Source organism: Cryptomeria japonica, chromosome 4 (assembly GCF_030272615.1).
Source record: "Cryptomeria japonica chromosome 4, Sugi_1.0, whole genome shotgun sequence".
Lineage (NCBI taxonomy): Eukaryota > Viridiplantae > Streptophyta > Pinopsida > Cupressales > Cupressaceae > Cryptomeria > Cryptomeria japonica.
In genome coordinates, this window is record NC_081408.1 from 701,827,357 (window position 1) to 701,899,445 (window position 72,089).

The 72,089-nt window shown below is 36.7% G+C and overlaps 2 protein-coding genes across 5 annotated transcripts; both read left to right on the plus strand.

Moving 5' to 3' along the window:
* The first annotated feature begins 17,742 nt into the window (after positions 1-17,742).
* Positions 17,743-22,480, plus strand: LOC131875517 (cell division cycle 20.2, cofactor of APC complex-like). Of its 4 annotated transcripts, none has more exons than XM_059220088.1 (8): positions 17,743-18,092; positions 18,188-18,460; positions 19,521-19,790; positions 19,885-20,463; positions 20,553-20,740; positions 20,923-21,018; positions 21,522-21,841; positions 21,959-22,480. In XM_059220088.1, exons 1-5 carry the CDS (start codon positions 17,985-17,987, stop codon positions 20,697-20,699), a joined length of 1,377 nt encoding a protein of 458 aa, XP_059076071.1. In that variant the 5' UTR covers positions 17,743-17,984; the 3' UTR covers positions 20,700-20,740; positions 20,923-21,018; positions 21,522-21,841; positions 21,959-22,480. The 4 variants fall into 4 exon arrangements, with proteins under 4 accessions (XP_059076071.1, XP_059076070.1, XP_059076069.1 ...); XM_059220087.1 differs by lacking the exon at positions 21,959-22,480 and adding an exon at positions 21,286-21,420 and having other exon boundaries at positions 21,522-21,950; XM_059220086.1 differs by lacking the exon at positions 21,959-22,480 and having other exon boundaries at positions 20,916-21,018; positions 21,522-21,950.
* Positions 20,715-56,223, plus strand: LOC131875335 (cell division cycle 20.2, cofactor of APC complex-like). The gene is made up of 7 exons (XM_059219428.1): positions 20,715-20,740; positions 21,286-21,345; positions 22,819-22,906; positions 22,996-23,107; positions 24,011-24,289; positions 55,931-56,016; positions 56,209-56,223. Exons 1-7 carry the CDS (start codon positions 20,715-20,717, stop codon positions 56,221-56,223), a joined length of 666 nt encoding a protein of 221 aa, XP_059075411.1.
* The last annotated feature ends 15,866 nt before the right edge of the window (positions 56,224-72,089 follow it).

Here is a 72,089-nt window from a genome sequence, read left to right on the forward strand (position 1 = left end):
TTCCCACCGTGGTTTTTCAATTAACTAGGTTTTCCACATAAAAAAACTTGGTGTTATGTGTGTTATTGATGTGGTATTGTTTCATGCTTTAACTGTTAATTATTAGATCTGTTTTGTGGTTTAAGTTGCACTAAGTTTTGTTGCAAATTGATTCACCCCCCCTGCCCTCTCAGTTTCCTACATTGTTGCCAATAGAGCACACTCAAACTTTTGTTTTTCATGATGTGTCCACTTTAAAAATTAGTAAAAAATCATATATTCATTAAAAAATTAGCCAAAAAAATGGGCATAAGCTACATGGTGTTAGCTAATTTCTTATTGGGGAGATTTTTTTAATTTTAGAAAAAAATTAACATTTTAGGGGGAGCACAATAAATGCTATGTTATGTTTTCCAATAAAAATAGGACCACTTCATATGCCCCCCCTTTTTGAAGCCCTTAATCTCCACCATTTTAAAAATAAATTAGATTTTAGAAACTATATTTAGAGGGGTGGGGGCCTAGTTCGATTGGCAAAAGCTTCGAGTGGTGAAGCACGAGGTCACGAGGACTCATCTGCCCCCAGCCCATGTGGTATCGGAGGATGTGTTGCGCCAACATCACTGGTCACGTTAAAAAGTTTACCCGCGCACTTTAGTTTATAGGGGTAAGTTATACCCGATTCCTGCAATCTAAAAAACATAAATTAGATTTAGAGCACTACAACTCTTGTTATTCTTGCATCTTGAAATTTTGAGCATAATTATCTTCATTTTCTTGTCAAAGGTTAGAGTTTGCTGATTTCAGAAAAAAAGTGGCATCATAAGACCCCCTTTTGTGTGACATCTTTGTGCACTTATCTCAATGTAGGAATAGTTATTTTGTGGTATGTCACTCTTCAATGGCACCTAAGTTATCACTCTCCTAATCTACAAACAAAGCATTGGTTCAAAATTAACACTTTCGAGTGCTTGTAACATAGACAACCCATAATCTCGTTGTCTTAAACTTTGCGAGGACACCTAAGGAGAGTGTACATTAAAAAAATATAATGGACAGGAATATTGAAGGGAGAAACAATAAATCATTGCTAAATCTATTTTGGATTCAAATTACTGTCAAAGGGCCTATCAAATTGCAAATTGTCATGAAATTGGGGACTATCTAGTTGCTTTCAAAGTGCCTGTTAGAAGATCATCATCATCAACTAAAGCTTTATTGAGAGGAGAAAATATTTTTTGTGTAGTCAAAGTGCATAAATTTAAAATCAATACACAACAAGTTGTACTAACAACATACAACATGTTGTATAGAAACAACATAGAATAGTATAAATCGTGTTACATTTTCTAGGTTTGGAATGTGTTGAATTCTAGAAAAATCAATCTAATATTCTATTATTTTTAGCAAAAATATTGTGAAAAACTATAAATTTAAATTGGTCTGGATCTTTTTATCAAGGCTTGGAATTTTTCCTATACTGCTAAGTTGCATGGTCATTGCCAATATTCAATATAGTATTTCCTATATATACCTTTCATATCTATTTAGATCATTTGATGATGATGGAAAACTGTACATAAAGCAAAGGAAAAAATAAAAATCCATAATTTGACCACCTAACAATTTTCATAATATAATTATATGTTGTTTTACTCTGAATTTATTACCAAATGTCAGGTGAGAAGAAGACAAAAATATTAATAAAATGGTAAATTTTTCATGAAAACACTTATTAGTACTTGTCGTTAGGCCTACTACTATTGCAATCGGTTTCAATCGGTTTTTGTTAACTCATTATTTAATTGCTTTTCCACCAATTAGAACTATGAATTTTTTCTTTTGATATATATTTTTTTTATTTTTAAAAAGTTAAGATGCATGATTTTTAAGTTTCTAAATTGCAGCAATTATTTTTCTCCAATCTAATTGGCTCAAAAAAATTACATCTTATTACCAAATTTCACGTATCCACTATCTAATATTTAACAAATTATTAAGAATTGGTATTTAAATCTTTTAAATTTTTATATAAATAAATAAACACATATATATAATATAAATTAATAATATTATTATGCCGAAGGCATCTCCTTATATGAAATGGACCAAGCTTATCTTGCCTACCAACGATGGACATGCTCAGTGAAGGCCTGCAAGATGATCAGGATGATCGTCACCGTTCACGCGAATTATGTTAACGTAAGTGGGTAGATAGGTCGTGCTACTACTACTTTACAGAGACTGCTTCTTTTTGAGTTGAATGTATTGTCACATCCCTATTAGCGATGACAATGCAGGCATGTGAAAATAATTAGCAGAAATAGTTAGCCGAAATAACATAATACTGCAGAAATAGTTAGCCGAAATAACATAATACTGCAGAAATAGTTAGTCGAAACAAATATCCGTATCCATAATGTCCAGCCTATACCAATCATCTGCTGGAAAGCTTAAGAAATGAGAGCACAATCTTCACCTCCAATATTGAAGGATGTAAAAACGAAGACAAATTATTTGAGAAGACTAGTCAGATTTTTGTTTCCAAACATCCCTCCCATATAAAACACTAAAAGGGTTTGAATAGAGGAACCTGCCACCCATCATAGATCTTATTCAAAGCAATCATCCATCTTGAATTTAAAAACCTCCCTATCATAAGTCCTGCAACTGCTTTGCTTGTAAAATCACGCCGATAAAAGTGCAGTTTACATGAAAATGACCATATATATATCTTCAAAAATGTATGCAATTATGAGAATATATATATCCATATATGCATATATCTATAAGTGTGTGTGTATGTATATATATATATATATATATGAATTTAGATATCAGTGTTTAGAAAAGTTAAAGCTTTTATCACATCTATCCAAGAGCTAAAAGAGCGTCATGGTACAAACTCTTATGTCAGAATGCTTTAGGAATTTGAAAATCTTCCCATTAGACGGAATACACTCTATGCTAAAGGGTGGAATTTTGCAGATAGAAGTCCAAATGCAGGAAGAAAACTATATATATATGTATGTGTGTGTGTGTGTATGTATCTATATATATGAATATTTATATATATCTAGCTGGAGCTGGTTTGACCGTAAATTAAGAGCAAATGTCCAGTAAAACCAGCTAAAACCTTAAGCGAAAATCAGTGAACTAAATAAAGAAAAAACATAATTAAGGCTAGATAGTATATAGATTAAGCATTCATGAGTCTTTTAAAATATAAGTCCGAGTCATACAAAAGCAGAACTATGAGAGTTTAAAGGTGACGAAAGGAAAAACCCGAGACAAAACCCCCCATTAATGGTCCAGTATTTTCATGCTCGCAACCCTGATAGCCAGAAGGGAACCAAAAAATGATAGAAGGCACCTCCTTCGGAAGGAGCCTCATCCTCTCCTTCCCTGCTTATGAGGGTTCTTGGTTCCTGAACATTCTAGGTTTGTTGAAGAGGGGTCGACAAGAGAGGAAGGGATTGGCATATCATCTGGGATGACTGTGATATTCTCAGCTTCAAGGTAATTGATCAACCATTTGTCCCGTGGAGGCTTTTTAACTTGCAGGAGCCATGAGAGGAAGAAGAAATTCCTGCTTCTGATAGGGTTGTAAGCTTCAAAGGCCGGTAGATACTCTATAACTAGGATAGGGAACCGATGCATCGATTTATTCATCCTAATAAGGACATCGTAGTCTCGGGGCTTTGGAGCAGCAAGTTCTTCATCAATGTTGACCACCACCCTCTCTAGTTTGCCCAAAATTTCCTTTTTGAAGACCTTTTTGCACAGTTTTACCACTACATCTCTGTCTTTCTCAAGATGCATGGCTATGGCTAAGAACACCGTTGCAATGTTAGGATTAGCTCTAGTCCGGTCCTCGTTTAGGATTATAGCACCAGTAACTAGGGGATTGTGGTGGACCAGAATGCCCTTCATTCTTTCCTCTCTGATTTCCCCTACAAAGGTCATCTGTCGTTTCAGCCCTAGAAGTCTTAGTGGGGTATCCATTTGAGCTAAGTGGAAGATAAATTGGGACATCAACCAAACGGTCTAAATATAGCTGGAGTATTAATGCTTCGTGAAGAACAACTCATCTTGTCATAGAAGATAAATGATCAAAATCAGAGGGATAGGATGCGTATGGAACAATCTTCAAGGATCTAAGAAATAATTACCGTCGTCTTAAATCCTTCAAGTGAAGGGTACTTATGCTTTCAAATCGTAGAGTGAGCGTCACCTCATCATTACTAGAGTGTTGTCATATTGGTACCGATCGAGGAGGAAATACTAGCGGAGGACATCCGAAAAAGCGAGGCAAATCTCTCTAAACAACTAAAGATTAAGCTAAAAGGGCTATACTAAGCCTAGAAGGCATAGAGAGGGAGATATGGCGAGCTCTAAAGGGATAAATAATATTTTGTTCCTATTTGAATACAATGTATATGTGAGTATTAATACCTATATAATCTACCCCTATGATTATCAGCATATATGCATATATATGAAATTGGATGACTACCTATATGTGACATTATGAACGAATAAGAGAGACACTATATATATATGATGGCATTGCCAAGGAATATGACCTCCTAGCTAGCTGCTCCTAGGTAAGCATGCTCAGTTGTTCTCCTAGAACCTTGTTTACCTATTCTGATGTCAGACATATGAGAGAAAATTTAAGATAGAGTCTCAGGGGAGGTGAATTCCATCCACTCCCAAGTTAGCTAACTCATCCGCCCTTTTGTTGCCTTCCCTATAGATGTGGTTGATCGTAACTCTCTCAAACCCTCTGCATAACTCAATGGCCCATGTCAATAGGGAGTTGAGTCTCCAATTGGGCATACTACCTTTTCTTAGAGCATTGATAATAACTCTTGAGTCCCCTTCAATATCCAAATTCTTCACTCCCATCTTTTTGCAAAGATTCAGGCCTTCCAGCAGGGCCACCAATTCTATCCAATTGTTAGTTTTGTTACCTATAGGGAATGCTCTGAGGGCAATTTCCTTTTCTTCCTAGTTATGGATAGAGCATCCTATCCTTGCCACCCCTGGATTGCAACGAGAAGCCCCATCAAAGTTTAACTTCAGCCAACCCTTACCTGGAGGTTGCCACATACATTCAGCTCTTTTCCATAGGTTTCCTTCAGGGCCATCCCCAACATAGGGTGGGATAGATAAACCCTTCCATAATCCCTTCATCTTCTCATCCCAATAGGATACTGAGCAATTCTTCTTTAGACCAAAGTTGATCCGACTGTTGATGAGCTCGATAATAGCAACCTCAATTTTATTGATTACCCGATTCACCTCTAGTTTTTCATTTTTGAAGAGACTTCTATTTCTTTCCTTCCACAGTTCCCAAATTATGGATGATGGAAGAGAAATCCATAGGCCTTCAAATAGACATCCATGTCTTAGGATAGGCCAAGCTTTGAGCATCCCTAAAATAGTCTGGGGAAAGGCAGAGGACCAACCTAGTTTCTTGGTAAACCAAACCCAACATTCGTTTGCATAGGTGCAATTGAGGAGGAGATGGTTTGTGTCTTCTTCATTCTTTTCGCAGAGAGGGAATCTACTAGGTCCCTCATACCCCATCCTCCTGAATTTATCCGTGATCAAGAGCTTATTCTGGAGAGCAAGCCATGTGAAGACTCCAGCCTTGGGTAGACAATATCTGTCCCAACAAAGTTTCAAAGGCAACTTTGTCTTGGTTCTAAGGTGGGCTTTGGTGATGTGAGAATACCCATCCTTAGATTTATATTCCCCATTCATGGAGCCATCCCACATGAGCCTATCCTTGTTAAGACTAAAGGAGATGTTTCTTTCTTTTAGAATTGCCATGAGTTTGTCTTTATCCCTTACAGGGATATCCTCGTTTTCTCTGTCTATCCATTGCCACCCTGCCTCCTCCTCTGAGGGGGAGATGTAGTTCCCTAACAGTTTCCCTCGATTTGATTCTAGGAGTGCTCTTGTAGGCCCAAAGTCATAGATTTTCTTGATCGCCTTATACCCTCCCTAAGAGTCTGACCAAAACAAGATATCTTCCCCGGAGCCTAGGTTCCTAGTGAGTTTATCTGAGATAATATTTCTACACTCCAGCATGAAGCTCCATATGCGAGAGCCTCTATGAGGGTTGTCTTCTCTAAATATTTGGGTAGGGTTATCTCCATTAAGGTATTTATGGTACAATACTTTTGCTCATTTTAAATGCAGATGTATGAACATTCTCCATACTAACTTTGCCCCAATGGCCCTGCTTTGGTCACAAAATTTTTAATGCCGACACCTCCTTCTTCTTTTGGTCTACAAATCTTATCCCAAGAGAGGAGTGATAATTTCTTATTTTCACTAAGCACCTTGCCAAAAGAACATTCTTAGGTGTTTATTTAGCTCATCCTGTTTTTTGGACGATAAATTGAGACAAGAAAGTTAGAAAATGGGCATTGCTGCCAAAACTGATTTGAACAAGGTTGCCCTTCCTGCGGAGGACAACCATCTACCTTTCCAAGTATTAATCTTCATCTTGATTTTGTCCACCATGAGGTCCCAAGACTTTGATGTCCTACTTCCTTTATCCAGAGGGATGCCTAAATATTTGTAAGGAAGGATACCTGGCTTGATCTCCAAGACCTTGCATATCTCTTCCTCGGAAGTTGTATCTATGTTGAACATCAACACAACCGACTTCTCCAAATTGACCTCTTGACCCGATGCTTCCCTGTAGGATTTGAGGATACCTTTGAAGGCCCTTGCTTCCCTAATATCGCCTCGCCCAAAAAGCATTGTATCATCTACAAATTGCTGGTGGGTGATGGGGGTTAGACCACTGGTGATGGGTATACCTATGATCCCACCCTCCCCTCTAGCCTTTGAGATAGACCTCCCTAGAGCCTCTGCCATAATGATGAAGAGGAAAGGAGACATAGGGTCTCCCTGTCTTGGACTCCTAGAGCTGCTAAAAAAACCTTCAGGTGTGCCATTGACCATGACAGAGAATTTGGGGGTGGATATGCATTAAAAATTAAAGTTGATCCAAGATTTGGTAAAGCCAAATGCTTCCAAACATTTGCACAAAAATCTCCAATCCACTTTGTCATAGGCTTTGCTGATATCTAATTTGACCAACATCCTTGGTGCTCCATTAAGCTAGACCGAATGAATAGCTTCCTGAGCTATTATTACCCCATCATAGATTGATCTATCGGACACAAAGCTTGTTTGTTCTTTGCTAATGATGATAGGAAGAAGTTTCTAAAGTCTAGATACTAAATTTTTGGTAAGTAGTTTATAAAGGATGTTACACAAGACAATGGGTATGTAATCATTAAAGCTATTTGATTTCTCTTTTTTAGGAATTAACACTAAGAAATTATTGTTGATCTCTTTTAGTATCTCACCTGAGTTTCTAACACCCTCTAAGGCCTTCGTTATCTCTTGACCCATAAATCCCCAACATTTTTGGAAGAAACTGGTAGGGAAGCCATCTGGGCCTGGAGCCTTATCTGGATTCATTTTCATGAGGGCATATTTAACCTCCTCCTCTAAAAATTTCTCAAGCAGACATCTGTTGTGTTCTACATTAATGAGTTTTATAATATTAATTATTATATTATGTTGGCCCCTAAGGTTGGAGTCAACGATGTTGTTTAGGATGCCTTCAAAGAACCTAACAGCTTTCGCTGCCACCTCTAACGGGTCTACCAGATTAACTCCTTGGTAGTTCTTGATGTTAGAGATTTGGTTTACCCATCTTTTCTGCTTGGTACTGTTGTGAAAAAACCTTGTGTTGCGATCTCCATCTTTCAGCCAAGTTTCCCTGGATTTTGTCTCCAGAATATTTCTTCTTTAGCCAGAATCTTTTCATACTTTGTTAGTAATGATTTTTCTTTAAGGCAGAGAGGTTCGTCCATCCCCCGATCCAAAACTTCCTTATTAACATACTTGAGGTCCATTTCTACTAAGAGTTTCTTGTCAAAGATGTTACCGAAGTGCTCCCTATTCCACTCCAAGAGCCTCCTTTTGATTAACTTTAGTTTGTTTGCAACAATATAAATATTTGAGCCTAAGAATTCCGATTCACTCCACCATTGTTCAATGACAACGTTGATGATGCTATCATCCTTAAACCACATGCTTTCGAATTTGAATGGGTAGTTTCTAGGTCTATGCTCTGTCAGAATGTTAAGTTGGAGTGGGTAATGGTTAGAACCGGACAAAGGCAGGATCTCCGCATCCATTGAGTAATTAAACTCCTTGAGCCCCCCATGGATGAAAAACCTATCAAGCTTTCCCGCAATATTTATAAAGCCTTTCCTTTTGTTGTTCCATGTAAAGGTGTTTTCTGCTGTCTGAATTTCCAACAGGGAATTCCTATTGATCCAATCATTGAAGTCAAAAGTCGCGGTGGGTAGCTTGTTACTATCTCCTCTTTTGTCTGATGCCTTAGTGATGGCATTGAAATCTCCTCCAATAATACTTATCTCATTCAGGTTGTTTTTTAAGAAAGTCTCAAGTTCCAACCAAACTTGAGCTTTATCCCTATTCTGAATAGGACCATAAACATTGATTGGGTTAAAACTTAACTTATTATTATAGCAGGTTACCTTTCCGCCTATCCAATTCTATTTTATCTTTGAAGGTGAAAACGAGGAAAATCTTGGATCCCAGATGATTTCCAAGCCTCCTAAAGCCCCAAGGGCTGGGGAATGCTTTAGTTTTCTGAAACCTAATTTCTTCTCAAAGAGGTTTATCTCAGATGAGTTCATTTTAGTTTCTTGGATTAGCACCCCTTCGTCACAAGACAAACAAATGGAGGCCATGTCATTGGCAAGAGCTTGATTATATCACTGTTGCTCGTGTCTTATGCCACTTTCCATGCTCAATTGTTGTTTTTCAATTTTTTTTTAGATAAACTTCTTTAACTCTCGTGAAGAGTTAATCTTTTACTCTGGTTCAAGTGTAACAAACTATCATAGCCTGGCGAGTACATATACTTAATTGCAAGCCTTGTCAAAGGTCCGAGAAATTTTGGTTAAGATAGAACAGGGTAGCTTTATTTTCCTTTTTAGCAATATTATGTACTTTGAAAAAGAAAGGCAATTTTGTCTGTGAATAAAGTTGCATCATTTTCCATTTTATAAATCCGCGTGTTTATGAATTGTAATGTGAGTCTCTGTGAGGATTCAATTCAATTGTGGAATTTGCAATCTTTCAAATGCAGTGTATATGAATTGGGTGAACCACGTTAAATCTATGGGTTATTATGAGTTGTTGTTTTATGTACTTATTTTGCATTATATTTAATATTTGTTATTTCTCTAGTCTACCTAAACCCTAACATTTACATATATATAAATAGTAATTATTGAGTTGATTGCCTATCATAATTTGGTTGACTCTTTCTAAATTAAAAAATTAATTTAAATTAATATTCTGTGTTGGCCAACTCATATGATGCTCGACCCCCATGTTTGGCACCCAAATTAATTATTGATGCATGATTAATATAAAGGCAGTGACCACATTGGAAAGACAATGAATCCATGTAAAGAAGGTAGCAACCAAAAGATTTTTTTATGATTATTAAAAGGCAGTGATCCAAGTGAGGCACCAATTAAGGGAAATAAAAGAGAGTATTCAAAGTAGACAAAATGATTATGGAAAGGAAGAAATGTAAAAGATTTGTTGAAGATAATAAACAACATTTTAGAAGGCATCAACTAAGATAAATAATGGACAATGAAAATAAGGCATAAACAAAAATTTATAAGAGAGAGGGCCCTATAATGGGGCACCTTAACTTCAAGCCTCCCAAAATATGTCTTAAATATTTTAATATTTTTGAATTTTGTACAACTACTTATTTGTCAAATCCCCTACTTAAAAAAAATCATTTTTAAGTGCACATGGTCAAATATGATGCCACATCGCATGCTTTCTTTGCCAAGGTGTTCAAAATGGTCCCAAAAATAAGTAAGAACCATAGTTGTACACTAAGTCATGTTTATTGATGTGTTTATGTGGCATCACATAGTTAGTTGCTTTTTCAAATTTATTGGAATAGTTTTGGGGATAAGTATTTCAACATGGCACTTTTGTGCTCCACTAATAGATTAATTGTGCCCAACTACTACCCCAACTGTTGGAGCCCACACCACTAATATGGTTTTGCTCTTGTTGTGTAATACCAATCTCTACTTAAGATTCTTAATTACAATTTTAGAAGGAATCAACTCTCTCCTCTTATATCCCCCTCTATCTATCTCACCCCTATCTCTCCTCATCTAGGTCTCTCACATCTCTCTCCCCTCTAGGTATATCACCTCTCTTTTTATCCCCTCTCTAGTTCTCTCCCTCCATCTCCACCTCTTTGTCCTTACCCCCTTACTACTCTCCCTTTGTAAACTCTCTCATTTTCTACTCTCTCTCCCATCACTTTTCTATCTCCTCCTTCCCTAGGTCTCTCACTCCCCCACCCTATTCTCTAAATAATTTATATACCATAAACCTTATACAAAATAAGGTGGAGGGAGAGGTAATGACCTAGAGAGCAAAGGGAGGGAAAGAGAGGTGGAGAGGGGGGAAGAGAACTTGAGAAGAGGCATATAGAGATGTGGAATACCTAGAGGAGGAGAGAGAGGTAATTACCTAGAGAGAAAAGGGAGGGAAAGAGAGGTGGAGAGGGGGGAAGAGAACTTGAGAAGAGGAATATAGAGATGTGAAATGCCTAGAGGAGGAGAGAGAGGTGAGAGACCTATATGGGGAGAGAGGGATGAGATAGATGGAGGGGGATATAAAGGGGTGAGTAATGAGATATGGATGGAGAGGTAGAGAGGTGGAGAGGGTGGGACGAAGAATATTAGAGCGGTGGAGAGGGTTGGGACGAAGAATACTAGAATAGTGGAGAGGGTGGGATGCAAAATCCTAGAGAGAGAGAGAGAGGAGAGAGAGAGAGAGAGGAGAGAGAGAGAGAGAGAGAGAGAGAGAGAGAGAGAGAGAGAGACCGAAAGAACAAAGAGGGAGAGGATTAAGAGGGGATGGAGGGAGTGAGAGAGAGTTAAGAAAGGGAGAGAGGGAAGGGAGAGAACTACATAGGGGGTAGATAGAGATGTGAGATACCTAGATGGAGAGAGTGAAATGAGAGACTTGTATGGGGAGAGAGGGGTGAGATAGAGAGAGGGGGATATAGAGAGGTAGAGATGTGGAGAGAGAGAGAGAGGGTTGGGAAGGGACTAAGAGATGGTGGTAAGGACAGAGGGGTAGATAGAGAGGGAGAGGGGAATAAAGGGAATGAGTGGCCTAGAGAGGAAATGGAGGGAGAAGAGCAGAGATAGAAGAACAAAGAGAGAGAGAGGAGTAAGAGGGAGGGAGGGAGTTAGATACTTAGGGAAAGAGGAAATAGTGATGTGAGGGGAGAAATAAGAGGATAGACTTCATAAAGTAATGGGGAGAGGGGAGAGGGAAAGAGATTGGAAGATGGAGGGAATAAACTAGAGAGGGGACAAATATATAGGTGAAAGACCTAGATCACAAGATAAATGGAGGGGGGTAGAAAGAGATGGGTAATGAGCTATGGATGGATAGGTAGAGAGGTGGAGAGGAAGGGAGGGAGAAACATAGAGAGAAGAGAGATAGAGAGGGGGTGGGATGGAAAAGGTGACGATTTAAATGATGGAGAGAGAGAATAAGAGTCAATGGGGAAGGGGAGAGAGATAGGAGTAAAGAGGGAGGGGGAGATAGAAAGGGAGATGGGAGGGAGGGATAATAAGAGAGATAGAAGAGAAAGAAAACGAGAAAGAGGAGTAAGAGGGAATGGGTGGAAGTGGTAGACACAGAGTGATAGACTTGGGGAAGGAGGGGAGAGAGAGAAGATAAAGCGAGATTTTATAAAGGGTAGCGGGATGGGGGAGGAAGATAACTATAGAGAGAATAGATGGATAGGTACTAGACTTAAAGAGAGAGAGAGAGAGAGAGAGAGAGAGAGAGAGAGAGAGAGAGAGAGAGAGAGAGAGAGAGAGAGAGAGAGAGAGAGAGAGAGGAGAGAGAAGAGAGAGAGAGAGAGAGAGAGAGATATAGAGTGGTGGGTAGTGAGACATGGAGAGAGAGAGAGAGAGAGAGAGAGAGAGAGAGAGAGAGAGAGAGAGAGAGAGAGAGAGAGAGAGAGAGAGAGAGAGAGAGAGAGAGAGAGAGAGAGAGAGAGAGAGAGAGAGAGAGAGGGGTATACATGGAGGGAGTGAGATACCTAAGAAAGGAGGAGATAGAGCACTGAGGGAAGAGAGAGAAGAGGAGAAGAAAGTTCACAAAGGTAGAGGGGTAAGGGGAGGAGGAAAGAGAGGTGGAGATAGAGGGAGAGAACTAAAGAGTGGACAAATAAAGATGTGAGATACTTAGAGGAAAAGAGAAAAGGATGATAGACCAATATGTGGAGAGAGAGTGGTGAGATAGATGGAGGGGGATAAAGAGAGGTTGACAATGAGACATAGATGGAGAGGTAGAGAGGAGGAGAGGGAGGGAGGGAAAAATATATATATAGAGAGAGGTGATGATCTAGGCAATGGAGAGAGAATAAGAGTCAATGGGGAAGGGAGAGAGAAAAGGGGGTGGGAGATGGAGGGGGAGAGGGAAAGAAAAGGAGGGAAAAAGGTCTATAGAGGGGAGGGAGGGAGAAGAGGAGAGATACAAGAACAAAGAGATAGAAGAACAAATAGAGAGAAGAGTAAGGGGGGAAAGAGAGGTGAGATAGATAGAGGGAGATAGAGAGATGGGTAATGAGACATGGATGCAAAGGTAGATACCTGGATAGGAAGGGAGGGAGAAACATAGATATGGGAGAGAAAGGGTACTCAAGGGAGAGGTGAAGACCTAGAGAACTGAGAGAGATAATAAGAGAGGAAAAAAGAGGAAGGGAGGTAGGGATAGAGGTGTGGGTAAGGAGGGAAGGTGAGGGAGAGAGAGAACAAGTGGGAGAAAGCTAGAGAGGGGAGAGAGAGGTGAGAGAGAGAAGAGAGAGAGAAGAGAGGGAGAGAGATCGGTATAAGTTTGGGGGAGATACAAAGATACTAAGAGACATGGAGAATACTGAGAGGAGCGTGCAAATTACTAAAATTTAATTGTTTGAAAATCTATATGATCTTCTAAAACCTAGAATCTACATTATGTGACTTATACTTAAATGTTATAATTCATGTATATATATATTTTCTAGGAGATTGAGTTTGACTTGAGTTTGAAGCATTTAATTAGGGTGGGAAAGGGAGAGAAAGAAAATATAATTTTCTAATGCAATACATTCGGCACTCATCACATGTTTTACATTGGGAAGTACCAACCATTTGGGTTGGATTTTCCTTGGGCATTCAACCCAAAGGGTTGGACAACCATTTCGGACCAATGAGCGCAAAATGCCTTGATGGGGGCCCAAAAAAATTTGGCATCTTTTTGGTTGCACATCTTGGTACATTTAGTTGAGGACTCAACACCAAGGGCAACCTTAAAGTTCCCTTCCATCATAGCAAACGACATTCAATAATGATCCTCCTACTCAAAGCCTCAACCATGATAATGAAGAGGAAGGGTGAGAGTGATTCACCTTGATCAATACCATGATAAGAAGAGGAGAAGCCACATAGGCTCCCGTTAATGACAATTGAGAAATGCATATTTGATATGCAGCTCTAAACCCACTGTATCCAATCTTTAAAAAACCTAAAATGCTCCATAACATCCAAAAGAAACCCTCGATCCACTTGATCATAAGCCTTACTAATGTCAAACTTCAAAATCATCCTTTCTACCTTTGTTTTCCTTAGCATATTGATAGCCTCATGAACTAGAATATTGCCTTTAGCTATAGATCGACCCGAAATAAAGCCACTCTTCTCTTTTGAAATAATGAGTGGTAGCACATGCTTCAGCTTGTTTGCCATTACCTTTATAATAATCTTGTAGACTATGTTGCAAAGGGATATTGGATGAAATCTGCCATCACCTCAACCTTGGTTTCTTTGAAATGAGAGCAATAAAGGTCTTATTAAGATCCCTCAACATAACTCTATTAGACCTTTGATTCTTCCATGACAAACATAATAACCTCATTTTCCACATGCCAAAAATGTTGAAAGAAGTGTGTCGAGAAATTATCTAGTCCCAAAGCTTTATCTGGGCCAAGTTGGAAAGTATTTGTTTTGACTTCAATCTTTGTGATTGGGCTCATAAGCTACTCATTGGTAACATTATTAATTAGGACGAGAATATTCATCAATATCCCCGTTTTGATCTCTCCATCATCAACACCTTGTCCATTCAAGAGAGACTGAAAGTAGTTCATTGCCTCCTCATCGACATCTTTCATTGAAACCAGGGTGCCATCATTACCATTTCTGATTTCACCAATCGTGTTTCTACATTTATTAGAAATCACCAAGTTGTAAAAGAACTTCATATTTTTCTCGCCATTTTTGAGCCAACACTTTCTAAATTTTTGACACTAGAAGACCTCTTTCCTTCTCAGTAATTTCATGTATTCTTTTGATAGGGATTTTTCCAATTGGTAGTCCTCTCCCCACATCCATTTTGAATAACACTCTCTTTAGGAACGACAAGTTCATCCTTGATTCTACTCTTCTCCTCAAAATTGTTTTTGAGCTCGATTTATTCTACTCTTTTAGTTTATCTTTTACGTAGATGAGTTTCTTGTAATGGGCAAAAAGTCTAGTAGCTTCCACAAGAGGCATAACCAACCACCATTGAGTTAGCACTTCATCTAAGGATCTATCATGAAGCTGCACACATTCAGACTTAAAGGAGCATTATTTAGGGATAACATGTGGTTTAAAATCCAGTAATACTGGATAATGGTTTGATCCAGACACCAGGAGGATAGTAGATGTGAAGGTTTGAAGAAAATCATTCCAGTTTCTAGCTAGGAAGAATCTATCCAGCCTTTCTACATTTCCAGTGAAACTAAACCATCTATTAGCCCAAGTGAAACATCCATTTCTTGGGACGACATCCAACATGTGATTCTAATTAATGAAATCTTGGAAATATACTTGAGATTGCATTAATCTCCTTAGGATATGTTGTTTCTCATAATTATCTAGAGTTGCTTTAAAATCCCCTATGATGATTTTATTTGCATTTCCTAGGGCTGCAAAAATATTAATGATATTTGACCAAATCTCTCTTTTGCTCCTAATTGTTTTTGGTCCATGAACGTTTAAAAGAAAATATTTTTTGTAAGTCATCGAATGCAATATCCATGAACGCATAGTGTGAATCTCTATCCACCAACATCGCTTGTACCCTTATTGGATTCCATAATAAATTAAGACCCCTAGAAACCCCAACAACATACAAAAAATAGGTCTTCCATTGCTTCCATTTGTCCATCGATTTTCTATCATTGTTTAAGTTTAACTTGGTCTCTTGAAGTAAAAGTACATCCACTTTAGCTTGATCAAGCATCTCTTGTTAGGGGCAATGGTGCCCCTGAGATTCCACTTTAGAAACCTCATTATAACCCAGGCGAGGCCAAGCCCTTCCCCATTCTCAATTTTATTTGTCCCTTTGTATTATTAACAATACCCAACTGGCTCTTTGCAATCCCAACAATCTCTTTCTTAACCAGGTATTTGGTTTACGTCCTCTTTGGGCTTTCTTTCCTAGCTTTGTTTTGTTAAACTTCGATTGGCTTTGCTTGATTATTATGGTCTCCAAAATGTCATCTTCATACTCTTTGGAATTGTTGGACCCTCTTCCATTTCAAAATTATTTTCTGAAACTATCTCCGACTTAGTGTAGAAACAACCATAGTTGTATCCTCATGGGGAAAATTATTTATTCAATTTTCCACTTTATCATATATTAGAGTTGGAGGCTTCATTGGATCTTAATATAGGTTAGGGCCTCCATTAGTGCATAACTCTCCTCTTTTGGAATCTCCTTCTTTGCCAAGGGAACATCCTCTTATTGAGACTCCTCCACCTCAAGAATCTTGAAAGATTCCACCTTAAAAATTCCTTTTATATCCTTGAAGTTCTCCCGAAAGCAAAGTTATATAAAGGAATAGGTTTAAATTGAGGTAGATACATAAGGAGATTATTTTACAATTGTTCTTTGATATGGATTACCAAGTTCTTAAGAGGAGGAACATTATCACAAAGATACTGGTGGAATATTTTTCAAAAATTGCACCTTTCTTTGCATAACCTTCTCCTCCCAAGAATGTTATGTCAAGATCTTTTATTACTGTTGATTCTTAGGGAATTTTATATATTGAAATTGTATCTCATTTTGTAGCGAAAAGGAAGGGGAAATGTAACTATATGATTATTTGGTTACTAAAGTAGAAAAAAGAAAAAAAAGTCAAAGAGAAAACAAAGTTGATTCTAGAAATGACAAAAGTTGATTTTTTATGTTCTCATTTGGATTAATGAAACTAATCTTTCCCTACAGATTGAATGGAAGCAGGTTAACATTTTCGCTCACAAAGCATTATAGGATATTTGGAGACTCATTGAATGATCCTGTACAATTTATATAATAAGTTGAATTTCGTCAGCTCAATAATTGTCTTAAAAGAGTAGCTAGAAAAAAATATAATAAATAAATCATCTAAATCAATATTTATTTTGCATTTTTTGCTTATGAAATTGAAAATATAATGCTAAGATTTCAATAAGAAACTTATCCCATCACAAGTATTATGAATACCCCAATGGTTAAAATAAACAGTGGTTAAGGTATTGTTAGATAATTTCAAGCCATATGTAAAAATAAAAAGAAAAACCCACTAATGTAAAAGATGATAAAGAAAAGGAGTTCATTGATTTCTCAATTTGAGACAAACAAATTTCAAATTTTCTTGCCTAAAAACTAATGTTTTGATTATATAAAGGTTTATAGTGTAACATGAATTTTTGTAAATTTTTTTGTCCAAATTCTGTTTGTTGGTATTGACAATGTGTGTGTGATAGTTAAATTGTGGTGTTGTGATTCTTGCCAAGTCAACAATAAAAACGTGTAAATTCTCTTTAATTTAATTCACACCTTTTTCAACATAAATTTAGGTTCTCAATTTTTTTTAGTTTTATAAATATTCCTCAAAACTTTCAAAATATATTCATATATATTACGCATAATCAAAAAAATTGAAATTTTTACATCTAATAGCAAGAACAAATTCACTTTCCAACATAAACAAAATTTATCCTTTAACCATTATTACATCTAAGTGCTTAAACTCTCTAATTACCTTTCAAAATAACATGCTAAATTTATTATTTTCTACTCATTTTTATCATTTAATCTAATCTGATTTATTTTAATTAACCTAAATTAACTTTAAGAAATGACATTTTCCTTCACTAATATTTAAATATATTGAAAATTAAACAATAAAATATAATTTCAATATATAAATTATGCAAAGACCTAAATTCAATTTTTAAAAGATTAACTATATAAAAGTTATCCCTCTCAATTTAATTTTTGACATCACATCAACCACATATATATAAGTTTATTAAATAAATCAATTTTAACTATATTTGTCATATTTTCTAAATTGTGTCAATTCATAAATTAATAAATTTGATTAAATTACACAATTGTCATATACAATAATTTATAACTAAACAATGAAGCTCTGAAGGGACCGACATCCAATATAGATCAACCGTCACTAATTTCAAATTTGAAAAAAATCCCATATAAATAATCCATGGGCTTCAATATCCTTTCCTTCCCATCGACTCTCTGCTCTGTAACTGACTCATTTCAAATTTGGTGGTTGCAGGATTATGCTAAATTAAGGCTGGTTGGCTATATCGAATTGCTCGTCAATTTCCTCATTAACAGACTGCAAACTGATAACATACTCAGTACCTGTGTATTGTAATATATGTTTATTTTTTCTTTGCATTTCTTTGGTTTTTGTTTTCTTTTTGTGGTTTTGTGTTTTGTGTTGTTGTTGTGAATTACAGGTTTTATTTCAATTGTAAACAATGAAGAAGGCTTTTGGGTCACCTCAAACACCAAGCATCAGTACTCTTTCCAGAAGGCCTAAGATCACACGTCCTCTGCGAAAGCAATTGGCAACTCCAATACAAAATGTGTGTATTACGCTTCCCTTTTATTTCTTATAGAAATACAGCACATTTTAGGTTTTTTTGTGGGTGTTGAGATAATCGTTGGGTTGTCATTGCAGGGGGACAGGTTTATTGCTAACAGAAGTTCCATAGATTTTGATTGGGCTCGGTATCTGGTAAATAAAAGCAATATCATTGGAAATAAAGCCTCCATGGAAGAATATGACAGGGAGCCAGCAGCTAGTTTGGTTATTGATTCTAGTAAGATATCAAGAATTTTGAGCTTTAGTAGAAAGCCTTCTGGACAGGGATTGCAATCCATCTACTCCAAAGCTCCTTCTGTTGATACTAGAGTCAGAACTAGCAGATCACAGAGCCGCTACATACCTCAAGTAAGGGTTATTCCTGTGTTTTTTTTTTTAAAATAATGATTCTTTTGGTGAATACTTTAGTGTTCTTACTATTTTTAGATTCAATAGGTTTGGTTGGTTACATAAATTGATCGCCCAAGTGGCTCTAGGGTTCCGCGGGAATGCCCACTAATGTAGTAAACTTGTTATTCTCAATGATTTTGTTGTTTTGTGATCATTTTGATGGCTTACTCTAGAATTAGATTGAATCGACCATCCAACTAGTTAAGGATTGTTTGAAGACCTGATAAATTGTAGTTCCAATTAGCTTAGGATTCCATGAGTCAGTCCAAGAAGATATTATAGACACTGGGTTTTATATTATCTGTTATTCCAAGGCATCTCAATTTCAGATGTTATTGTTAACGCTGAACAAGCCTTTATGATTGATCAGTTTAATGTGTTGGAAGATCACAGAGATTATTAAGTATAACGGGGTTTAGGTGCTAAGGTTGAGATTTTTTGAGCAAATTTTCTAATGGGACGGGTGTAGGAATAATTTCTCTAGTTTAATATGAAATTGCCGGAGATTTGGAGACATTTTGGTTTCCTTTCCTGCATGTTAAAATTTTGTTTGATCCTTTGAGTTTGGTAGAGAATTTGAATAAAAGGTTAAGGATGGAGATGTCCTTTCGAAATATGGAATAGGATCATATGAATAAAACTATGACTATGTTAGATTTGGGCATAGTAGCAAGGAGATTTGAGCGGGGGACTAGGCCTGTCCTAAAAAATCAAGTTTCCTGATAACTATGAAAAATAATCAACATTGATATAGTAGATTAGAGTTTGGAAGAATTCACTTCCAGCATATTCAGCATTTGGATTAGGGTTTAGTGCTGTATAATTCCTAAAATTAGATTTATGTTTTTATTCAGATCTTGTACATTCGGTTGAGGTTTTGAGATTAGGTTACTCAGGATTCATCAGCATTACTTATATACTTATGCAAGGATTTAGTTCTCTGACTAACTAGCTTAATAAGAATTGTGGATCTTTATCTTAATTGCAATTCTTGTCTTTGAAATGCGGTTGTGTGCAGCATGCAGGGAGAACTTTGCATGCCCCATATCTTGTTGATGATAATCATTTGAATCTGCTGGATTGGAGTGACAGCAATATTTTGTCTATAGCACTTGGCAATGCAGTTTACTTATGGGATGCAAACACAAGAACTACTTCTGAGTTATTGACAGTAGACGATGATGTTGGTCCAATAAGCAGTGTCAATTGGGCACCTGATGGAAAACACATTGCCATTGGATTGACTAGTTCTGCTGTACAGATATGGGACTCTACATGCAATCGAGAGGTAAAGAAAACAAAGTCTTTGATGTCTTTACTTTTATTTATTTGTCTTCAATTGCCACCTTATTAACATGGCAGTACTATCGCATTGAATGCAGTTGAGATCCTTGAAAGGTCATCATGGCCGTGTAGGCTCACTTTCCTGGAATGACACTATTCTTGCAACTGGTGGTAGGGACAGTTCAATAATTATCCATGATGTCCGTATCCGTAATTCCAATGTTAAGACATACAGAGGCCATGAGCAGGAAGTTTGTGGATTGAAATGGTCCTTATCTGGCCAGCAACTTGCGAGTGGAGGCAGTGACAACTTGCTTCACATCTGGGACAAGAGCATGTCATCCTCTAATGTTAGAAATCAGTATCTTCACAGGATTGATGAACATTTTGATGCAGTTAGAGCCTTGGCATGGTGCCCTTTCCAGCACAATCTTTTGGCATCTGGTGGAGGTCTTGCAGACCAATCTATTAAGTTATGGAATAGTCTTACTGGAGCATGCCTAAATACCATTGACACCAACTCTTCAGTTTGTGCGTTGTTGTGGAATAGGCATGAGCGTGAGCTTTTGAGTTCACATGGGTATAGTGAGAACCAATTGACCTTATGGAAATACCCATCTATGGCAAAGACTGCAGAACTTACTGGCCATACTTCTAGGGTGCTGCATCTGGCACAGGTATGCATGCTATTGGTATATGGATACATTTTAATGCATGCACTGTTTGAATCAGTTTATGATAACCCTCACTATATTTTGTATTTTAGAGCCCAGATGGGTATACTGTTGCATCGGCTGGAGCAGACGAGACACTAAGGTTTTGGCAAGTCTTTGGAATTCCTGATACCTCAGGGACTACCAAAACTAAAGAGCCAGAGGGTACCCTCAACTCTTATCTTATGCATATTCGCTAGTAGTCAGTTGATGCAATGGAACGAGAAAATTTAAACTTCAGGTGATACTGGATTCTTTTATTTTTTTCATGTGATTCTGTTATATTCATTGAATAAGAATTTTTTGCACTACAGTAGTATTTATGGCTATGGTGTGCTTCATGGAGTTTATTTGCACTTATTTGTGCATCAGTGATCACATTTTATGCTAACACTGCCTGTGCTTTGTATTATGAGAATCCAGATGTATGTAGACTGCTCCATAAGCTTTGACAAGTCTTTTGAACTCCGGAATACTTGAAGGGGACCCCAAAGTAGACAGACATCAGGATGCCTCCAGGTGATGAAATGTTATTTTGTGGTTTACATAGTTTAATAATATTCAGGAGTTTGTTCTTTGAGCATGTTACTTTAAGTACTGTTTTGTGTTACTTGTGATTTCATTGCTTTTTTCCAACTAAAAAAGAAGGAAGATGTACATTTAATTTCTGCTCATGGACTAAGTCTATCATTTGCATTTCTCTTCTGTTTGTGAAGTACATAGTGCTATCTGTATTGTTTGAGTTTTATCTTTGTTAACATGCCTGCTTGCCTAATTCTTTATCAGTGCTACAACTGTTCCTCTTAAGATTAGCTATTATGATGGCTTCTGTATACAGCTATCGAGGTATAGTATGATATTACATGCTAGGCATACCTCTTTAACAGTCAAATAATAAGATCATTTAGAGGATTCTGCTTGGTGAGCTCTGCAACCATATGCTTATCTTGATGGATTTCCACTCTTAGCACATTTAAGACATTTTGATGGATTCTTATTGAGCTTATGTTATTAATAATTAGGTTAAGGATTCATCTTCAACAATCAAATGCCTCATTAGGAACGAGTTTGGGACGGGATATGCATTTATTCTCTGCTGCGCGGAGCATCATCTGCAAAGGAGGAAAACCACTTATTCTCCAGCCAAGAAGAGCTTTGCATTTTCAATGAGTTCTCAGAGTACAAAAGTGAGGGAATTTCAAGTGAGGAGAGCTACAATTTCTGTTAAGCGAAGCAATTTCTTTCTCCTCATCAAATAATAGGTTTGATGTTCAATGAGAGTCTCTTTTTGTAAAGGGAGAAATTATCCTCCTCAGCCAAGAATGGATTTAACATACCCTTGGTATGTTCTAGGCAAATTTTTAACTTCATCGTTTTTTAACTCTTTCATTCCGGTTTCATCTTAAGTATTGTAATATTTCATTACTTTATCTAATCCGTTTTTGTTGGAATTTTGTAGCTTAGTGCACTCGTGAAAGTGCCTATGTTTTTTCTTGGGCGTTTTTAAACGACGCTAACGTTGAGGAAGTCCAAAAATCTTGAAGCTTTTTGTCCTTAAAATGGTTACATATTCTCGTTCCCTTTCTTAAGAAAAGTTAAATTTAAGTTAAAATTCTTACTGCATTCTTAGTGATTGCTGGTGTAGTTGCAAAGTTGTAACCATTAACCTCTAATAAATTTCTGTAGGCCATTTTTAATTTAACTTGGGCATAATTTCCTGAAACGTTTGTTTTTCTTCCATTGAGTACCTGAACCACAGGCTAAACAGAAGGTATCCAAGCATTAGAGAGCCTGTATGACATTATACTCTTCTTCAAGAGAGTGACAAATGGGTTGTCAGCAAAATAATCATAATTAAACTTTCTTTTGTATGGAAGAAAATTTTCATTAGAAGAAATTATGTAATTTTTAATTTGTAAGAGGAAAAATATATTTGGATACTTTGGCAGTGTTTAGGGGGGAAGTAGTTTGTCTATTCGCACATATGAAATGCAAGTGAAAGGTTCAGCTGGATGGGGGTGTGGTGGGGAACAATAGGTAAGAAGAATGATAAAATTATAGTTTCCAAATTTATTTGATACAGCTAGTGGGTATGGCAACACAAAACACATTTTAATTTATATCTGAGGGAGAAGTTCAAACCTTGCATTTCTTTATTTTAAGAGAGTTTTATATTTCTTAACTGTCTTTTAACTGTTGGTGTTCTTGTTAATTGTTGTTATTGGTTTCAGTATTGTGTTCTTTGACATTTTAGAACTGTGTGTCTGGAGTGAGCTTAAATTATCGTGTCATAAATTATTGTGTTTTAACTTCTAACAGAATTAGTGGAATTGTTAGGAAATACCTATTTATGGCAAAGATTGCAGAGCTTAGTTGCCATACTTCTAGGGTGCTGCATCTGGAACAGGTATGCATGCTATTGGTATATGGATACGTTTGCCTGTCTGCCTTGTTTGAATCAGTTTATGTTAACGCTCACTCTATTTTGTATTTTAGAGCCCAGATGGTTATACTATTGCATCAGCTGGAGAATACGAGACACTAAGGTTTTGTCAAGTCTTTGGATCCCCTGATATCTCAGAGAGTACCAAAACTAAAGAGCCACATGGTACCCTCAAAAATTATCTTATGCATATTTGCTAGTAGTCAATTGATCTCATCAAACAAGAAAAATTACACATTAGTTTATTTAATAATGGCCAGTAATCAGGAAATCATGCTGAAGTTAATTTAGTAATGGCCAGTAATCACCAAGAATGCGGTAGTAATTTTAACTTAAATTTTAGCAAGTGATTTTTTACTTCAACATTGGTGGCGCTTATAAACGCCCAAGAAAAAACATAGGCACTTATTAATTTTTCAATATATTAATAAACGCCACCAATGTTGAGGAAGTCATAAATCACTTGCTAAAATTTAAGTTAAAATTACTACCGCATTCTTGGTGATTACTGGGTATTATTAAATTAACTTGAGCATGATTTCCTGAAATGTTTTTTTTTTCTGCCGTTGAGTACTTGAACCAGAGGCTAAACAGAAGGTATCCAGGATGGCTTGTGTGACATAATCCTCTTCTTCAAGAGAGTGAGAAATGAGTTGTCAGCAAAATGACCATTATTAAACTTTCTTTTTTAGAAGAAAATTTTCATCAGGGAATTAGTTTGTCTATTTGCACACATGAAATGGGGGTGTCCTGTGTAACAACAGAGAAGAAGAATGATAAAATTATAGTTTCAATATTTATTTGATACAGCCAGTTGCTATGGCAGCAAAAAATTCATTTTAATTTATATCAGGGGGAGAAATTTAAACCTTGCAATTCCTTTATTTTAAGAGAGTTTTATATTTCTTTAACTGTTGGTATTCTTGGTAATTGTTGTTATTGGCTGCAGTATTGTGTTATTTGATATTTTAGAACTGTTTGGCTGGAATGAGCTTGAATTATTGTGTTTTAACTTTTAACAGAAATAGTGGCACTGTTAGGTGATTGAATTGATATTTTTGTATACAGTTAGATTAGATCTCAGTTCAAATAGTTTTGAATTGCTTCATATCTGCGACAAGAGCATGTTGTCCTCTGATGTTAGTAATCAGTATCTTCACAGGATTTATGAACATTTTGATGCAGTTACAGCCTTGGCATGGTGCCCTTTCCAGCACAATCTTTTGGCATCTGGTGGAGGTCTTGCAGACCAATCTATTAAGTTATGGAATAGTTTTACTGGAGCATGCCCAAATACCATTGAAATAAACTCTTCAGTTTATGCATTGTTATGGAAAAAGCATGAGTGTGAGCTCTTGAGTTCACATGGGTATAGCGAGAACCAATTGACCTTATGAAAATACTCATCTATAGAAAAGATTGCAGAGTTTACTGGTCATATTTTGAAATATCCCCAAATAGGGGTGCTAAAAAAAATATAAACAATTCTGTAAACTAGGACAAAACTGACAAATTAAAACACCTCTACAAACTAGGGCACAAATCTGGAAATTTATTTGCATGTAAATATGTTTATTTCAAACCCAGAATTCTGATCAGATATCAGATCTGATTTGTGCAGCTAAAAATATAGATATTAGATTATTTCTGAGCTTAGGAAAATACAATAAAAACCTTCATTACTGCCCAGAATTTTCAGAAATGAAATACATTGAATTTCCTTCTACTTCTGAGGAAAAAGTAGAGATAAATATGCAGATTACAATACCAAAAATACCTCAGAGTGGTTCTAGCCGACCCTCAAAGTGGCTCTAGGCTCCCCAAAATGGTCAATGTTGGGTCTATTTTATGTGCTCCTCAGTAGCTGTCCACAAAGTACTCAGAAATTGATGGTTTGCAGCTGTAGATGATTCCAAATCTGAGTCTTCAGCACTGAGTTTGTCTTCCAATTTGGTCTCCAACCTGATCTGTACTTGCAGCTCTGAATGATAGTGAGCTAGGGCTTCACAATTGAGGTTATTCTGCCGAAACACACTCTTCTGCCTAGGGTGAGCCCATGTGTCACACCGAAAACAGGGATACTCAAGGTTTTATAGGGATACCCTATAAAGAGGAGGGAGAGGTGATAACTTATAGAGGGGAGGGAGCCAAAAGAGGAGAGATAAGAACAAAGAGAAAGAGAGGGATAAGGAGAGAGTGAGGGAGAGGTAGATGGGGAGTGATTAAGATACCTAAAGATGGGAGAGGTAGAGAACATGGGGCAAGAGAGAGAGAGAGATGAAAATGTGAGAGATAAGTTAAATTACAGAGAAAGATGTGCAAGGAGGTAGGGAGAGAGATGGTGACGTTGGGAAGTAACTAGAGAGGGGAGAAACCTAGAGCCTAGGAGAGAGGGGTGAGAGATCTATGGGAGAGATAGAGGGGGAGAGAGTGGTAGAGATGGAGAGAGGGAGAGATGGCAGAAGAGACCTAGAGAGGAGATAGAGTGTGTGGTAGGGAGAGACATAGAGAGAATAAGACAGGGAGAGAGAAGAGAGGGATAGGGAGAAAGGAAAAATGAGAGAGATAAGTCCACAAAGAGAGATAGGGTAATGAAGTAGAGATAGAGGTGGATAGGATGAGAAATAACTATAGAGGGGAGAGATAGAGGTGAGAGAGCTAGAGCCTAACAAGAGGGGTGAGAGAGATGATAGAGAGAGAGAGAGAGAGAGAGAGAGAGAGAGAGAGAGAGAGAGAGAGAGGGTTGGGATGGAGAGAGACAAGGAGAGAAATGTATGGTGAGATAGAGACAAAATGAGAAATGTATGGTGAGATAGAGAAGGAGAAACCTATAGAGGGTGCATGAAATAAATCAGACATAAATCATGCACCCTATTCCGAAATTCTTATACCCTGAAATTTATACCATATAAATCAGAGGGAGAAGTAATAACCTAGAGAGGGGAAGGAGGGAGAAGAGGAGAGACAAAAGAAAAAAAGATAGATAGAGGAGTAAGAAGGGATGGAGGGAGAGGTAGACATAGAGGGAGTGAGGGACCTAGATGAGGAGGGAAGAGAGAAGATAAGAAGAGAGTTCGTAAAGGAAGATGGGTAAGGGGGGATGAAAAGATAGGTGGAGAGGGAGGGAGGGAGAAACCTAGAGAGAGGAGAGAGAGGGTGGGAGGTAGAAGTGACAATCTAGATAATGGAGAGAGAATAAGTAAAGGAGAGAATAAAAGAGAGTGGTGGAAGGAGATATATATGGGGGTAAGGAGGGAGGAGGAAATAGAGAAGAGGAGAGGAATAAAGGGAGGGAGAGACCTCTAGAGAGGGTAGATAGAGGTGAGCGAAATAAGAGAGAGATTGGGAGAGAGAGAGAGATAAAGAGAATCATCAATACATAGAATACCCTCAACCCTATGTACCCTAAAGCCTGTATCATCAATCTTGTACCCTAAAATCTATAATAATACCATCAACCCTAAACCTTATACCCTCAACCATATAACCTAAACCCTATATCCGACACCATAAAGAGAGAGGAGAGAGAGGTGAGAAAGAGAAGAGAGGGAGACATAGGGTCTAGAGTTTGGGGAAGATAAAGAGAGTGAGACAATGCTAATAGGAGCATTGCCATTACTAAAATTTGACTATCTATAAATTTATATGATCCTCTTCTTGTTGGGATATTAAGATTGACTCGAGTTTTAAACATTTAATCAAACTTAGAGAGATTATTTTCCAATGCAAAAAATTTGGCAATCACCAAATGTTTTGCATTGGGAAGTACCATCCCTTTGCATTAGATTTTCCTTGGGCATCCAACCCACAGGGTTGGTTGACCATTTTATGTCAAAGACATGTTTTTTGAAAAGGAAGAAAAATCTTACACATGTTTTTGTCATGCTCTCCATCAAGTTTGCATGTGTTTCCATGCACATTTACAAAAATACCATGATGAAGATAAGCTCTCTCTTAGCTATCTAACCATATAATTTTACGTTTTGATTATGTTAAGGTTTTCATCTTTAATTTATTTTGTTTTTTATTAAGGGAAAAACAGGTTTTGAGGGGGACCCAAAACCCCATACAAGAGGTTTTGAAGGGACCTGAAACTCTTAGATTTTACTAGGATCTGGAACCTACAATGAGACTTCTACCAAAAAGATATGGAAATAAAATCAATAGCCTACAATAAAAAATCTGGCTAGTGCTAGCCAAAAGCCAACATAACCATAATAAAAAATAAGCCAACCAAACTAAGAGAAAATCAATACAAAACCTGCTGGCAACACAACCTAAGCCTTTATTTGAGGTTGATAGACTCCCTCAACCAAACATCAGGGATTTTCTGGGTTCCCCAACCTATATACAGAAAATTTGGGCAGCAAAAGGCTAGCCCAACCCTTAACCAAAAACTAACACAATCTAAGCTGGGCCCTTAAAATCAGCATCCAACTAGACATAAGCAAGGGGGTTTTGAAAGGCTCCCCTAACCTTTGATTTGGGTTTTAAAATGGCTCCCTAAATTACCAAGAAACAACCAGCATTCCCAAAGTAAAAAAATCACACCTTTAATAACAAAACACCCATCCACCTCAATAGGATAGTGACCCACCTCCATAGGGGTTGGAAAGGGGGAAATCATTCGTAAAGAGACCCAATTTGTTGGCCACAAACCAAAATCCAGTGACCAAAAGAAAGCACAGTGAAGCTTTGTTGGACAACTGGGTTTTGGAGAGGCACCCACAACCTCAATAGGGGAAAGAGAAAGAAAAGCAGAAAGTGGACCATCCTCTATTCTCCCATAGAAATAAAACAAGGCATCAACATCCCTTCACCAGTCCAAACTATCAAGATCATAACTGGCCACTTGACCAAAAAATCCCTTAACTACCCAATCACCATGCAACGACTCCACCTCAATAGAAGGGCACAACACCTCAAGAGAAGAACCATGGGAGCGAGCAATAAGAGAACAAACCCTCATAAAGAAACCAACAAGGGAATTATCGAGGGTACACACATAAGAGACAAGTCCCTCGCAGGTGTAAAACTCCATCTCCAAAGGAACAACCCCCACCTCAATAGGGGAAAAAAGGTCCGTTAGAAAGAGAAGCCACACCATCTGCAACCCAAGATCCGAACAACCTCTGTCAAACAAAACTGCCTCAAAAAAGGAACATCCAACTCTAACCGCGAAGAATATCTCCATCTTTATAGGAGATAAAACCAACGTTAAAGGCACAGAGAGCGAAAAAGAATGCCAAGAAGCCACCGAAACCCTAGGCATATCCACCCTAAACCAGTCCACCTCCATAAGAAAGGAGAACAACTCAAAAAGAGAAGAAGTGGTAAATATCTAGGAGACGACAACGACAGAGAGGCGAAACAAATGACCCACAAAGGACACAAAATGCATAAGACAAACCCCATCCCAACAAGCTCCAGATGGAGAAAAGGCTGCCAATGCATGTAAACAAGGGATCCGAACCACCACGCACTTAAGAGCACCAACCCAAACACCCACCCCCGCAAAGAGCCGGGGAAGCCGAACATCCAAAGAAACAGATCTAGACCAAAGCAAGGATGACGACGTCCCCAGCCAAGGTGCCCATGCAAGAAGGATCATCCTCATCATCATCTAAATCCTCCGCATCACAGCAGAGGTCAAAACCCTAGCACCAGGGCAGCTCCCGCTCTCGCTCATCCTAATAGATTAGCGGTTAGGCAACGTTAGTCACAAGCAAAGATTGAGAGATCTATTTTCTTTTGTTAGTGTGTTTTTTTTTGTCAAAAACAACATGTGTATTTTGGGTATAATTTTTTAACTCGTTCATCAAATACCGAAACAAATTACATTTTTAGAAACTAGAATCCATTTTACATGTATTAAAAAAAATTGATTAGTTTTCAAAAAAAATAGGGGGGAGCATGTTGGATATTTGCTGATATGTTGTCATTGATGTCAACATATGTAGAGATTGTTGGACAATTTTCTGTGTATTTCAGTGTTGCAGATTTGATTGGATTGTAGATGAGTATGTCAACACATCGACATTCAGAACATAGCCCACACCTGCAACCAAAGTATTTTAGAAACTATATGCTTAGTATTAGTAGGTGAGTTGGTTTAGCCTGTGTATTATGTTTTTGTTATTCGGTATTATGGTTTCATATGCTCCCCCTTTTTGAAGCCCTTAATCTCCACTATTTTAAAAATATATTAGTATTTTAGAAACTATATTTAGAGGGGCTGGGGGCCTAGCTCGATTGGTGAAATCTTCGAGTGGTGAAGCATGAGGTCACGAGGAATTGTCTCCCCCCAGCCCATGTGGTATCGGAGGACATGTTGCACCAACATCACTAGTCACATCAAAAAGTTTACCCGCGCACTGTAGTTTATAGGGGTAAGTTATACTTGATTCCTGCAGTCTAAAACACATAAATTAGATTTAGAGCATTACAACTCTTGTTATTGTTGCATCTTAAAATTTTGAGCATAATTATCTTCATTTTCTTGTCAAAGGTTAGAGTTTGCTGATTTTAGAAAAAAAAGTGGCATCATAAGACCCCCTTTTGTGTGACATCTTTGTGTACTTATCTCAATGTAGGAATAGTTATTTTGTGGTAGTTCACTCTTCAATGACACCTAAGTTATAACTCTCCTAATCTACAAACAAAGCATTGGTTTAAAATTAACACTTTCTAGTGCTTGTAACATAGACAACCCATAATCTCGTTGTCTTAAACTTTGCGAGGATGCCTAAGGAAAGTGTACATTAAAAAAATAATGGATAGGAATATTGAAGGAAGAAACAATAAATCATTGCTAAATCTATTGTGGAATCAAATTACTGTCAAAGGGCCTATCAAATTGCAAATTGTCATGAAATTGGGGACTATCAAGTTGCTTTCAAAGTGCCTGTTAGAAGATCATCATCATCAACTAAAGCTTTATTGAGAGGAGAAAATATTTTTTGTGTAGTCAAAGTGCATAAATTTAAAATCAATACACAACAAGTTGTACTAACAACATACAACATGTTGTATAGAAACAACATAGAATATTATAAATCGTGTTACATTTTCTAGGTTTGGAATGTGTTCAATTTTAGAAAAATCAATCTAATATTCTAATATTTTTAGCAAAAACATTGTGAAAAACTATAAATTTAAATTGTTCTGGATCTTTTTATCAAGGCTTGGAATTTTTCCTATACCGCTAAGTTGCATGGTCATTGCCAATATTCAATATACTATTTCCTATATATACCTTTCATATCTATTTAGATCATTTGACGATGGTGGAAAACTGTACATAAAGCAAAGGAAAAAAAAAAAAAAATCCATAATTTGACCACCTAACAATTTTCATAATATAATTATATGTTGTTTTACTCTGAATTTATTACCAAATGTCATGTGAGAAGAAGACAAAAAAATAAAAAAAAAGGGTAAAATTTTTCATGAAAACACTTATTAGTACTTGTTGTTAGGCCTAGTACTATTGCAATCGGTTTCAATCGTTTTTTGTTAACTCATTATTTAATTGGTTTTTCACCAATTAGAACTATGAATTTTTTCTTTTGATATATATTTTTTTATTTTTAAAAAGTTAAGATGCATGATTTTTAAGTTTCTAAATTGCAGAAATTAATTTTCTGCAATCTAATTGGCTCAAAAAATTTACACCTTATTACCAAATTTCACGTATACACTATCTAAATGATTTTTTTAAGGAAACTTTTTAGGTACATTATGATAATATTTAACATGTTTAAATTTTCTTTTTAAATTTATTTTACACATCCAATAAACAAATATTTAACAAATTATTAAGAATCGCTATCTAAATCTTTTAAAGTTTTATATAAATAAATAAACACATATATATAATATAAATTAATAATATTATTATGCCGAAGGCATCTCCTTATATGAAATGGACCAAGCTTATCTTTTCTACCAATGGTGGACATGCTCAGTGAAGGCCTGCAAGACAATCAGGATGATCGTCACTGTTCACTCGAATTATGTTAACGCAAGTGGGTAGATAGGCCGTGCTACTGCTACTTTACAAAGACTGCTTCTTTTTGAGTTGAATGTATTGTCACATCCCTATTAGCGATGACAATGCAGGCGCTTGATTTTTTTTTTTTTATCAGGTGCAACTTTAGGCGTCCACTTTTGTTCTCGATGATTGTCCTGCTTGCCATTTAACCTTCAATATTAATAGATTACGATGACAACTTTATAACGTTTGTTGCAGTTTGTTTTTCGGCAAGTTGTGGGCACTTATCATTGTTTCCCATTTGAAATTCCGTTAAGTTTGCGAAATTCTACTAAATGTCCCGAATGAGGCTACATGTTGATTTTGAAAACATCTTTATATTTTACCTATAGATCACTTTATTGGTTAGTCATGTCCGATTTATTTCATCTTGACAAAATGCTTTTGGGTCATCATTTTAATGGAATGGTGTGGTCAAGCTCTTTACTTAGTTTTAAGGAAATTATCAGCAGATCAGAAAATCATTGATGAACTATGATTTATCAGATCATCAAGGAGGCAATATTGCATATTTTGGCAAATTGCACAACCTCAACTAAATTAACACTAACTGTCAATTTATCTCTCTCTCTCTCAAACACACACACACACACATAATTTGAATGACATAATATTTACCATACAAAGTCTAAAGTTTGATAGGAGTTCTGTATAACATATCAATGAAAACCATGCTTAAACTAATGACCCAATTTCTCACCAAAACTTTAACCATAATATTGCAATTTGAATAATTTTCATCCTTTTGATCAATTAGATATTGTCAATGTACTGAGTTATAAACATTTATGATAAAATACAAGAGATATTAGGCAAGTCTCATGGCGTGGGAAGGATAACAAAGAAGCATAGATCCATGAACTTATTCTTTGTGTGATCCACCTTGACTTAGACAACCAACATGATCCACATCATCTTGCATCTCTTTTGGAGTAGGATGAGCCATTGATTTAGCAAGTTAACTTGATCCACTTTATAGAGGAAACATGTCTACCTTTCTCCCTCTTCCTCTTCCAACATTACCTCTATATCTACATCTCTTTGCATATCTATCTCTATATCTCAATATTCAATTTTCCATCTCTCTCCATCTCTATCACATTACCTCTACATCTCTCCCTACCACTACATGCCTCCTATCTATCTCCCTCTACATATCACTTCCCATGTCTCCCTATATATATATATTTCTTGATCCTATCTCTATCTCCTTACCCCTATCTCTCATTCTTCCCTCACAATATCTCCTTTCTCTCCCTCTCTCTCTCCCTTTCTCACTATTGCAAACATAATTCTATCCTATTAGTAATGGACCTTGATTTTCTTCTTAATTAAAAGGTTTACTTTTAGTCATGTTCAGATTCATGTAAGTGGATGTGTAGTAGATTTGAAGCTATCACTTGTCCATTAAGAAAGTTGTTGCACAAACAACATCATTTTCTCAATGATCTACTAATTGACATCATGCACTACACAAATTTATACATAAAATAGACCAATTTTTTTCTGAATTGAACTTCCATATCTCTTTGGCATACCCATTTCACACCAAGGTGCAATTGCTAGTTTTAGTTTTCTTCATGCATTTTTTTTTTGAATAAAGGGGTAAAATTTTTATCGAAGAACAAAATAAAAAATTACAAAAGAGAGCCAAAGTCTCAAAGCCCCATGAAGGAACCAAAAGCCCAACCCAAGAGAGAACCAGAGTCTCAAGGTCCATAGGGGGGAACCACAAGCCCAACCCAAGCTCAAGCAGCTTCGAAACTATCCATATCCTCAACAAATATCTTATGCAGGTCCTGACAGTAGTCAGGGGAGAGTTGTTTCCAACCTTCAACTTTCCAATCATCATCATGTTTTGAGGTCCACTTAGCCAAACAATCAACTTCTCTATTCCATTCACAAGGAATGTGGATGAAAGACACCTTCTCCATCATAGAACTAATTTCAAGAATCTGGTGAACGATCCTTGCCAACTTCCAATGAATCCCACTCACCTTCTGCTCAATCAACAAGTTAACAATAATTTGTGAATACGATTCGTAGATAACCTTCCGCCACCCCAACTCCAAGGCCCACTCAAAGGAATATAAAATTGCTAATCCCTCCATAAATTTATTAGATTGCCACCCTTTATGCACTGAGAAGAAGAAAACCACCTCTCCCCTACTATCCCTACCAACATCGCCAATCCCTATAGGGCCTAGATTACCCCTAGAGGAGCCATTGGTGTTAATCTTGATGGACTCATCCTGAGGGGGCATCCACCTTCCCATCCTTTGAACCTTCTTCATAGCATGTCTACCTCTCCTGACACACATCGAGGTGGGTGACATCTCCTGCAGACCCAACCTACTCACAATATCAGCCTCTCCTCTATCCAGAGGAAAATTCACCACACATTTAGTTTCCACCGTCTCCCGAATCATACAGATGAATTCTATTCCACACTTTTTGAACTAACAATCTGACCTCCTTTAAGATCCTCCTATTCCTCTCTAGCGAGATCTGCCATAGTATGAAAATGGGCCCAATATGCCAGACAGTATAGAGAAAAGAGGAAAAGATAGGAGGCCTACCCAAACTGCTCCAAAAATCCACCAAAGAATCCACGTGAACACAAGGTTGCTTCCACACCCCCCACCAGTAATGCCAAATTAGCAATGAGAAAGGGCATCTGAAGAACACGTGTGAGGAATCCTCCTCTCCATTACCACACAAAATACAGATGAAAGGCCCAAGGAATCCCCTCTTACGAATGTTGTCCCAAGTTAGACATCTATTCAAAGCCAAAGTCCAAGTGAAACAGTTACACTTCAGCCAAGAAAAAATATTCCACACATGTTTCCACCTAAGCACCTCCCTCCCCTCCAATCTTTGGGACAACAACTCCTGGTAACCACTAGCAACAGTCAAAACACCCTTAGGATTCAGGGACTAAGCAAGTCTATCCATACAAACAATCAACCATTCATTAGGAGCCTTCCACTGCTCCAGCTCCAAATGCTCACACCTATGAACAACCTTAAAGTTGCTCACCCTAGACCAGCCTGCCTCCAGGAACCTCTGGCAAAGATTCTCAAGGTTGGGAAACTAATAAAGGATGGGGGATACCCATCCCTAGACTCAAAATAGAAAAGCACCTCTTCCCCCTCTTACATATCCAAAAAATTCCTTCCTTTATAAGAGAAGACCCTTTCTTGAGAGTACTCCAAATCGAAGAACCTTTTTCCCTCAAGCGAATATCTTGGGATTTTCTCCTTCGGGATCCTCTGCATGTATTTGCAGGCCAAAAACCTAGCCTAGCCTATATCCTATTCAACACACCACCTCCAGTACAATTTATCTGCTAAAGCCTCCCCAAATAAAACATACTGCCTTAAGCCAAGCCCACCCGACTGCTTCGGGCCACACACCAAGTCCCAATTGACAAGACACCATTTGTAGGAGGACATGTTGCCTGCTCAAAAGAATTGCCTTGCCAGAGAATCCAAACCCTTCAGGAACCACTTAGGGGCCACTTGGAGCATACATCGATAAATCGGAAGAGCTTGAACCACTGACTGGATTAGTTGAACCCTCCTAGCAAAGGATAGCCATCTGTGTGTCCATTGTTCAACCTTCATGCACAATTTGTCCAAGATACCATGCCATGAATCCCTGGGAGGGTTACCAGTAGATATAGGAATACCCAGGTAAGTCAAGGGAAGAGAAGCAACCTAGAATCTCAGGATATGAGCAATCCTCCTCTTAATATTTCCAGGGGTGTTGAAGAAGAGAATGGAATATTTATCCTCATTGATCAACTGGCCCGAAGCGACAAGATAAACATCCAGAACTTTGTGCAGATTCGAGGCTTCTATAATCCGATCTAGTCCCATCAGTGTCATGTCATCAACAAACTACAAATGGGACTGAGGATGCAGGTCATTTCCCCAATTCCAACCTTGAATAATTCCCAAACCCACATTATGCTTGATCAACATCCCTAGGCCCTAAGCTAAAAGAATGAATAAGTACGGGGAGAGGGGGTCCCCCTGGCGAAGACCCCTAGAAGCACCAAACAACTCTGTATGATCTCCATTGACTAGCACAAAGAAGGAGGTAGACGCAACACAACTCATTACCAACTAAATCCATTCATCAGCAAAGCCAAAGGCCCTAAGGATCTTTTAGAGAAAGGACCAATGGACTCTATCATAAGCCTTAGCCATATCCAGGTTAATAAACATAGATTTTTCCTTGGAAGCCACCATAGAATGAATGGCCTTAGTAGCAATGACTACACCATCAAGGATTTGTTGACCTTCCACAAACCCACTCTTCTCCTCTGAGATGACATCCCCAAGCCAGTTCTTCAACCTCTCTACTATCTGTTACAAGCTAGGTTGCCATTTCACCAAAAGATCGACCTTTCAATGCTTGATACGACAACTAGACTTATAGAATCCACATGAGGTTGTTAAACCATGTCACGAATCCCCATGAGGGACTCTAGCACATTGCCAACAATCCCCCTCCTAGCATCACTCGTCGTGGCCTACGTGATACCACTTGTTACAAGCTAGGGTTGTCGTTGCACCCAAAGATCGCCCTTTCAATGCTCGATACAACCACTAGACTTGTAGAATCCACAGGAGGTTGTTAAACCATGTCACGAATCCCCACGAGGGATGCTGGCACATTGCCAACACTATCAACTTAGAAATGATCTTATAGATCATGTTACAGAGAGAGATAGGATGGAACTGGCCTAACCGGTCAGCCCCATAACACTTGGGGATTAGTGCAATGAAAATCGCATTCAAAGCACAAAGCATCTGCTTATTCCTTTGAGACTGTTGGACCACCTCCAATAAGTCCAATTTGATAATATCCTAGAAATATTGAAAGAACTCAACTGGGAACCCATTCGAGCAGGGGGGTTTTCCTTACCTCATGAGAAAAACAATCCTCTCAAGTTCTTCCAGCAAAATAGGACCCATAAGCTTCTCATTCATCTCCCTAGTAACTAGAGAAGGAATACAAGCAAGAACCTGATTCTCCTCTTTCAATTCCCCTTGAGTATCCTCGCTAAAGAGGGACCGGAAATATTGTAAAGCCTGCCTAGAGATCTCCTACAAGGATAAACACTGCTCACCTCTATCATTGACCAGAACAGGAATAGAATTACCATGTCTTCTTGCTTTTAGTGAATTGAAGAAGAACGCAATATTCTTGTCCCCCGCTTGAAGCCAATCAATATGAGCTCTCTATTTCTAGTAGATTTCCTCCCTAATCTCCCATTCATCTAAATCCTTGACAACCCTGACTTCCTCCCTAAGTAAGGCTTCAAACAAACCATACTCTCTTATTTCCCTAGTAATGTCATTCAACACTATTTGAGCAACTTTCTTAGCATGAAAAATATTCCCGAAACACTAGTGGTTTGACCGTTGAAGTTGAACCTTAACAAATTACAGCTGCTTGGCAAAAGTGTACATAGCAGTGCCAAAGGCTAGCCTCCCTTTCCTCCACCACCCTGCAACATGATTCTGCAAAGAAGGTTCCCGCAACCACATAAGATGGAATTTGAATGAAGGAGTGCGAGCGACTCGACTAGAAGAAGACACCAACTTTATGGGCCAGTGGTCCGTCCCTCTCCAGTCAAGAATCTTTGAACATGTGGACCACCCCCCACCAACCCAAAAACTAGAAACCAGAAAGTGGTCCAACCTCTCCGCAATCCAATACTCCCCTACCCTCCTGTTGTTCCAAGTGAACAAACAATTACCACACTTAATGTCAACAAGATGTAATGAAGATATACTATCCTGGAGAAGGAAAGAAAAAGGTTCCAACACATAACGCCACCCTTCTTCTCACACAACTCTAAAATGGCATTGAAATCTCCCGCCATAATCTAAGAATGAAAAGGGAATCGCCCTCATATAACACAAATGTGAGACCATAAATTCTACTTACCCTGAAGATCAGTGGGGGCATAAATGTTAGCAAACAAAATATATTTCCCATTCTCAAGACTAGAGGAAACCCCAGACAAAGAAGATCTGGAAGCAACCCACCAAATAGGATGAATCCTCCAGGGGTTCCAAAGGCAGGCCACCCCTCTAGAGGAGCCAGTTGCCCCAATACACTGACACTCACCTCGCCCCCAAAGCTTTGGCACCACACCCATCATACTTTCCACAAAAAGTTTAGTTTCCTGCAAGAATAGGACATTAGGTGAATGACTCCTAATCAATTCTCGAACAACTTTTTGTCTAGGGCCACTATTCAAGCCCCTCACATTCTATGATAGCACAATCATTTCGGAGGATTGGAAAAGTGAGAATCCAAATTTTTTATTGACCCTGACTCAATCAAATTCTCCCCCATCAATTTGATCTTATCCAAATCCTTTTTTTTTTCCAACCTTCGAATTCTTCTCCGAAGCACCTTTCTTAATATCTTTCTGATGAAGACCCAGGTGTACGAAGGTCTTATTACTTGTGACCCCAACCGGTTCCAATTTTTGAGCTGCCAGATAACCCTCCCCCCAGCCAAATTCACTTTTGCACCAGAAGTGGGTCCTAATTGGACCACTATTGGTTGATCCATCTCCATTTTCTAGCTTCCAACCTCTTGCAGAACCTGGGTAGAGTCCCTGATCACGCTTTTCGGAACCACCCCTGATGCACCTTGATCCAAAGGGATTAACCCTGGATTCACTTCCTGTTGGCTAAGGTCATCCAAGGATTCAAATTTGTTAAAGGTGTCCTCCTTCTGTCTCTCCTACAAGGAACTCCTTTGTCCTCGATTCTTTTTCTTTGTCTTAACTAAGACAAAACCATCAACACCCTCTACCTCATCCGACATAGTTGTTTTTCCTTTATCAGTCCCATCTAGGTTATGGGTCGGTTGTTGAGGTTGACGCACCATCAGTTTATATCCAAGGCACTTGCACTATAAATGACCATACTCATGACACAGACGACATCGAAATGGTAAAGTCTCGTAATCCAACTGTTGAACCCAATAAGAAGAACCCACACACATATCTATAGCATTTGGAAAAGGTTTACAAAGATCAATTTCAACACAGATATGAGAAAAAGTCATTACCTTTCCCCCCAAGGTTTGCGTTGAAGATACCATAGGCTTCCCAAGCAGTGAGGCAAGCATTCCCACTACATCCTCTTGACAACATTCCACTGGAAAATGCGGTAAACGAACCTACACTGGAACCCTATTCGGGAGCTCCTCGGAAGGGTTAAACCTCGCATGCCAAGATTTGATGAACAACCCCACCTGGTTGTAAAAATACGAGTCTCCTTCATAAACCCTATTGTGATCCTCCATGTAGCTGAAAGTAACCATGAAGTAGTTGTTTTCCAGCAACATAATCTCCATGTCCCCTTTCGGTGCCTAAGTCCTCTGCGCCCAGTTTTCCAAAAACTGCAAAGAAACCCTCATCCCGCAAAACTTGCAATATAGCAAGTGTTTTGAAAAGTATTCAACATCTTCAGTTATCATCTCCGGAGGAATAACCAACCTCGGCCTCTCACTGCATATCTCTAGACAACCATTAATCTTCGTAATCTGAGAGCCACCAACACTACTGATGTCTTCAACGAATGGCTGGAATCAATTGCCCAACAAAGAACTAGCTACATTTCCAATTTGGTCAAGGTGTTTGAAAATGTAGAGTCTGTAAGTAAATAATTGGAAACCAAAATAGTTGCTTGGGAAGAGGAGAAAAGCAAGTGGGTGGCTGTATTGAAGCAAATGAGGGATACACAGAGGTACAAAGTAATGAATTTCTTAGCAGAAAATTCGGTTCATGGTCTTGATGACAATGTACTTTTCATGTGCAAAGAGAATATTGAGTGGAGAAATTTGATTATTGAGCAAGGGCATGAAGAATCCATTAAGCTTCTAAAGGAGTTAAAAGAACTAACTAATACTATGCAGCAAGACACGAAATGCATAAATCTTCAACTCCTAAAAGAGGATAAGCAGATGCTTGAGGACTCATCTGATATGATCCAAGCTTTCAAAGATAGAGTACAACAAATCCAAGAAGAAAAGTAATTGAAAATAGAGGATTTCTCGAAGATTGCAAGAATTGAATCCATGTTAGTGTTTTGCTTCGATCATCTTGAGACGCATAAGGGTAAGGTTGTGCAGGTAAGCAAAAAGAAAGAAGTGTGGAAGCAATGAATTCTGCATATCAGTCTTCCACATTATCAACTTATTCTTAACTTCTCCTCAGCTCACTTGGAGTGGCAAAACATTTGAAGCACCCCTTCATCGTAGGACAAACAAATGGAGGCCACGCCATTGACGGGAGCTTGATTATATCACTGTTGCTCACCGTTTATTCCGCTTTCCATGTTCAGTTGTTTTTTTCAATTTTTTTAAGATAAACTTCTTTAACTCACATGAAGAGTTAATCTTTTAGTCTAGTTCAAGTGTAACAAACTATCATAGCCTGACAACTATATATACTTAATTTCAATCCTTGTCAATGGTCCGATAAATTTTGGTTAAGATAGAATAGATTAGCTTTATCTTCCTTTTTAGCAATATTATGTACTCTGAAAAAGAAAGGCAATTTTGTGTGTTTATGAATTGTAATGTGAGTCTCTGTGAGGATTTGATTCAATTGTGGAATTTGCAATCTTTCAAATGCAGTGTATATGAATGTCTGAAAAGAATTTTTTTTTGCGAAATTGTCTATCTTGCTGATTAGAAGAATGAAAGCCTATAAGTTTTAAGAAGAAATTTGTACTTAAAAATATTGCAGTGGGTAAGTGCACAAAGATGGTGGTCAAAAAGGGGGTATAAGTGGACACTTTTTCTCTAAAATCAGGTGAACCTGAACTTAGAGGCAAAATTTGAAAGTCATCCACTCAAGATATGAAGATAATCAAAGAACAAATATTGTAGTACTCTGAATCTAGTTTCCAAACTACTAAACTTTTTCAAAATTGGATAAGATTAAGGGGGTCAAATCCTTCGCGCACGAAAAATTGACCTTGTTTTTTTTTTTTTTTTTCTGAAAAACATAACATAGTGTCTGACATGCGCATCAAAAAAGTCATAGTTAGATTTAGTATTTTGAGAAATCCTTTGGCAAAAAGATAGTTAAGAGTGAGCACTAGAAGATGTGTATTTTTTTGTAATTTTTTGTTGAGTATTTTTTTTTTAATGATTTTTCCAATCGAGCACATCCTAAAAATTCGGTACCTATTCGTGCGCGAAGCATAAGTTGCACTAAACAAATCGAAAATACAATTTTTTTTTTAAAATTGTAAAGAATCAAGTGCACTATAATAATATATAAAGTTTTTAAATTTTGATACGTATATCAAAAGTTATTCAAAAAATGGTGCACCTATGTCTGTGAGAAATATGGAGACACTAGTTAAAGAAATTCAATAATAATATGTTATTGTTGTTCAAATTGAAAATAAATTATATGGTTAGAAAGCTTAGAAGATGGGTGAAAATATGGTGGCAATTTTAGAAATACCCACTTTATGAAGTGTAAACCTGATGATGACAAAGTCGATAAACCAATTTGATAAAATAAAACACGTCAAAAATGAGAGAAATGGAGGAAAATCAAACTTCCAATCGGTAGCTTTGTCATCTAGGCCTATTTCCAAGCCTAAATTGTCAAAAGTGCGTACAAGGTACTTATGGTTTAAAAAGCGCATATGGGATATGTATAGTGTAAGCAGCGCGTACGTGCTTGTTTCCCTATAAACAACGCATATGCGCTATCTTTACTATAAACAACGCATACGCGCTATTGTATAATAGGATATTCTATGTATAATATGTGTATATACATATAATATGTGTATAATATGACATTGTATATAATATGTTTATATACACATAATATATTAAACATATATATACACATGTAAGTGTATCGTCTCTCCCTCTCAAACACATACAAGGTCTCTCTCTCTCTCTCTCTCTCTCTCCATTCCTCCATACCCCATCCCTCTTTCTCTTCTTCTCTCCCTCCATACCCCATTGCAACTGTGTTTGCACTTCTATAGAAGTAAGTGAATTTATTTCTTATCTACAACTTCCTCTTTGATTTTTATCATGTGTCCTCTCCTAAAAAAATTGACTGATGGATTTTTGTGTGTATATTGAATAGGAGGGATAGGGCTTGAAATTGAACCATAGGTGTATTACCGTGACAAACAAGGAAAGCTGTAGCAATATTCTTCTCGAATGTGTTTTTAATGAGCAGAGCAGATGTGGAAAATAGTGTCAACAAAGTAACATGATGAGTCAGAGTACCTGCAATATGTTTTTCAAAAGAAAACAATAGGTAGGAAGAGAAAGAGGGAGAGTAACACAGATGATGTCCTATAGAATGATAGTGGTGGGTATGCGAGAGTTCCCATGTTGTTACACAACGCCTGTCACCTAAAGAAATTAAAGTTCCTTTTATGCATGGCAGTGGTAGTATATGATGATCATCACTTGTCAAACAGCTTGGTACGGTACATACCCATGAAAGAAATCAAGTGTTTAATTCCTATAGTCACAATCGAGATCAGTCTTATAACCCTGGAAATTTAATAGCATCATATGTTTTAGAACTTAGGTAGTACTCTTAGGGTTAGGTCAAGCTCTTACACTTGCTTTTTAGTGAATCCTCATTATTTGTTCGCTTGGAGTCTTGTTGTATGATGTTCTATTCATAACTTTAAATTTAATATATCATTTTATTAGCCCACCATATGACCCCTTAGGTGTCATTAGAGGCCGTATTGTTTCCTAAGAGGTCATATGGTATCCTGTGACCCCTTAGGACCCCTCCTCTTTCCCTCCCCCCCACTCTCCCCCTCCCCCTCTCTCTCTCTCTCCCTCTTCCTCCCTCTCCCTCTCTCCCTCTCTCTCTCTCTCTCCATCTCCCTTCCTCCATACCCCTTCTTCTCTCTCCCTCTCCCTCCCTCTACCTCTCTCCCTCTCTCTACCTTCCCTCCCCCGTCTCTCTCTCTCTCTCTCCCTCTCTCTCCCTCTCTCTCTACCTACAATATGTTTTTCAGAAGAAAACAACAGGTAGGAAGAGAAAGAGGGAGAGCAACACAAATGATGTCATGTAGAATGATAGTGGTGGGTATGCGAGAGTTCCAATGTTGTTACACAATGCCTATCACCTAAAGAAATTAGAGGTATCATTAGAGGTCATATTGTTTCCTAAGAGGTCATATGGTATCCTGTGACCCCTTAAGACCCCTCCTCTTTCCCTCCCCCCTACCCTTCCCCCCCCCCCTCTCTCTCTCTCTCTCCCTCTCCCTCTCCCTCTCCCTCTCCCTCTCTCTCTCTCTCTCTCTCTCTCTCTCTCTCTCCCTCCTTCCCTCTCTCCCTCTCTCTCCCTCTCTCCTCTCCTCTCCCTCTCTCTCCCTCTAAGAGGTCATATGGTATCCTGTGACCCCTTAAAACCCCTCCTCTTTCCCTCCCCCCTACTCTCCCCTCCTCTCTCTCTCTCTCTCTCTCCCCCCTTCCCTCTCTCTCCCTCTCCCCTATCCTCTCCCTCTCTCTCCCTCTCCCTCTCCCTCCCTCTCTCTCCCTCTCCTCTCCCTCTCTCTCCCTCTCCCACCCCCCCCTCTCTCTCTCTCTCTCTCCCCTTCCCTCTACCTCTCCCTTCCCCCCATGTTCTCTCACAAGTTCACATGTATGCATGAATATAATCATGAAATCAAGAAAATAAAGTAGAGATACATACCTCTGCCCTCTCTTGATCCACGGGCGAATCAGGTGCATTCAACATATCCACAAAGCTCAATGGCCGCTATACATGTAAAATAGACAAAAAACACTAATCAATCTACAAACCCCAACTAATACTTGATTTCAACATTTTCAAACAATTGTACAACTAAAAATGTGTTCAATTACCTTCTTCACATGTTTTGGCATCTTCGAGGAATTCTTTTTCTTAGGATGAGCCGTAGATGTGGAGGGGGTACCCTAAAAACACAAAATTAACATGAGATATTAGTACATATAATAAATTAAACATAATTTTAAAAATCTAAAATGAAATGACTTGCATATTCCATCAAAACAATACATAAAAAGAGTTGTACAAAATATGATACCGTATAGCCTTGTAGGCCAAAATCGATCGCGAAGAGCACGATGTCATCAATTTGGGACATTTCGTCCCTTGTCAACACCTACAAACCAGAAATTGGACCAAGCATTAAAGATAGTTAGTATATCTTGTATTTTTTTGAATTCAAAGTGTACTATTCTATTTTAACATGTTACAAAATTTATACCTCAAGCATCGAAGTTGCAGCTATGGTAACTGGGGGAGGTGTATGGGATACCACTGCTGCATCTTGAAATGCATATTATTTGTCTCAATTTAAATCGATGTATAAATGAAAATTCATTTATGTAATTACAAATTTAAAGTGACTGATAAATAAAATGTTATGAATTCAAATCAACACATCTGTGTCTGTGGCTCATGGGCAAATACCATGTCCATCAACTCATCTGTCAGCGCGACATCCTCAACCATGTGAGCCTGACATCTACAAACACAAATCATGCACAGATGATATGAGTATCTATCTGCACCGACTGCATCATCTATCCTCAAGCATATCCCCGAGCACCTGACACACATATGCTCGATGGGCTCTCTATCGCCCTCTAACGACTCATCATCCAATACAATAGGGTGTGCTAATGATGTCCCATGCTGGATGATGGCACCAGTCAATGTTGTGGCCGCCTGAAGAGTCTGTAGCTCCATCGACTCTTTCAGCTCTAATGGGACAGCCTGATGCACCTTGGGTTTGGGTCTTAGGGGGAAACGACTCTCCGCGGCTAATCGCCTACGGGCTCCAGGTCTATCTTGGGCAGAGCCACCACCTCTACCATGAAAATCTCTCATGTCAAAATAGTTTGGCCGCACATTGAGCACAAACTCACAATATATTTTTCTCAAAAAATATAATGGCACCTCATAATTATTACAAGGTGGATCATCAAAGACCATCCACCACCTCTGCCAAAAAAGATTCTTCATCTGCACATTGGTACACCAATGTATGGGAAACCTCTTTGCATTAAGAGGTAATGACTGGCCAGTTTTGGGATCATTAAAAAGGGCACATATTTGTTGTCTAGAAATATTTTTGTTTTTTACTCCATCGTATGATAGCCCATTGGCATAGAATTGACGACACATATCCCTAAAGCTTCCCCATTTGGTAATTTCTATGGAAACAACTATGGCACCACTAGCTAATGTTTCTAGGCTAGTGGCGAGGGATTGATGATGGTCAACTTCAGAAGTTTTCAATTTTACAATCCGTCTATTGATTTTAGACGTATTTTGTCCTAACTGATTAATTAATTCTTCCAGTGTTTCGGCTGTGCGGTCAAAAGGAGGAATTGGGGGTTGTTCTTGTGTGTTTTCAGGAGGTGCATTTGGTTGTTCTTGTGGGTTTTCAGGATGTGCATTTGGTTGTTCTTGTTCTGGATTAGAAGAATTTGGTTTTTGAAACAAAAAATGAAAAAACCTAATCAAAATTAATGAAATTAAATTCAAAATGTAAAACAAATTGAATAAACCGGAAAGAAAGACAAAAATAAACAAAAACTAACCTTGATCCATAGCCTAGAGGACAAATTTGGCACCCCGTTCGCGGTTTAGGTTAGAAAATGAGAAAAAATGAAGTAAAAAATGTGCTTTACGGGTAAATGAGACCTAGTTTTTTTTTAAAAACTTTTTTTACCAGGCACCGCGTATGCGGTATTATTTGGATTATTAGCGCGTACGCACTCATTTTCCTATAAGCAGCGTGTACGCGCTAATTTTCCTAGGCATAGCGCGTACGCGCTCATTTTCCTAAAAGCAGTGTGTACGCGCTACCTTTTCTAGGCCCGGGAAGAACAAACCTAAGCACGTACGCGGGAATTTGAAATTTTAAAACTGCGTACGCGCTGCCTGTTTTTCCAAGTTTTTTTTGGGTGGTGTCCACTTTTCTGACCACCATCTTTCTGCACATGCCCCAGTGTTAATTTAGTGTTTACATATGAATGCTTCAATGCCTTTAGTACTTTCTAGTAAAAAGTGTGCATGAGAATTGTCCTAATTTAAGCTGATTGAAAATAATTCTTGGGGAGTTGTACCCATATATAGAGGTTAACTGTTTAAGCAGTTATCCAATTGTTGGTGTATTTTTGTCTTTTGTTATGGGAATGCACAAGTCAAAGAATCAGAATGTGTAAAAGACAAATCTATTAACCAACAATTTTAAAAGTGAGAAGATTATCATCGTTAAAGTCAAAAGAGAATTAATGTTACGATCATGGATGGAATGTAAAATATAGGTGTTTCTATTTATGTGATGGGATGCAGGTATTTTGAGATAACCTACAAGTAATAATATCCAAGCTTCATATGTAATTCATATGTTGGTCCATTTTTCTTTTATAATTGGTATGTGGTGAATGATCATATTGTTGGGCTTAGATTTTGGTGACTTTGTCAGCAGTATTTTTTCCCAAATGAATAAACAAGGGAGTGCAGGTGGGTAGAGCCCCTCCTATGGAGCTTGAGAGGCTCATCCCCTTGAGAGATAATAACAAAATTTTAGAAGGCATCAACTCAGATAAAGAATGGACAATAAAAATAAGGCATAAACAAAATTTTATAAGAGAGAGGGCCCTATAATTGGGCACCTTAACTTAGAGCCTCCCAAAATATGTCTTAAATATTTTAATGTTTTTGAATTTTGTACAACTACTTATTTGTCAAATCCCCTACTTAAAAAAAATCATTTTTAAGTCCACATGGTCAAATATGATGCCACATCACATGCTTTCTTTGCCAAGGTGTCGAAAATGGTCCCAAAAAGAAGTAAGAACCATAGTTGTACACTAAGTCACGTTTATTGATGTGTTGATGTGGCATCACATAGTTAGTTTCTTTTTCAAATTTATTAGAATATTTTTGGGGATAAGTATTTCAACATGGCACTTTTGTGCTCCACTAATAGATTAATTGTGCCCAACTACTACCCCAACTGTTGGAGCCCACACCACTAATATGTTTTTGTTGGTTTTTGTAATACCAATCTCTACTTAGGATTCTTAATTACAATTTTAGAAGGAATCAACTCTCTCCTCTTATATCCCCCTCTATCTGTCTCACCCCTATCTCTCCTCATCTAGGTCTCTCACATTTCTCTCCCCTCTAGGTATATCACCTTTCTTTTTATCCCCTCTCGACTTCTCTCCCTCCATCTCCACCTCTTTCTCCTTACCCCCTTACTACTCTCCCTTTGTAAACTCTCTCATTTTCTACTCTCTCTCCCATCACTTTTCTATCTCCTCCTTCCCTAGGTCTCTCACTACTCCCACCCTATTCTCTAAATAGTTAATATACCATAAACCTTATACCAAATAAGGTGGAGGGAGAGGTAATGACCTAGATAGCAAAGGGATGGAAAGAGAGGTGGAGAGGGGGGAAGAGAACTTGAGAAGAGGCATATAGAGATGTGAAATACCTAGAGGAGGAGAGAGAGGTGAGAGACCTATATGGGGAGAGAGGTGTGAGATAGATGGATGGGGATATAAAGGGGTGGGTAATGAGATATGGATGGAGAGGTAGAGAGGTGGAGAGGGTGGGAGGAAGAATGCTAGAGCGGTGGAGAGGGTGGGATGCAGAGAGAGAGAGAGAGAGAGAGAGAGAGAGAGAGAGAGAGAGAGAGAGAGAGAGAGTGAGAGACTTATAGGAGGAGATAGAGAGGTGAAGGGAGAGAGAATGAGAGAAGATTAGGAGTGAGTTAAGAAAGGGAGAGAGGGGAGGGAGAGAACTATATAGGGGGTAGGTAGAGATTTGAGATACCTAGAGGGAGAGAGTGAAATAAGAGACCTATATGGGGAGAGAGGGGTGCGATAGATAGAGAGGGATATAGAGAGGTGGGTAATGAGGTATGGATTGAGAGATAGAGATGTGGAGAGAGAGAGAGGGTGTGGAAGGGACTAAGAGATGGTGATAAGAATAGAGGGGTAGATAGAGAGGGAGAGGGGAATAAAGGGAATGCGTGCCCTAGAGAGGAAATGGAGGGAGAAGAGTAGAGATAGAAGAAAAAAGAGAGAGAGGAGTAAGAGGGGAGGGAGGGAGTTAGACACTTAGGGAAAGAGGAGATAGTGATGTGAGGGGAGAAATAAGAGGAGAGAATTCATAAAGGAATAGGGAGAGGGGAGAGGGAAAGAGATTTGAAGATGAAGGAAATGAACTAGAGAGGGGACAAAATAGATAGGTGAAAGACCTAGATCACAAGATATATGGAGGGGGATAGAGATAGATGGGTAATGAGCTATGGATGAATAGGTAGAGAGGTGGAGAGGAAAGGAGGAAGAAACATAGAGAGAAGAGAGATAGAGAGGGGGTGGGATGGAAAGGTGACAATTTAAATGATGGAGAGAGAGAATAAGAGTCAATGGGGAAGGGGGAGAGAGATAGGAGTAAAGAGGGAGGGATAATAAGAGAGATATAAGAGAAAGAAAAAGAGAAAGAGGAGTAAGAGGGGATGGGTGGAGTGGTAGACATAGAGTGATAGACCTAGGGAAGGAGGGGAGAGAGAGAAGATAAAGGGAGATTTTATAAACGGATAGGGGGATGGTGGAGGAAGATAACTAGAGAGAGAATAGATGGATAGGTAATAGACTTAAAGGAAGAGAGAGAGAGAGAGAGAGAGAGAGAGAGAGAGAGAGAGAGAGAGAGAGAGAGAGAGAGGGAGAGATATACATGGAGGGAGTGAGATACCTAAGAAAGGAGATAGAGCACTGAGGGAAGAGAGAGAAGAGGAGAAGAGATTTCACAAAGGTAGAGGTGTAAGGGGGCGAGGAAAGAGATGTGTAGAGGGAGGGAGAGAACTAAAGAGTGGAAAAATAAAGATGTGAGATACTTAGAGGAAAATAAAAAACTATGATAGACTTATATGTGGAGAGAGAGTGGTGAGATAGATGGAGGGGGATAAAGAGAGGTTGATAATGAGACATGGATGGAGAGGTAGAGAGGAGGAGAGGGAGGGAGGGAAATATATATATATATATATATATATATATATATAGAGAGAGAGAGAGAGAGAGAGAGAGAGAGAGAGAGAGAGAGAGAGAGAGAGAGAGAGAGATAACTAAAGAGTGGAAAAATAAAGATGTGAGATACTTAGAGGAAAATAAAAAACTATGATAGACTTATATGTGGAGAGAGAGTGGTGAGATAGATGGAGGGGGATAAAGAGAGGTTGATAATGAGACATGGATGGAGAGGTAGAGAGGAGGAGAGGGAGGGAGGGATATATATATATATATATGTATATATATTTATATATATATATATATACATATACATATATATACATATATATATACATATACATATATATACATATATATATACATATATATATATATGTATATATATATATATATATATATATAGAGAGAGAGAGAGAGAGAGAGAGAGAGAGAGAGAGAGAGAGAGAGAGAGAGAGAGAGAGAGAGAGAGAGAGAGAGAGAGAGAGAGAGAGAGAGAGAGAGAGAGAGGTGATGATCTAGGCAATGGAGAGAGAATAAGTGTCAATGGGGAAGGGAGAGAGAAATGGGGGTAATGAGGGGGTGGGAGATGGAGGGGGAGAGGGAAAGAAAAGGAGGAAGAAATGTCTATAGAGGCGAGGGAGGGAGAAGAGGAGAGATACAAGAACAAAGAGATATAAGAACAAATAGAGAGAAGAGTAAGAGGGGATAGAGGGAGAGGTATATATGAAGGGTGTGAAAGACCTAGGGAGGGAGATTGAGAAGTGGGGAGAAAGAGAAAGAAGAAGGAGATATTTCATAAAGGGATACGAGTAAGGGGAGGGAGGGAGAGGTGGAGAGAGAGAGAGAGAAATGGAGAGGTGATAGATAGATAGGTGAGACACCTAGAGGGAGAAAGAGAGGTGAGATGGATAGAGGGAGATAGAGAGATGGGTAATGAGACATGGATGCAAAGGTAGATACCTGGATAGGAAGGGAGAGAGAAACATTGAGATGGGAGATAAAGGGTTCTCAAGGGAGAGGTGAAGACCTAGAGAAATGAGAGAGAGAATAAGAGAGGAAAAGAGAGGAAGGGAGGTAGGGATAGAGGTGTGGGTAAGGAGGGAAGGTGAGGTAGAGAGGGAGAACAAGTGGGAGAGAGCTAGAGAGGGGAGAGAGAGGTGAGAGAGAGAAGAGAGAGAGAGAGAGAAGAAAGGGAGAAAGATAGGTTTAAATTTTGGGGGAGATAAAGAGAGACCGAGAGACATGGAGAATACTGAGAGGAGCGTGCAAATTACTGAAATTTGATTGTTTGAAAATTTATATAATCTTCTAAAACCTAGAATCTACATTATGTGACTTATAGTTAAATGTTATAATTCATGTATATATATTCTATAGGAGATTGAGTTTGACTTGAATTTGAATCATTTAATCAAGGTGGGAAAGGGAGAGAAAGAAAATGCAATTTTCTAGTGCAATACATTTGGTACTCATCACATGTTTTACATTGGGAAGTACCAACGATTTGGGTTGGATTTGCCTTGGGCATTCAACCCAAAGGGTTGGACAACCATTTCGGACCAACGAGCGCAAAATGCCTTGATGGGGGCAAAAAAAAAATTGGCATCTTTTTGGTTGCACATCTTGGTACATTTAGGTGAGGACTCAACACCAAGGGCAACCTTAAAGTTCCCTTCCATCATAGCAAATGACATTCAGTAATGATCCTCCTACTCAAAGCCTCAACCATGATAATGAAGAGGAAGGGTGAGAGTGATTCACCTTGATCAATACCATGATAAGAAGAGAAGAAGCCACGTGGGCTCCCGTTAATGACAATTGAGAAATGTATATTTGATATGCAGCTCTTAACCCACTATATCCAATCTTTAAAAAATTTAAAATGCTCCATAAAAACCAAAAGAAACCCTCGATCCACTTGATCATAAGCCTTGCTAATGTCAAACTTCAAAATCATCCTTTCCACCTTTGTTTTCCTCAGCGTATGGATAGCCTCGTGAACTATTATATTGCCTTTAGCTATAGATCGACCCGAAATAAAGCCACTCTTCTCTTTTGAAATAATGAGTGGTAGAACATGCTTAAGCCTGTTTGCCATTACCTTTATAATAATCTTGTAGACTATGTTGCAAAGGGATATTGGATGAAGATCTCTCATCACCTCAACCTTGGATTTCTTTGAAATGAGAGCAATAAAGGTCTTATTAAGATCCCTCGACATAACTCTATTAGATCTTTGATTCTTCCATGACAAACATAATAACCTCATTTGCTAGAAGCCAAAAATGTTGAAAGAAGTGTGTCGAGAAATTATCTAGTCCCAAAGCTTTATCTGGGCCAAGTTGGAAAGTATCTGTTTTGACTTCAGTCTTTGTGATTGGGCTCATAAGCTACTCATTGGTAACATTATTAATTAGGGTGAGGATATTCATCAATATCCTTGTTTTGATCTCTCCATCATCAACACCTTGTCCATTCAAGAGAGACTGAAAGTAGTTCATTGCCTCCTCATCGATATCTTTCATTGAAACCAGGGTGTCATCATCACCATTTCTGATTTCACCAATCGTGTTTCTACATTTATTATAAATCACCAAGTTGTAAAAGAACTTCATATTTTTATCCCTATTTTTTAGTCAGCACTCTTTGAATTTTTGACACTAGAACCTCTTTCCTTCTCAGTAATTCCATGTATTCTATCGATAGGGATTTTTCGAATTGGTAGTCCTCTCCCCCCATCCCATTTTGAATAACCCTCTCATTAGGAACAACAATTCCATCCTTGATTCTACTCTTCTCCTCAAAATTGTTTTTGAACTTGATTTATTCTACTCTTTTAGTTTATCTTTTATGTAGATGAGTTTCTTGTAAAGGGCAAAAAGTCTAGTAACTTCCACAAGAGGCATAACCAACCATCATTGAGTCAGCACTTCATCTAAGGATCTATCATGAAGCTGTACACATTCAAACTTAAAGGAGCATTATTTAGGGATAAAATGTGGTTTAAAATCCAGTAATATTGAATAATGGTTTGATCCAGACACCAGGACGATAGTAGATGTGAAGGTTTGAAGAAAATCATTCCAGTTTCTAGCCATGAAGAATCTATCCAACCTTTCTACAATTCCAGTGAAACTAAACCATCTATTAGCCCAAGTGAAACATCCTTTTCTTGGGACTACATCCAATAGGTAATTCTAATTAATAAAATCTTGGAAATGTACCTGAGATTGCATTAATCTCCTTAGGATATTTCGTTTCTCATAATTATATAGATTTGCTTTAAAATCCATTTACTCTTACAGAACCGTTATGACACAGAGTACCGTGTGGAATGAGCAAATTGAACATATGTTGCCCTAAATAGAATCTAATGCCAACAAGGGTAGGGGAAGAGTGGCGACCTGCCAACAATAAATGAGATCAGGCATCTAATGGAGGAAACGATAACCTTAAATATGGGCATGACATTTCAATTTCAAGAGCTACAATTTGATATTCTCTGAGAAAAATCTCCATTTTTTCAGGATAGCAATAGTACACAAATAATCACCCATTGTCTTCTGGAGCAACAATCTCTTCCATTCATTATGTGCAGGCGATTGGAAGAATTAGCAGGTCATGCATGCATTTAAAAGTTGGTGTTAATACTTCTATAAGCCTTTTAATTGAAGGATTGTTGATGAGGTTTTGTTTTGCAGGTTTCCACATTCCCCTGGTAACACGCCAAGGGAAGCATAATCTTCTGCCAACTCTTACACATCAGAAACGCATCACACAAAGGTACCATTGTTGTATTTCAATTTTATATTTTTTTGAAATTGTAGTCGTAGCTCTATAGAAAAATGGACGCTTTGTCTGCTCCATGGATTAAAAAAAGTTTTTATTATTTAAGTGTATGGTTATATATATGTGCTTATATAATAAGAGATATCTATCAAATTTTATGTGTTTAATCTGTGTCAATTTGATCAGGTATGGCTAGGGCCTTTGTCCAACAATAGAGTGAGCATTCTGAAACAGAAGCAATTGTACAACCTCTATCATTGCAAAATGGAAAGACATTGGCTTTTCATCCAAAACATTGGCTTTTTATCCAAAATTGTTGTTCAGGCTAGACAGTTGTGGACCTACAACGAGTTTTAGTAACTATTGAGAGGTGGAAGAGGATACAATCATTCGAATGCTTTTGCAGAGATACATTTTGTGAGATAAGATCCATTTTAGTTCTGCAAAATTTATTTCTCTCTATTTTGCCATTGATTTGTTTTTAGATGCATAAGCTGGAGCAGGCTTGGAATTTGACGGTCACCCCTACCTGTCATATGAATTTTTGATGACGATTTAGTCATTTCAATGCCTTTCATTTGACGTTTTAAGAAAAATATTAACTGTCAAAAAATATAAAAGTAGAAGATTGAAGCCAAAATCATTGTCTTAATGAGAAAATAATGATGAATTAGTTATATATGCAAAAATCTTAAATTTACTAAATAAGTTTCTAAATTAATACACTATAATTAATTAATAATTACTAATTTAGTAATAATAAACATTAAAATTTTAAAATTATATATGTTATGACAAGTTTCTATAACAATCTTATTGAATATATTTAAAAAATTAAATTGACTAAGTTTCTAAATTGATATTTAAAAAAATAGAATATATTGTAAAAAATCATATTAAAATATTTTATCAATTATATTCTATCATTTCAATTATAACAATTTTCTAAATTCATATGAAAAAATAGAACTATTCTAAAAAAATCATATTAAAATATTATAAAATTAGAAACAACTACATCCTTCCATATTCTAAATCCTTCCATTTCAAAATATTCTAAATAAATTTGTATTTTTATAATAAACATTCTAAACTAATATATATATTACCTACTATATATTTTTAAGGTTTATTTATAATTTGAAGTGTCATCTATATGGTTTTAGAAAAAAATAGCATGTCAATGCATAAGTAAAAACGACCATTTTGCCTGTCAAATTCCAGGCCTGAGCTGGAGGATTCAATAATTCCAAGCCTGAGCTGGAGGATTCAATAGCTTGCAACCTAGATGAAAGCAAAGCCAAATACAAGCTCCATGTACAGTGGGCATTTGGGTTTACAACCATTCTTCTTCACAACAAACCTATTAAAATGAACAATGCAAAAGGTGAATAAATTAATACATTCTAAATGTAAAAGGAATAAATTAATACATTCTAAATTAATCCTCCTCTTAATTGTTTTAGTGTTTTGATTAAATCTATATAGAAATCTTATTGACAAAAAACTTGCTAAAATAAAGACAATAAAACAGATTTGATTGTTTCCATTAAATCTATATATAATTATGATTTTAGGATATCAATAGAAAACCTACTAAAATAAACACAATAAAATATATATTGAAATTAGTACATTCTAAAATTAATTCTTATTTTTCTTTTTTTCATTGTTTTGATTAAACCTATATAGAATTCTTATCAAAAACAAACTTACTAAAATGAATAATATGTAAAACATAACAAAAAAATTAGTAGATTCTAGAATTAATCCTCATTTAATTATTTTAATGTTTTCATTAAACCAATATAGAATTCTTATCCACAATAAACCTTCTAAATGAACACAATGTAAAATGTGAAGAAATTAATACACTCTAAAATTAATATGGATGTGTTCAACAAAGGAAAGTATCAATTTTGAAGGTAATTGAACATTAATAAATTTAGTAACAAACCATAGAAGAAAGGTAAATGAACATTCTATGAAGATTAGGATTAGGATTTAATGGGGGTTAGACTTAAAGTTCATATTCAATTAGGGTTACAGTTAGTGCAATAAATAGAATTATGGGTAGGGTTATATTATGCTTAGAGATAAAATTAAAATTAGGGTTAGGGTTAGAATTAAAATTAGAGTTAGGGTTAGAATTAAAATTAGAGATAGGGTTAAGGATTAAATAATGGTTAAAGTGGGGGTTATAGTTCAATTAGTGTTCAATTTGTTTAGAGTTAATTTGGGGTGCAATTATGATTAGGGTTAAAAACTCTAAATCTCTAAAAACTCTTGAAATCCTCATTCTATTTTTTCCTATGTTTTACTTAAACTTTTATAAAATTCTTCTTCACAAAAAACATAATTTTGGAAACTTGGTTTGATTAAATCTGTACAAAAATCTATCAACAATAAACCTACTAAAATAAACACAAAAAAAACATAAGATGAAATTAGTACATTACAAGATTAATTCCTATTTTTATTTTTTCATTGTTTGGATTAAACCTATTTAGAATTCTTATCAACAAAAAACTTACTTAAATGAGGATAATGTATAAAATTAATATGAATATGTTAAAAAAAGGAAAATATCAATTTGAAGAATAAACACAATAAAATGCTAAACAAAGGAAAATATCAATTTGGAGGTAATTGAACATTAATAAATATAATTTTAAATCATATAAGAAAGGCAAATTAGAAACATTCAATTAGGAATAGGATTAGGGTTACGGTTAGGGTTATGATTACAGATAGAATTAGAATTAGTGATAGGGTTTAGGATTAAATTAGAATTAGAATTAGTGATAGGGTTTAGGATTAAATTATAGCTGAGATTAAGGTTACAGTTCAATTAGGGTTAAAGTTGAGGTTAATGTTCAATTTGCTTAGCGTTACTTTGGGTTGAAGTTATGGTTACTAATTTGGGTTAGGGTTAAAGTAGATTTATAGGAGAAATCTTGGAGTTAGGGTTAAATTATAATTATAATTCACATATGATTAGGGTTAAGGTTAGGATTCAATTAGAGTTATATGATCAATTAGGGTTAAGGTTAAGTTACAATTAAATTAGGGGAAAGTATTGAGCTAGGGTTAAAGTTGGGTTAAGGTTAGTTTGTAATTTGGGTTAGGGTTTAGTAAAGGCTTAAATACTGAGGTTTAATTAAATTTAAGATTAGGGTTCAATTTATGTTAGAATATGAATATTCCATTTACAGGGTTAGGATTAAATTATGGTTAGAATTCAAATAAGGTAAGGTTCAAGATTAGGTTAGGGTTAGGGTTAAATAAGGGTTAAGGTTATGGTTAGGGTTGGAGTTAAAGTAGAGTCAACATTCAATTAGAATTATGATCAGGGTTTAATTAGGGTTAGGTATAAGGTTAATATTATCTATTGAGTTATGATTATGGTTAAAGTTAGAATTGGATTTAGGGCTAGGGTCAGAATAAGAATTAGAGATATGATTAGGATTAGCATTGAATTATGGTTAAGGTTTGGGATAGCGTTTAATTAAAGTTAAATTTGAGATTAAGAGTTATAGGAGGAATCTTTGAGTTAGGGTTAAATTATGATTATAGTTCCATTATCATTAGGGTTAGGGTTTAGTTAGGATTAAGATTTAAGTTCAATCAGGTTATGATTAAGGTAAGGTTACAGATCAATTAGGGGAAATTATTAGGTTAGGCTTAGGGTTTAATTAGGTAAGTTTAAGGTTAGTTTTCAATTTGGGTTGGGGTTTACTAAGAGTTAAAATATTAGATTCTAATTATATTTAAGATTATAAATTTAATTATGATTAGGGTCAAGGTGAGTGTTAGTTTAAAATATGATTAGAGTGAAATCAAGGTTAGGGTTATATTTTAACTAGAGATTAATTAGAGTTAATCTTAAGGTGATAAATTCTTCTCGATAAGATATCTTTCGACGTATTTTACCTAAATTTTTTAAATATAGGTATACTAGTTAAACTTTCTTTGTATGGAAGAAAATTTTCATGAGAAGAAATTATGTAATTTTTAATTTGTAAGAGGAAAAATATATTTGGATACTTTGGCAGTGTTTAGGGGAAGTAGTTTATCTATTCGCACATATGAAATGCAAGTGAAAGGGTTAGCTGGATGGGGGTGTGCTGTGGAACAACAGGTAAGAAGAATGATAAAATTATAGTTTCCAAATTTATTTGATACAGCTAGTGGGTATGGCAACACAAAACACATTTTAATTTATATCAAAGGGAGAAGTTCAAACCTTGCATTTCTTTATTTTAAGAGAGTTTTATATTTCTTAACTGTCTTAACTGTTGGTGTTCTTGTTAATTGTTGTTATTGGCTTCAGTATTGTGTTCTTTGACATTTTAGAATTGTGTCTAGATTGAGCTTAAATTATCGTGTCTTAAATCTCCAACAAGGGAAGCATCGAGGGTACACACAGAGGAGACAGGTCTGCCACAGGTGTAAAACTCCATCTCCAAAGGAACAACCCCCACCTCAATAGGGGAAAAAGGTCCATTAGAAAGAGAAGCCACACCATCTGCAACCCAAGATCCGAACAAACTCTATCAAAGAAAACCGCCTCAGAAAAGGAACATCCAACTCTAGCCACAAAGAATATCTCCATCTCTATAGGAGATAAAAGCAATATTAAAGGCACATAGAGCGAAAAAGGATGCCAAGAAGCCACTGAAACCCTAGGCATATCCACCCAAAACCAATCCACCTCCTTAGGAAAGGAGAACAACTCAAAAAGAGAAGCAGGGGTAAATATACAGGAGAGGACATCGACAGAGAGGCGAAACAGAGGACCCATGAAGGGCACAAAACACACAAGACAAGCCCCATCCCAGCAGGCACCAGTTGGAGAAAAGGCCACCAACGTAGGGAAACAAGGGATCCGAACCACCACACACTCAAGACAACCAACGCAAACACCCACCCTCGCAAGGATCTGGGGAAGTCGAACATCTAGAGAAACAGATCTAGACCAAAGCAAGGTGGCCAAATCCACATCTGCTAGAAGCACGATGACGAGGTCCCCAACCAAGGTGCCCATACAAGAAGGATCATCCTCATCATCATCTGAATCCTCCCCATCTGCAACAGAGGTTGAAACTTTAGCACCAACGCAACTTCCGCTACTGCTCATCCTAATAGATTAGTGGTTAGGCAATGTTAGTCACAAGAAGAGATCAAGATATCTAATTTCTTTTGTTACCGTATTTGTTTTTTGTCAAAAACAACAAGTGTATTTTGGGTATAATTTTTAACTTGTTCATCAAATATCGAAACGAATTACATTTTTAGAAACTAGAATCCATTTTACATGTATTAAAAGAAATGATTTTTGATTAGTTTTCAAAAAAAATAGGGGGCGCATGTTGGATATTGGTTCATATGTTGTCATTGATGTCAACATATGTGGAGATTGTTGGACAATTTTTTGTGCATTTCAGTGTTGTAAATTTGATTGGATGGGTTGGTTTAACATGTGTATTGTAGATGAGCTGATGCAGTTTAAAGGGTTTCTGGTATATTGTTTGTAGATGGTTTGTTCCCATTTTCAAAGGTCTGCATGATGATTTGATCAAGTTATGAGATTCGGTATTGAGGATGTTATGTAGTTGTTCGTGTTATTCGGTATTCTGGTTTGAGCTCTATATTGCTTTAGAATTGCTATATCTTTGGTTGCAGATGTGGGCTATGTTCTAGATGTTGATGTGTGTCCTCCGTTCGAGTGGTTCATGATTTGGAGGTCCGCAAGAAAATCTTTTAGTTTAACAATCAGTTCAAGTGGTTCATGATTTGGTGCTCCATTATAAAGATGATGATGATTCTGGTAATCCAATTTGTTGTGGTTGTTGTGATGCATTTCACATTGCTTGTGAATGTCTCTAGATCGTGTTATGTGCATCTTGGTGGTCTGCATTGATTATTGTGCCCGCTATTAAATATTTTCCTTGTTAGGTGATGTTCTTCGTGTTATGCAACATTCTTTATGGTTGTAGATCGTTGCAAATGATCAAGACATAATTTTTGGAGGTGTTGTGTATTTGCGATATTGATTTGGGTCCAGATTATGTCTTAGCCGACATTGTTTTGGTCCTTATGTATTGTTGTAGCGTGAGGATATTATTTTGTAATTTGTATTGAGGGTTTAGCTAACCTTGAAATAGATGTTGATGTCTTGTATAACTATATGTAATAATCATGTAAGATGTATGTCTGCGAGTGTCTGTGTTGTATATGATTGAGTTGGATGTGCGAACAAGTAATTTGATCTTTCAAAAGTGTGAAGAAGAGAAATGTTGTAGAGTAGATTGTGTGCTTAACTATAACTGTACTCAAGCATATGGGGATGCTATTTTCATAGTTCATATGATCCAGATTATAGTCCAAATATTTTTGTAAGTTAGTGAGACTTCCTATAATGCAGTGAGCCTTCCCTTAAGGTTGTATCCTTTCTGGGTTTCTTATTTTGAGCAGTGAGCTCTAGGCAGTGTGTCTAAATGCATGTGCATTCCCATTGTAATATTCACATTTACTCCTAACATGGTATTATCTCATTGTGGGTAGGTTCCCACTGTGTGTTTTCCATTAATCATGTTTTCCACGTCAAAAATCTCGGTGTTATGTGTATTATTGATGTGGTGTTGTTTCATGCTTTAACTATTAATTATTAGATCTGTTTTGTGGTTTAAGTTGCAGTAAGTTTTGGTGTAAACTGATTCAGCCCCCCTCTCAGTTTGTTGCATTGTTGCCAACAGAGCACACTCAAACTTTTGTTTTTCATGATGTGTCCACTTAAAAAATTAGTAAAAAATCATATATTTATTAAAAAATTAGCCAAAAAACTGGGCATAAGCTACATGGTGTTAGCTAATTTCTCATTGGGGAGATTTTTTAAATTTTAGAAAAAAGTTAGCATTTTAGGGGGAGCACAATAAATGCTACGTTATGTTTTCCGATAAAAATCGGACCACTTCATATGCTCCCCCTTTTGAAGCCCTTAATCTCCACCCTTTTAAAAATAAATTAGTATTTTAGAAACTATATTTAGAGGGGTTGGGGGCCTAGCTATATTGGTGAAAGCTTCAAGTGGTGAAGCACGAGGTCACGAGGACTAGTCTTCGCCCAACCCATGTGGTATCGCAGGATGTGTTGCGCCAACATTATTGGGCATGTTAAAATTTTTACCCACGCACTATAGTTTATAGGGGTGACTTATACTCGATTCCTGCAGTCTAAAAAAAGAAATTAGATTGAAAGCACTACAACTCTTGTTATTGTCGCATCTTGAAATTTTGAGCATAATTATCTTCATTTTATTGTCAAAAGGTTAGAGTTTGCTAATTTCAGAAAAAAAAGGTGGCATCATAAGACCCCCTTTTGTGTGACATCTTTGTGCACTTATCTCAATCACTAGTACATTTGGGGTCAAATTCCAATGGTAATTTATCGGATTCTTGACCGCATTTTGTCAGACAACCGACAAAAAACATCGTCGAAAACTTGTCATCGGATGTTCTGACATTAGTTGAGGCCATCAAAATTTCAATGGACACTGGGACACCTTTGATGATGAATGTGACCACCATTTCGATGAGCCAATGCCATCAGGCATAAAGCATGCCCGTCGGACGTGTCAGTCTTTACCAACTTCATCAACTCCTTAAGTCCTTCCCCTAAGAATGTTGATGCCTTCACACCATCCTTCTCTCCTCTTGTTGTACTGATCCTCTCTTTTTGTGTTGGCCTCTTCCATTAGCACATCCAACCTAGCCATCATCTTTGCGTTCTTGGCCATCAATTGTGTCTCATGATTGCTCTTGGTCCTTTCTCTCCATTGAGCCATATTCTTTGTGTCTTGCCCTCTACCCATCTACTCATGACAGAAATCAAGCCCTTCCTTGCACCTACCCAACAATGTACTCTATAATAAAGGTTGCAAAAGGATGCCCTTGGTGGTCATACATCTACTTCACCATTATAAGCTATTTATAATTGACAATCATAAGCAATGTGCCAATGCCAATAAAAGTCGACTAGGGGATGGAGGAAAAGGTACAAATCTGAATAGTAATTGCATATGAAATGGTTTCCTAAATAACTAGATTGCATCTAATTGCCCTCTAATAAATTACGAGAAATAATCTGAATATCATTAACACTCATAAAGGGATCCACGTGCACTGGTATGCATGCAAAATATGATAGCAAGGAGGGAAAATGTGAACTGTTTGACAATATTCCTCAAGCTAATGTGATCGTCGATCATGCATAAAGTGAATTTGTTGAAAAGACTTTAGAACTTTCAAGAAAATAGATTTTCCAATAACCATAATACAGAACGAAGCATGAGGATTCATAGAAAAGACATAGATCTAAGTTATAGACTCTTATTAGTTCTAAGAATTATAGTTTAAGATGGGTAATGACCAGTATCAAAGACATGGAAAAGAACTAAATTCATGGAGCAGTTATAACATCATCATTCGAATGAAGATCGCTCTTTATCTTACTTCAGATCACACCACTTCCAAACACATTAGATCGTACAAACCCCAGTTCGAGCCAGAGGAGTTCTCTTCCATATCTAGATCAAGTGTTCCACAAAACTGGAAACTGATGTCAACGAAAGAACAATGTTGTCTTCAACTGAGGAGTAGCACAGAAGCAATTTAATGAGTCTCAGATTAGTGTAACTTATGGAAGCGATATAATTGATAAGAGTAATTGATGAGTAGTACTATATATTTTATTCCAGTAGAATATAACTTATGAATAGCACGACAATCAATGTTTTTACATGATGTCTTCTCAGATGAAGTTGCTATTATGCAAACTTAAATTTTACCAGTGCAGATGATTCCAACTAGGCTAAGGGAGACAAAACTAGTATCTGTTTAAATAAAATTCATGTAAATTAGGCTTATAATTCTTCACTTCTTTAATTTTAATTCATTTTTTTCAATAATTTTGTCAATCTAACAATCCCGTAGGCAACACAATCTAACAACTATGCAAGAAGATTTTATAATAACATCATATTAACAAACCACATAGTAACAATCATTTAACTCCCCTTTCAATGACTAACATACCATATGATATCTAGCCTAATGTTTATTCAATTTATAATTAACCACGAGAATCATTACCTACTCAAGACTTTTAATATTCATAACAATTATCAATCCTTTAAAGATCTCATATCTAATATGAGTCAATAAATATTCAAATCTTTGATTCTTTAGTTATGTAATGCACAAATTTACTTATTTTTTCTTAAATATAATGATCATAATTGCATGTGATTTGCACCAAGGGTTGTCATGAAACATTAAAATAAGTATAGTTTATGGAGATTTGGATAATATAAGCATTATCGACACTATGCACCCAAGATTACGTTAATTTGTCTATAAAGAAAGTATACTACTGTATTCAACATACTATATGTATCTATAGTTTTTCTTTATGACTGTAATTTCATATATAAAAATAGCAATTATATAATATACTTTGAATCTCCTCAATACTATGAGAATAAAGCATCCTAATCCATTATTCTTTCTAATATTGATCTTAAAACTCTCTATATGTGTGTTTATAAAATAATTGCTTTATTTAGTCGATATGTATTAAAAGAAATGAAAGTAGATAAGATAGTATCATCTGATAAACAGTGAACTCTATAATAAAGGTTGCAAAAGGATGCCCTTGGTGGTCATACATATACTTCACCATTATAATCTATTTATAACTAACAGTCATAAGCAATGTGCCAAGGCCAATAAAGTCGACTAGTGGATGGAGGAAAAGTTACAAATCCAAACAGTAATTGCAAATGAAATGATTTCGTAAATAAATAGATTGCATCTATTTGCCCTCTAAGAAATTATGAGAAACAATCTGAATATCATTAACACTCGTAAAGGGATCCACACACTGGTATACATGCAAAATATGATAACAAGGAGAGCAAGTGTGAACTGTTTGACAATATTCCTCAAGCTAATGTGATCTAATTATATTGTGTAAGGTACAAGCAGAAGTATAAGGTCTAGTTCAACAAGAGGTTCCAATTGTGTGAGGTACAGTTTAATTCCATGCTTTGCAGAAGAAGTCTCATTTTCAAAGGTGTGGAGTGCATAGCATGCTATTTAATGATGGAGAAGATTTGCATCATCCACGGTTCTATGACAGAGATTGTCATGTTGGGTTTCTTTCATTCGATATGAAATACATCTCAACTATTTCAGATTGATTGCTTTATGATGTGACTGTTGTTGATGTTATGGCAAACAATTGGTCAATCAAACAAGTAATAAGTAGCATATGACCAGCAAGGATGAAATTAATGTTCTTCCATCTATATTATGACTTCTCAACCATGGATTTCAGAAATTCCTATGTTTTTAAACTAAGGCATACACTAATACCATAAATTTGTTAAAGGGGAAGAGGGTCACCATATAGCTTTTAAGTTTTCTAAGTTTTGTTTTGTGAATAGGGCACCATGACTTGTTTTGGTCTATATAAGATAAATGGGAGTGACCAACTCAAATATTTAATTTTTTCAGAATATTTATTAAGATTTTTTACTCTATTGTACAAAATGTGGAAACAATTATATTGTTTTGTTTCAATTATCTATTTTTCACATTCTTAGAAGTGTAGGAAAGTCAATTCCACACATTTTTATGTGATGGAAAATCAATTTTGTATTCTTTCATATGATGTGACTTGTTTGTCTTTGGTGCTATTCATGCATATTTGGAATAGATTTTGTTGGGGCTCTTATGTGCACCCTTATATAGACTTGTAATCACACTAATTATAAAATATCATCTTCTACTTGTCATGGGGGTTTATGCAAGCATGGATTGTAAAAAGTATTGATGATAAAGCACCAAACCTTCATCCTCAAAAGAAAGAACACATAATCATTGTATTGGGCAAGATCTCCCATCTTATCTAAGTGGAGTCACTCTTGAGTCAAGTGAACATGAATAGAAATATGTTTGATTGAACTACAATGGCCTCATTTATAAACTAATATGTCTTACAATTTATGAGGGAATCTTACATCACCTGGAATCTCTATTTTGTCTTTTGGTATATCTTTGCCAACATCACCGCTTTCAAAATTGTGTCTTATCCACAGGACATACAAAAAGACTCAATTTGTAGACAAAATGTTCTTTTAGATCTCTTTGAGTCAGATAGTGCTATTGTTTCATTGGGCTTTTTCTTGTTGGACTTGAGGTAGAAGGTATTTTGCTTTTGGTATAGTGGATTTCATTTATATTTTTTGTTCCATGCTTTGTGTATCACAAAGGATTCTATTCAAGCCTCAAACTCACTACCTCTCTTAATTGATTTGGTCCTTTATTACTTCTCTTTGATCTTAGAGCTGCTACATTTGAGTATGTAGAGTTTTTATTTGTGCCGTTAGTTTCCGTCCATATCTTGCATGGGTATCATAAGCATGAATTATGACCACCAATGTCTTGCATGGGTAACTTCGCATGAATTATGACCACCAATATTCCTTCGTGGGATTACCTAAGTATATCTTGTCTTTCATGCTCATAGGCTACCCTTATGATAATATCCTGATAATATCCTCTTTCTCTATTCTATGTAACTATCCTTCAATCAATGTGTAGGCTAGACACTTTTGTAGATGTGTTTGCTTGTCGTACGGTGACATACTTGGTGGAAATTCTCTTGTGGATAGTAAAGTTGCTACATCCTCTAATGATACCATAGTTACTCTAAAGAGATTTGTGCCAGTGAGATCTTCGTAGAAATCTGGTTCTTCAATTTCGATTCTAGAAAGATAGATAGGGTCTTGATTGTTTTCCTTGCTTTTATCATAAGGTTCAAATCGAATTCTTGAAAGAGTAGCAACCCTTTTCATATTCTTCTTTCTTTTACTAGTTTGTTTAAGCAATAATTCAATGGTTCGTGTTGAGTATAAAATGTAAATGTAGAGAGTAAATAGTGTCTAAATTTTGGTAGTGTATACACCAATACTAAGGCCTCTTTTTTTGTTGTATAATTTTTATCCATTTATGAGAGTTTCTTGCATGCAATGGCTATGGGGCAGTATTTGTTTCCTCTAGGTTGTGCTAGAATTGCCCATATCTTTATTTTGGATTCATCTGCATGGACATGGAAGGGATATGTCTAGTTTGGGAAGATAAAGATTTGGGGGGATGGCGATATCATTCTGGGGGCTCCATTGTTATATTTGTGAGCATTTTCATTTGACACCATTCCTAGTAGAGGGGTGATTTTGTCTAAATTCACGTTTGACGCCGTTGTTGGATGATTTTGTGGCACCGTTGAGGGGGCGATATTGCTATTTTAGATTTGAAGTATCATCTCCAATGCCCTAGACACAACATTAACTTGTTCTCAGTCCATATTTGCTAGTCCAACTTCATTCCCAACCACTTGTAATGTCCCCTTTTGGGATTTGATGTATTCAGTCCCAAGACAATCATTCCTTCTTAATATGAGAAATGTAATATATTAATAAGTATAATTTTATCAGAAACTGAATACAGTTTGTTATAATATTTAACTAAAAAAATTAATCTAGGAAAAGATCTGGATTTAGAACTTATCTTGAATTAGACAATGGGGAATATGTCACACACTTATTTAGGTTCACTATGACTGAACTGTTATCTCTAATTCAATCCCTTAATATATTAAATGTTAGGTATGGCACTAACATCACTCACTACAGTATTGTTGTTTCAGATATTATACTTTAGTACATGCAATGTCTAATATGGTAATATCACTTAAAGAGACATGGTTACTATTTCAAATGGAGAATTATAATCTTGCAGCATTCTGATGTTATACTGATAAGGCTACAATCCAAAGAACGATCTCATAATGGCTGCCTTTGAAATCATACTTGATGCAGTTCTCATTCAAATCTGCATCTTATTACTTTTCATACCAACTGCATAAGATAATCTTCTTCTTCGTATGATCTTCTTGTGATGATTCTATTCCTCCTCTCGGTTCTTCAAACTGTGATAGGAAACAATATATATAACCATCCAGAATATTATATATCCCTAAAGAAAGATAATTAAGCCTAAATTAACTTAACTACGGCCTTGTTCAATCCCTATAGGAGCTCAATCATAAAAAATGGGAGTAAGAGGAATGATGAGGTGTCCAAGAGACCCCTACCCTAGGCCCAAGGGTGGAGTGAAAGCTATAGCCCCCTTGGTCTCATGGGACCACCGATCATACCATGAGGTGGGCTACCTAGTGAGGTATCCTATCATCGTTTCCCTTCATCAATTCCATCCTTATCTCCTTGTTAATAATCAATTATAATAGAGAATAGAAAGATACAATAGGGCATCATAAATTTCCTTCCCATCTAATCCCAAGGGCAGTGGACTCCGTCTTACACCCCCTTGGCCTCATGGGACCACTGATCAACTACCATGAGCTGGGGTATTTAGAAGAGGAATTCATCACCATTCTCCCTCCTTTTAGTTCCTTATATTACTATCATAGTAGTTTTCTCAATATATTCATCATGGATTACTTATACATTTCATAGTTGTGTAATTTTAAGACATGGATTCATTAATGCGTGTTTACCAGTCCCAAATAATGAATAAGAGTACTATTGTATTCAAGAAATCACTATCAAGAAAAGATAAAATGGTGCCAGGAGAAGATTTTGATAATGGACGAAGAAATATTCTCAAACCTTCACAATGACAAATACATTCACGAGCCTTTCACCAGTGAAGAGCAATCCCCACACAAAAACTAAGCCCCTTCACAAGGCATGATTATGACATATTGATAGGAACGCTTCACATAAAGAGTGCCCAAAGATAAGACTTGATGATAAAAATAGTGATAGCATAATCCATTGTCCATTTTGAGTACAATTATACAAATATACACAGTGAGAAACACCGAACATAGTAAGCCATAGGAAGATAAAGATTCATAATCCTAGGTCTAGACATGTTTGACTAGAGGCAGATTTGAAATTATTTGCCAGTATTAGAGTAGAGGTTACAAGAATTTAAGGGCATAAAGAACTCAAAATGAAATAGTATTAGAGAAACATCAAATGCAAATCTTCAAGGCTTCAAATATAGTGACAAGATCAAAGAAATAAGAGTTTGTTATCGACCATCAAAAGACTAGTGATCGACCATCAAAAGATTAGTGGTCGACCATCAAAAGACTATTTTGTGGCTCTAGTACTAAGGAATTTTCTAGTAAAACAATCTTGACAGTGGTTCCTACTATGAAATTATGCTTTCTTTTAACAAGACCAAGCTTTTTGATTGGTGTACAAACAAAGGCAGGTCAATGGCTTTTACCAGCAATGATTGATAGCATATAGGACAACATCAAGCATTAGATTCAACATTCATTCATTCTTTCTACCATTAATAAAATATAACATTCATTCATTAATATCATATAACGTTTATTAACACATAACATTGATTAACATTCATTAACACACGACATTCATCAACATTCATTAACACGTATCATTCATAACCATTCATTAGCACATAATTTCATTCATTAACACATAAAATAAGTCATTATCAAATAAGGTAGATTACAATCATTTCTTTTTTTTTGTTTTTTGTTTGAAGATATGTAAAGAATAAGTGGAGCATCATTTTCTTCGTCAATTCCCCCCTCTTCAGTTGTTTTGCCCTCTGCTCATGATCTCGATGCATGCCTAGTCCTATACTGAGGACAAGGACACTAAAGCAAAGGGGGGTCCTCTGCAATAACGAAGAAATGGGTTAAATTCAAATTTTTTTTATATTGCTACAACATTTTATTAATTTAAAGAACATAACCGTTGCACTCTTTACCTGATGGGCCACATCATCTTCCACATCATTTTGTCTAGCCTCAACCTCAACATGTTGAACACCCTCTAGATCCTCTGGAGTTGAAATACTAAATGTTACATTAATCCTGAACACCAATTGCAATTAAATTTATTTAAAGGAACAACAGTGGTCCTCTTTACCTGATTGGGGAACATCACATTCGTGATGTTGTGTACCCGGATCATTCTCCACTTGGTCACCACCGACTACATGCTCTAAAATATTAACAAAAAAGGTTACATTAATTACTACACCAATTACAATTTAAGATGTTTAATTGTATTAATAATTAGAAAAATAAATTTGAATAGCAAATGAATACCTGCACTACTGGGATGCACATCTAGACCTTCATGTGTAGGTCGTGTTTCACGATTAGCAGGCTGCATTCCAATGTCATGGACATTGTTATCATTGCTTTCTTATTTAAAATAAATATAGTCACTTTATGTTGGAACTCAATATCAATTAGATTATTGGTAAAGTATTCAATTTGAAACAATTTTCATTTAGCTTATTTACCTGTGTGACAGATGCACTAGAATCTTGTGTTTTCCCAGCCAATTCTCATAGCCGTTTAGCCATGGTTGTATAGCCTTGCTAGTAGGCAATTCTCTTGTCATCTTCTGTGGGCACTCTATTGAATTCAGAGCCCTGCATTTTTGCTTGATATCGTGAATTTTGCTTGCATTGTTTGATCCAAAAAAAAATGTTCACAATTTATAAATATTTTGATGTGATATTTCATTTATTGATACTTACAATTTGTGCGGCAAGTTTCATATAACCACCAAACACGAGTTTATGTTGCCCGTTCTTTTCTTGTCTTCCCTTAGTTGCCTTTGACGTGTCTCTCAGTCTAAGAAAAGTTTGAAATATGTTAGATTATATAAATATAAAGAGTAATTAGTACATAATTACATTCTTAATAGTATCCCATACCTTCTTTTGGCGTCTGGTGGTGTATTTCCTTTTTTCCTTTCAATTCTCTCCTTGGCATCCAAAATCAGGTCCTTCCACTCCCTCTTTGGAATCATGGGGGGACACTCGTACTTTACGTTCTTCTCTAAATGTGTCCTGTATTGGTCCCTCACATACTTTAGATATGTGCTAGCTTTTTCAATGAGCTTGGTTTTTTCGAATGTGTCATTTTTAAACAACTCAACCATACAGTTTGTTAGTTCATATTTTAACCTTTTTTCTTGGTCATTCCACCTTTTAAAGCAAAAACAAACTTGTTAGATTCAAAAATGAACTGAAGCTACCTTTATTATAGTTCAAGAAATGGATCAAAGGAAAACTATTCTAGCAATGATATGAAATCAAAATACTGGATTAAGGTTAGTTCAGTATGATGTTCCACCTTTTACGTATGGTGGGCCCAAATATCTACAATGCAATGTCATTAAGATTTTTATAAAAAATATCATTTCATGGAAAAAAATTCATGGGATCATTAGTCCAAAATGAGTGATCAGTAAGTAAATTACAATTAGACTATATATAATAATAATTTTAAAGTACCCAGAACCTTCTATATCTTTAAGGGAATCAATTCTTCGTCGCTCACCACCAATATGGCCTGCAATGTTCCCGTACTAGCAATATAGGAAGATCTAGGAAATGATGGTATGTTATCAGCAGTAGTCACCTCTAGCTCATCCTCATGTGCATCTCCTACTACAGAAAATGAATCCACTATGAAATGTACCCAAGAAAGAACGCTTCAAGGGAAATAAAACATAACAAAAGATAGAACAAAAGAGGGATCTAACAATAGTGGGCGGGCCAACATGGCGTGTAGTAGAGGATGTTTGCATGCTATGTTTTGCGGACATTGCAGTTGGCAATACAAGTGGGAGTAACCTCTGATGAGGCGACATTTGCACAGGAACATTGACAACACTTGAAGAATAATACATTAAATATATGAAAACTGCAAGAATTGTAAACAAGGATTATCCTTTATTATGAACATTGACATTATCAAGTATGATGTGTTTTGGGTACTCAAAGTGATAAGCCAAGCAAGTTTCAATCTACTTGTTGATCATGACAGTCACACTGAATGGTAGTTTGGGTTCCTTATTTTGCAGTTTTGAAATTTGGGTTCCTTATTGTATGAGTAAGTGCAAATTATGAGTACTTGGGCAGTTGAAGCAAACATTAATGAGATGGGGACAGTGAAAGAATACTCTTGGAGGACAGGGGTAAGTATATGTTAAGTTATGATGGTTGAAATAATTAGTATTTTCACAATGTTAAGGCTAACATGGAGTTTCTTGAACATGTAACTTGTCTTTTTGGAAGTTGACAATATGAGAAAGGATGTAGATTCTTAATGGAGTTTTCATGTGTGAACATGTAAAAGAAGACTGAATTTGTGTCTCAAACTGTCAAAATAGTGGAAGGAAGAGTTTGTTGAATTTGTGAGTGATTGTCACAAAAAGGACAACAGACTGAAACCTTTTCATTTTGTAGGATCAACTTGATTATTAGGAATGGTGTTGGAGTTGAATGTTAGGAGAATTTTTAGGTGAGTTTATGTCTTTTCCAAGAATAGTTGAAGGGTTATAAAATAGCGAATGGATTGATGAAGTAAGAGTATCCCATTGGTGTTTTTTTTTTAACCTTTGTGAACAGTGTGAAGACAACAAAGGGTCAAGATGTTTCTTAGGGTGGTTGGGAGGGTATAGAATTGTGTTTTTTTTTTTCATGGGAAAGAAGTCCATTTATGTGTCCTTGGAGTGTCTGACAAATGAGCATTGGGAGATGCATCTTTAAACTATTAGTGATCCTCATTAGAATTCCTCATTACAATTAGTACCGTATCAAAGTCAAATTGTGAGAGTTGGAGTGATTCAAAGAGTGAAAGTCCTGAAGATGGATTTGGGAAAGATGAGTATTCCGGTGATATTATAGTAGGACAATTACATTAGGGACAGACAGTGATCTCATTGTCACTATTGTCTTGGCACATAGTGGAGTCAAATATCAAAGCAAGTGGAAGTGGCAATTTCCTTTGAGTTAGATAAATAGCCAAGGTCCTATGATTAAGGTGTTGATCCAAGTCAAGGATCTAGAAAAAGGATGTGTTGGGGTTTTGTTGAGAACAACTGAATGGATGTGTAAGGGGGTTTGTTGCCCTAAGGTATGAATTATCAATCACGAAGAGCATCAACTAGATCTCTCTGCATCAACTACATAATAAATATATGAGCAATAACACTAGCATTAAAAAATCAAGTTCACAAGTCCAAAGAAGGAGTAGTTTTACTGTATAGAAAATCGTCATCACCTGAACTACCTGCAATACCTTGATCATGGCCACTAGGTTGATGAGGACACATAATTTTTTGTAAAAACAACACGTACATGTTTTAGCTAATGACATAAAAGAGTGTAAAATATAAACCATTATTGAACTTTTGTTATAATTAAAGGTTTCATTACTACTTACTTGCAAGTTTTTTGTTGTCTAGATCAATTTTTGTACCCTCTCTTGTATCTCATCAGTTTGAGGCTCAACGGATGCCAAAGCAACAATCTCTCTACTAATTTTTCTAATAGACTTTTTTATCAATTATATAGGATTTATGGAATTTGTGATGTCATCATCACTTAATCCTATTGAATCCACATCCCTAGAGAGGTGCTCAGGTACTGCAACTCCCTTTCCCTGAACGTCCGTCTATGACAAGAATATCATTAACACTATCAAAATTACTCCAAAACACTCAAGAAAAGAACATAATAATGTAACAGTTTGCTTCTATCTAATTTGTACAATTACAATGAGGTTTACTTGCTCGATAGAAGTGTCATGACCTACATCCCTGTTAGTGCTATATGATGGATCCATGTCACCCTGTGACAAAGAAAAAATATAAAAATGTCAGTGAAATGAAACCAATAGACTTAGTAAAATAACTTAATAATAAAATGGTATATAGTACGTACCACCTCCATGATAGTAACTTTTTTTGTATCTATACGATTCAAATTGTAATCGATTAGCAACTTTTCCCCTACACTTATTGATTTTATTGCACATACGAATACATGATTTCCCTCGTGCGCCTCAAATATGCGATTGGGTTTCTTATTAGTTGACCCTTTATAAAACCTGCAATATTCCATGTTGCTTTTGGCATTCCATCAATGTATACAACCACTCATTTACTTTGATCATTATCTTTCTATTGTATATAATTTGGTGGCAGTGCATACCTATGCATACTTTTTTTATATCGAACAATCTGCATCCAATTTTTGTAATTGTAACAAGGTCCGACAAACTCCATCTATTCAACAACTTTGTTGTAACAGACCTTTATTTCGTCCATGGAAAATAGGCCCAAACCATGTAACGACGATGGTGCTATGTGATATATTCTATCATTAATACAAAAATTAGTGTTTATTGGAGGAAGTTCCTTGGGTACCCATTGTTTATGTAGATGTTTGTACCTCAAGGGCACCCCGATGTCATGTTTGGTCTCATCATCATAAGAACATGACCCCCCTTGATCAAGGAAAAATTCCATGAGTTTATTGAATTTTTATTTTAATCTTTTGACCTCTAGTTGATCTCCCTATTGTAGACCTACTAAATGTCTCACTTTCATTTTCTATTCCTGCATTTTCCTCACTCAAGGAAGACACATCTGACAAATACCTATTTGGTGGTACCTACAATCCATCAAATGAGAGAGTTAGTTGGTAATGAGAGAGATATTTTGCAAATGAGGGTAATGTTGATGAAAAAGTCAACCCTAAAGTTGATGTTGAGATTAAAATTTGAATAACTCCAACTGGGGCCTCAAGTGTTGATAACTGTATTAGATTTGCTGCTAATGTCGAGGTTTGAAAAACTGAGGAAGTTTGTTTTCCAAGTAATTTTTTAAAAATAAACTATTTCTATAGGGTGTATTGACTTATACCTATCGATCCATGAGACTGTGTAGGATCCTCATCAAAGGGGTTCAGGTTTCTGCAGATGTAATTCAATTATCTTATGTTAGCTAAAAATTACATGATACACATACTAAAAATTACATAGTACACAACATGAACAACACGAAATTTGTAGACAAGAAGAGTATTAAAAAAAATATGTTGTCATCATAATCATTGTAAATTTTTTAATTCCTTACCTTTACTTTATGTAGACTATGCAGGATCCTCAACTAAAGGGCTGATGATGTCTATAGTCAATTACTTGTTTCCACCAAGGGTGAGAACATCACACAAAATATATACATGAAATCAACATCATCAATTGAGCATCATA

Excerpts from the sequence above, each read along its gene's own strand:
- LOC131875517 (XM_059220088.1), top strand. The coding sequence starts at position 17,985 with ATGAAGAAGGCTTTTGGGTCACCTCAAACACCAAGCATCAGTACTCTT. Across the intron at positions 18,093-18,187 it reads TGGCAACTCCAATACAAAAT|GGGGACAGGTTTATTGCTAA; the intron begins GTGTGTATTACG and ends TTGTCATTGCAG. Across the intron at positions 18,461-19,520 it reads AGAGCCGCTACATACCTCAA|CATGCAGGGAGAACTTTGCA; the intron begins GTAAGGGTTATT and ends GGTTGTGTGCAG.
- LOC131875335 (XM_059219428.1), top strand. The coding sequence starts at position 20,715 with ATGGAACGAGAAAATTTAAACTTCAG. Across the intron at positions 21,346-22,818 it reads TTCTGTATACAGCTATCGAG|AATTAGTGGAATTGTTAGGA; the intron begins GTATAGTATGAT and ends AACTTCTAACAG. Across the intron at positions 22,907-22,995 it reads GGGTGCTGCATCTGGAACAG|AGCCCAGATGGTTATACTAT; the intron begins GTATGCATGCTA and ends TTTGTATTTTAG.